The sequence below is a fragment of the Saccopteryx bilineata genome, chromosome 3, assembly GCF_036850765.1.
Source record: "Saccopteryx bilineata isolate mSacBil1 chromosome 3, mSacBil1_pri_phased_curated, whole genome shotgun sequence".
NCBI lineage: Eukaryota > Metazoa > Chordata > Mammalia > Chiroptera > Emballonuridae > Saccopteryx > Saccopteryx bilineata.
In genome coordinates, this window is record NC_089492.1 from 279,272,758 (window position 1) to 279,338,228 (window position 65,471).

The 65,471-nt window shown below is 49.7% G+C and overlaps 2 protein-coding genes across 5 annotated transcripts; one reads left to right on the forward strand and one right to left on the reverse strand.

Moving 5' to 3' along the window:
• Nucleotides 1–27,544: 27,544 nt before the first annotated feature.
• UBXN10 (UBX domain protein 10) lies at nt 27,545–49,139 on the reverse strand. Of its 3 annotated transcripts, none has more exons than XM_066270241.1 (2): nt 49,083–49,139; nt 27,545–30,536 (listed from the first exon to the last, which is right to left on the reverse strand). In XM_066270241.1, exon 2 carries the CDS (start codon nt 30,520–30,522, stop codon nt 29,677–29,679), a length of 846 nt encoding a protein of 281 aa, XP_066126338.1. In that variant the 5' UTR covers nt 30,523–30,536; nt 49,083–49,139; the 3' UTR covers nt 27,545–29,676. The 3 variants fall into 3 exon arrangements, with proteins under 3 accessions (XP_066126338.1, XP_066126337.1, XP_066126336.1); XM_066270240.1 differs by lacking the exon at nt 49,083–49,139 and adding an exon at nt 37,159–37,259; XM_066270239.1 differs by lacking the exon at nt 49,083–49,139 and adding an exon at nt 35,379–35,495.
• On the forward strand, nt 35,010–52,811 carry PLA2G2C (phospholipase A2 group IIC). 2 transcript variants are annotated; one of them, XR_010730504.1, is made up of 6 exons: nt 35,010–35,180; nt 41,821–41,926; nt 42,966–43,110; nt 45,047–45,150; nt 51,359–51,788; nt 51,896–52,811. XR_010730504.1 is itself a non-coding variant. In XM_066270254.1 (5 exons), the coding sequence occupies exons 1-5, from the start codon at nt 35,058–35,060 to the stop codon at nt 51,526–51,528; spliced, it is 648 nt and encodes a 215-aa protein (XP_066126351.1). In that variant the 5' UTR covers nt 35,010–35,057; the 3' UTR covers nt 51,529–52,811. The 2 variants fall into 2 exon arrangements, 1 of the variants encoding a protein (XP_066126351.1); XM_066270254.1 differs by having other exon boundaries at nt 51,359–52,811.
• The last annotated feature ends 12,660 nt before the right edge of the window (nt 52,812–65,471 follow it).

The window sequence follows — 65,471 nt, forward strand, 5'->3', positions numbered from 1 at the left end:
AAAGCGTCCCTGTTGTTTGCCACCTCGACAGGATGACAGTCTCTTTTTATTATAATTGCTTTGAAGCCAGCTTTGCTGAACAAATCAGCCTGTGTCACTGATGCTTGGCTCCTGGTCACGTGGCCGTGGCCGGTGCCAGAGAGAGCCAGCACTGCAGAAGGAGGGAGGCCTTCCGGCTTGGGAAAGCAAGGTTTCGCTTTTCTCTGTGCATGGTGCTTTATAAATCCGATGACTCTAAGCGGATTGCTCGGCCCACCTGTTCTGCCCCTGCCCACCGGCACTAAGATACTAGCTATGAATTTCTACTAAGCTGAATTAGTGTTTAACCAGCACACCCCCAGCATACATGTATATGTATGCATCCACCTGTAAAAGCAGCAATGGGAATTGAAAGCAGCCGGATGTTTTTTAAATTAATACTTCTTTTTTTTCTATGCTAACCTAGATGCCAGACTCTAGATGCAGAACTCTGTAATAGAGTCTTGATGATTATTTTTGTAGAAATAACGACGGTGGGTGGATAGTGACAGAGCGGGCATCGCTCAGTGGAAAGTGAAGTTGCTTTCTTGGCTGCAGTCCTCTCCCACAACGCGTGGGGGAGGCTGTGAAGCCGGCCCACAGACAGAGCAGACAGCCAGCCTGATGACCAGAAGCGGACCACGTGGTGAGGGAGTGGGGAGAGCCGCGCTGGGGGCGGGGGGCGGGGTCTGCGGCAGTGTGCTCCTCCAACGACCAAGAGAAGAGATACACAAGTGGTTTCACTAAATATCTTTTTAAAATACATCCTGAGCACCTATTGTGTACGGGCAGTGCGCTGAGCACGAGTGAGAGCAATGAACAAGATCTGGCCCTCTGGAAGACAGACACTAAACAGATGATTGCAAATAAAATGTGCCAAGTTCTGCAGAAGCCCCGGAGGCACGTCCTCTCCGGAAGCTGCAGGCTTAGCGGGGGGAATGACGTTTAAGTTGAGAAGTGAAGGTCAGGGAGGAGGTGGCCACAGAGGGGCCAGCACAGAGTCCGCATTGCGGGACTAGCATATGGAAATGGGCGGGAGAAAGCAGGTTTTGTTCTAGGAGCTCGGGGGAGTCCCACATGCGGGAGCCCAGTGAAGGGAAGGGTTTCAGGAGTTGAGGCTGGAGCAGTGCCCAATCATGCATAGCTTTTTAGACCACCTGAAGGACGGGGACAGTTAGGGACTGTCAGGAAGGCATTAAAAGATTTTAAGCAGGGGATTCTTATGATCAGATTGTGTTCTTGAACTATCCCAGCAGCTGTGTGGGGATCTGATCAGGAGGGGTCTGGCTGGGGCGTGGAGGTGGGGGGCGTCATCCAGGAGGTTTCCACAGTAGTCCAGGTGGAAGTCAGTAGCTGGGGGGAGGTGGGAGATGTGAGAGTCTGTTAGGAGATAGATGAGCAGGAATACCCGGGTAAGAGAATGTTGGGAGTGAGGAAGAGGGAGTAGCCAGGAATGGTTCCTAAAGGTATGGCTTGAGCAGTGGGTTTCTAGAGGGGCCCTTTACTGAGATTTGGGGTATGGGGGAGGGTAGAACTGGACGTGGGGGTGAGGCAATGACCATTCAAGTCTCAAGCATATTAGTTTGAAGCATCCAATGATAGTCAAGGACAGTGGGGTTGGTGGGTCTGGAGCTGGATGGGCTGGACACATGGAGCCCTCAGCAAAGAGGGCTGTAAGCTCCCTGGGCTTCTCTCACAGGGGATGAAACTACCCCTCTGAGAGGAGGAGGCTCCGATCCAGAGCCCGAGGAAGCCCAAGCTGGATGGTCCCTTAGCGGAGGAGGACTCGGGAATCAGCCGAGGCCACGGAGAAGGAGCTGCCAGGGACAAGAGGAGGAACTGGAGAGGACCTTCATTGAGATTGTTTTCATGTTCAAGGCTTTCTGTGAGATCACGGGGAACTGATACCATTCCAGGCCTGAGAGTAATGGTTTTCAGGCAGCAGAACCCTCCCCAAAAGTGAAATCTTACATAGGTGACACCCCAAAAGGGGAAGCCCTGCTCACTCAGCCTTCCTCTTGTCACCCCCACCTCCCACCTCTGAACTCCAAGGCTCCGAGGAAGGATGTTGGCACAGCCCTGCCCGAACTTGGCCCTCTGATTCTAGAGTACTCCTGTTAGAATCACCTTGGAGCCTCTCCCAAGGCTGCGCACCACACCACCCTGCAGACCAAACAAAGACTTGGCACGTTTGTGCCCTGGGGGCTTACGGGCATCTGAACTCCGCAGGTTAGAAAGTATGCATGGGTTGGGGGGGAGAGGAGGGGAGGTTTTCAACACCACCCTTTCTCCCCCACCTCCACGAATGTCTCATAATCCTTCCTAACCCAGCTTAGACATCATTTTCTTTATGAATCTTCCTCCAGCCCCTAATTCAGAACAGATCATGCGTCCCCTGTGCTCCTTTTGCTATATACTCTTCTCACGACTACTAGGTTGTTTACTTACCCACCCTTCTGTCTACCACGTGTTGAGTTTCTCTAGGCCAGGGACCAAGTCTTTCCACCTTAAAGCCAGGAGAATGCCTGGCACAGTGTGGGTGTTGAATAAATGTTTGCCCAATTGTATTAAATGACATTGGACTAAACCCGGAAGGGTCCTCAGTCCTTCCTTCTTGTATATAAAGGTGAGGATGAACTCCAGCTCATTACTGGCTGCACTGGTTTTGGAATCCAGAAATTGGGCTTTCAATCCAGTTTTCTAAGGATCCTTTTTTTCAGTGCTCCAGAGTTAACAGCACTTTGAATAAATATGTAAATGTTGGAGAAAAAACTCCCCGTAGGCAAGTTGTGGGTGGCCCTAGCTTGTTTAAATGGTGCTATCTCAGTATCACCCACCAGGCCCCACGGCATGAAGTGACTTTCTGCAGAGCCATTTTTTCATCAGCAGAAGTGTGACTGTCTCTCCTCCTTGTCCTCGCCACCTGTCAGCGATCTGGCTCCTTCACAGATTCCCTGTCACTTTTCATTTTTACCTTCAAAAAAAGGAGCCACTTCACACATTTTCTAGTGGGAATGCTTTGTTTGCATGCTTTTAATCTTTTCCTGCAAAATTTGGCCCAAGAACGGTTCTAATATAAAGGCTCGGGGGCTTTCTCTGTGTGGATAGGCCTAGAAAATTCCTTGGGGAGGGAAGTACAATAAGCCCTCTTCCTCGGAGACAGAGTAACGGTTCTCTTGTCGAAGACCTATGGAAGAGGGGTTTCTCAGGAGACATCCATCAGTATGAAAGCTGCAAATGCTTCTTTTTCACCGTTTGTGGTGGCCATATTGTGACACCCCCCCCCCCCCCCCCGCAATCGAGAAGAAACCTGCTGAAGGTCTGTGATCCTGGCTGTTCACCGCGTTCAAACCCCAGCTCTCCCATTCACCAGTGTGCAACCTGTGAGCCTCCATTTCCTCCTTTGTAGAGTGGGACGAATAGCACTTCCCTCGCAGGGTGGTTGCAGGGATGGATGAAAATGTACAGGGGGTCCTCAGGTTATGACAGTCTCGATATACTATGTTTCCAGGTTATGACGGTCACTGCTATAAGAACTTAAAAAAATTAAGACGTGAGTGTTCTGGCTTACACCATTAGCATCGTAATTATGAACTACACGGGCGAACTAGTTTGATTGCGTGCAGCACAAGAATACACAGGACAGTGTACAGTACAGTGTATTTATGTCCTTTTCCTTTTTCTGTGGCTTAGTTGTGTTTTAATGTTCTAGATTATGATTTTACAACTGTGTTAGGATGAGTAAGTGACTGAGGCTAGGGTGTGCTTCGACTTACACCATGATTCGGGTTATGCCATGTTGTAGGAACAGAACTGTGTCATAACCCAAGGACCCCCTGTATATAAAACCCCTAGCAGAGTGCTTGGCGCGGGTAGTTACCTAATAAACGTTTGTTGTCAGTAAACCAGTGTTTAAAGGTAAAATTATTAGTTTTACTTGCTTTAATCCTGCTGGCACACCCAGAGTTGCTTTGGGGCCATTTTGCCTGGTGCGATAAACGGTTTGCTGCTCTGATTATTGTTGTGAACATCACTATTGTGAGGCTTATTGGTGGGATGCCTCTTCTAAAGATAAATTCTTGTAAGATAAGTAGTTACCTGGAGCTGAAGGCATACAAAAACTGAAACCCACATTGCAATTATGTATCTTTGCCTGTTTTATGTTTGAGAAGTATGAATTAATCTTTCAAAATAAAAGCTGTTGAGCCACTTGGACTAATTGAGTCTGGATTCTATAGCTACTCAGGGTATTCTTGTCAACCGTTGAGGTCAGAGCCGAGCTTCCCAGAGCTCGGCTTTCAGAAGGAGGGCTCATAAAGGTTATACTTCCAAAGCTCTCGTGTCTGTAGACAATATGTGCTTTTTAGAGAGTCGCTGAGTTACAAGAAAGATGTGGGTGGCCAGGTTCACTGCCTTGAATAGAAATATTATACTTCTAAACTAATGTCTGATTTTGATTTACTAGCTCTCTGGTTAAGAGGTGCCCTATAACAACAGGCTCTTAACCCTAGTTTAAGAGCAACCTGAAGAATTACTGTTTTTGCATCTTTATTCTGGAAGCTATCGTTTTTCTACCCAGGGGCCTTCCTCGAGGAGCTCTGCTATTTGGGTGGGTCTTTTGTTAACATCAAATACAACAACTGGCCCTAGCTGGTTGGCTCAGTGGTAGAGCATCGGCCTGGCGTGCAGGAGTCCCGGGTTCGATTCCTGGCCAGGGCACACAGGAGAAGCACCCATCTGCTTCTCCACCCCTCCCCCTCTCCTTTCTCTCTGTCTCTCTCTTCCCCTCCCACAGCCAGGGCTCCACTGGAGCAAAGTTGGCCCGGGCACTGAGGATGGCTCCATGGCCTCTGCCTCAAGTGCTAGAATGGCTCTGGTCGCAACAGAGCAACACCCCAGATGGGCAGAGCATCGCCCCCTGGTGGGCATGCCGGGTGGATCCCGGTCGGGCACATGCGGGAGTCTGACTGCTTCCCCATTTCCAACTTCAGAAAAATACAAAAAAAAAAATACAACAACTGGATTCTTCCCCCCTTCTCCTCGCCAGCATTGAGCACTTGCTGGATAGAGTTTTAGCACAAACTAGTTGCACATAAGAGTACCCCCCAAGGAAATAACTAGGTTCACCAAAAAAAGCTGAAGAAATTCATCTCAGCATTACTCACAATAGGAAAACCTAATATCCGGCAATAAGGGTATGGTTAGGAGATGAAAAAATACCAGAAGAGGAAGTTTTTCATAGTTAACAAAAGGCGCATTTGTGGAAAATTTTTAATGAAAGACACGAGAAAATGTTTATGACCTCATGTTAAAGTAAGTCACAGAACTGTATGTTAAGCCTCATCTTTGACTTAATTCAGAAGGACATATAGACAAAGACCGAAAGGAAGTGTACCAAGCTGATAATTGTACCAGAGTTGTTCCTTGGGAGTAGAACTGTAAGTGGTTTTTCATTTTCTTCTTTATATTTTTCCGTATTTTCTAACTTTTCATGGTACACATTAAGAACTTTAAGTAAAAGTGTTATTTAACAAAAGTAAAGACAAAATCTCATAGGTTCATGGAGGTGAAAAAATTTTTTAAGTGAGAGGAGGGGAGCTAGAGAGACAGACTCACATGCGCCCCAACTGGGATTCACCCTGCATCCCCCATCTAGGGCCAATATTCAAATCAATCAAGCTATTTTTAGCACCTGAGGCTGATCCTCTGGGACCAATGAAACTATCCTCATGCCCAGGGCCAAAGCCACTGGCTGCGGGAGGAGAAGAGGGAGAGAAGGAAGAGTGGGAGGGGGGAGAGAAACAGATAGTCACTTCTCTTGTGTGCCCTGACCAGTAATTGAACCCAAGACATCCACATACTAAGCCAATGTTCTATCCACTGAGCCAACTGGCCAGGGTCAGAGGTGAATTTTTAAATGGCAGCTATTGGAGATTAATGTTTAGTACTTACATAACAGTTCACAGGAGGTTTTTAAGGGGTTTTATAGTGATCAAGCTCATTTTCATACCATCCCTGTGTGGCAGACAGTGGGAATTGTAATAATTTTGTGGGTAAAAATAAAAGATGCAGAGTAAACACTACGTTTTGTTTCTACAGATGCTTTAAAGCTGTGGACTTGGAGCCTGCATGGGGACACATTGCCACTGTTCCTCAGCCACAGATGCATAGACTTTTAGGATTGGCAGGGGCCTTGGAAATACTGTGTAGTCCACTACCTTGCAAAGAGGAAACCGAGCTGAAATGTGAGTTAGTCCAAATTTGGAAAGATAATTTCCACTTCTTGTTGTTTAGCATGGCAGATATTCCAGAGGAGTTGTTTCCTCTACTATATAACATTATTCCTGCCAAGGGCCTTTACAGGAAAAAGGAGGGATGCTGAATTGTTACACATTAGATTGAGACAGGGAAGGTAGGAAGACTACTGACAGCTAGACAAAAGGGCGCCTCAACCCCTCTGGCTGAATTCCCCATGGATCGGGGTATCTGGTGCTCTTCTGGTCCCCTTGTGACAGATTCCCTGAGCTCCTCCTCTGTGGCCCTCCAGTCTCTGGGGTTTCCTGTCACTGGTGTCACCAGCACAGCAATCCATCTGTGATAACTTTCAAATTTAGGATTCAGAGCATTTTCCCCTTAGAGTAACAAAAGAATCTGAAACTTCTCTCCCTTCCAGTTTTCTTTTTCCTTCTTCGTGTGTGTGTGTGTGTGTGTGTGTGTGTGTGTGTGTGACAGAGACAGAGAGAGGGACAGACAGACGGAAAAGTAGAGAGATGAGAAGCATCAATTCTTTGTTGTGGCATCTAGTTGATTGACTGCTTTCTCATATGTGCTTTGACGGGGGGGGGGGGGGGCTACAGCAGAGCGAGTGACCCCTTGCTCAAACCAGAGATCTTGGGCTCAAGCTGGTGAGCCTTGCTCAAACCAGATGAGCCCACACTCAAGCTGGCAACTTCGATGTTTCGAACCTGGGTCCTCCGCGTCCCAGTCTGATGCTCTATCCACTGCGCCACCGTCTGGTCAGGCTCCCTCCATTTTCTGATGTGGTGTTTAAAGGTGGTCACCATCCAGATATGCAAATATACCTAGCTCCCAACAGTTACCATCTGTGACATTCTTATCAGTGCTTAACTGAAGAGAAATGTTTTTCATAGCAACCAAGAGTTTGCAAGGATTCCAGAAAAAGGCAAGTATTAATTAATGTTGCTGCTTTGGGAGTTCAGTAGATACGTGGGTTTGAATGAAGGTTCTCTCTTTGGCAAGTTGACCCTCAGCTTCTTCAAATGTAAAAAGAAAGTAATAAAAATAGTACAATACGAGCTCTGTTAGTCAGGATAAAGCATGCTAAGCTGCAGTAACATGTAAATCTGGAACTATCAAAAACTTAGTCTAACAGAAACTGATTTTTTGCTCATATAAAATCTCCTGGGCATCATCTGGGCCCTACTCCATCTGGTGATTCTGGGAAGTAGGTACCTCTTTCCAGAGTTGCCATCATCTCAACATATGGCTTCTAGGGTCAGTGAGGCAGGGAAGAGGGGCCTAAAAAGTCATACACTGGCTCACATAGGTTGTGTCCAGAAATGACACCTTTTACTCCCACTTATATTTCATTGAGTCACACTAGTCACATGGCTTGGCTTAACCGCAGGGGGACTGGTTGTTCAGGAGAACACAAGGGCTCCTGAGTGAGCCCTGAATGTCTCTGCCACATTTCTCCTCTAAACTGAGTCTTTCCTGTGCGCTAGGCACTTTAGATGCTGATCCCACTTACCCGTACACCTTATAGGATAGTTACTAATATCTCCATTGCACAGATGATCAACTGAGGCATAGAGAGGCTGGGCATCTCGCCCAAGTCTCAGATCTAGTTAGTGATGGAGCCAGGACTTAAAACCAAATAGCCTGACTCTAGGGCCTAAGTCCTGAACCTCTGTGCCTATTGCCTCCCTAATAACATTACTCCTGGAGGGATTTCTGTAAAATGATAGGCAATGTAAACACAGCTCCCGACATGTGGTGTCTGATGTGTAAAAGTTACTCACTAATGGCAGCTATTTCTAATACTGTTGTTGTCAGCTACCTCAAATCCTTTCTGAGTCAGCGCAGGGCATAAATAGATGATTGTGTGATAGCACTTTATTAAAAGGGATCGCTTTTGTCCTGGCATCTGGGGTTGCATCGAATGCCTTAATATAACCTTGTAGAGCCTTATCAAGTAATTACCACCATATGGAAGTATTTTAGCAAGTCATGCCCACTCTTACCCTGTAATGGCATGAAAGCAAAGTCTACGTTTTAATTACCGGTCTGCCACGTCTCATTACTGCTATCTGCAAGGCTGCTCTGAGCAAACTTTAAGGACACAACAGTAGTTTATTGCGTATTTGTTGTAATTAAACATTAGTGCCAATCTTGACTTGTTCTGCAGGTGGCTAAAGCAGAAGCACTGGGCTGTAAAGGGATTTCTGAACCTCTTTGAATAGGTAGAGATATACCTGGTGTTCCAGCGACTCCCCTGCGTCTTTCCTGCCACGAGTGCCTGGTGCAGCTCCTGCCCTTTCTCAGGAAGCCCGGGCAGCTGGAGCCAGCCTGGCGTGCGGGCGAGCGAGCAGGCATCAAACCCTGAGAACACGACCTGTTTGGGATGCTCTCCGTTTGCAGAGACCACCGAAGGATATCACTGGTTGCCGGGTGCGAGATGGAAGGCAGAATCTTGTACTTGAGACCTATTTCTAACTCCCTCCTATCCCTGGGAGTGGGAGCATGGCTCCATTTGGTTTCTTACCTTCTTTCAGAAGCCCCATTTCTGCCACAGATTGCAGCCCATTGTCTCTAACAAAAGAAGATGAACCCCTGCTAGGAATCTCTCATTCATTCAACTCCCAAGTGTGGGTGCTGTGCTTATACTTGGGCCAGGATAGAAAAATAAGGACACATTGCCCAGCCCCATCACAACACAAGCAGGGAAATAAAGAATTAAAGGAGACAGACCTTCAAAAGTACTAAATAAAGATTCCCTCGGGAAATGCAGAAGGGCAAATAAACCTGAGGATGGGGCTAAGGATGGCTGAATCAGGATGTGGATGCCTCATAGTCTGTTCATACTAATCAGAGCCCACAGGTATCACTGTTTCTAGTAACTAAATCGGTTGGATTAAGTAACATAATCCCCCACTATCGTGGTAGCTTTAACTGAATATCGTCCTAAGGGAGCTCTGGATTAGGTATTGACAGTTTTGCCATTGGAAACCGCGTCAGGGGATACTGGATACATTTTGGCAAGCCGTTAAGAAGAAGTATTCTGCAAAATAACTGTACATTATGATTACAGCTAAACAAAGATAACCTATCGAGGTGGTCAGCACCCACGTGGGGATATGTATGGTGAAGGTAGTTATTTGATAGTGGTGGGAGCATGAATTCACTTTTTTAATGAATTTTTTTAAAAATTATATTGCCTTCCATTTAAAGAGAGAAGAACAAATCATCATTCCGTTATGGCTGAAACATTATGTTTTGTTTTGTTTTTAAATCAGTGGAAAAAACATCAATGGTGAGGTTCAGGAAGGGAATCTTTAAAAATAACTCAGGAACAGTCAGTCACACTTGGTGGAAACGCTGACCTTTGGGCAGAGAGTTTGAAAAGCGTTTTAAAACTGAAACACATGTTTAGAGAAAACACGGGAAGTTTTTCAGGAGTCTGTAGGTCCTGGTCACCAGGAATTTGCTATTGAGATTTCTCAAACATCAGAGTGAAAATAAAAACACTTTAAATTCCAGAAAGACCAGTTCCCCCATCATCCCACAAATGCCATGAGCCAAACTATCTTTCATTTGTTTCTTACAAAATTTAACATGGCTTTAGAGACATTTATAACCATTCTTTTCCTCCACCAAAGACCATTAAGTGTTTTCACCCAGTATTGTATTGTTTCAAATATTCAAAATAGAGTTCACTGACTACATTTTAAAACATGGTTATTCTGGAACATTTATTGACGCGAACCATTTGGCCTCTGAAAGACATACTCTGGAGATTATAGCTGAAAGGAGATGATAGCTGTCAGTCTTTTCATCTTTGATTCAAACAGACAGGAGGAGAGGTGCTGGTCACAGGTGACCTTGACCCCACCCTGGAGGCGGGGATTCCGCAGCAGAGGTATTTGCCCTGGGGTTCTTTATGATACTTCAGAGCCCTTGATCTGTAGAGCTGACATTCTAGAAAGCTCAACCAAAAGTGGAGGTCTAGGACAGAGTTTTGTGCCAGCCTCCTCTGGCGACCACGTGTCCTGGTAGAAAGAGGGCCCACATGTGTGGGGCGCTGCTGTGGGGGGGTCAAGTCCAGGTCCTGCCTCCTGGAACCTGCCAGGCCTGTCCAGCCTTAACCAGAACTTTTACCCTTTTCAAACCAAATGGCTTTTTGAAGTGTCAACACCTGACCATTTCCTATTCTGTCCGGATTCAACCTGCAGAGCCGGATTGCACAACCTCGGCCTTCTGCTAGAAGGGCAGCAGTCATCCTGGCTTTGACTGTGCCAGGCCAAGTAGAACGGCTGAACAAATACCCACAGGATTGCTGCAGGGCCCGGCCCTGCAGTTGGAGGCACAGTGCCATCTAGTGGAGAAAAAAAGTCCCACATCGGTTTTTTTGTTTTTGTTTTTAATTAGTGGCGAACCATTGAAATAGACCTAAAAAATCAACTGTCCTTTGATACCAAAAGAGCTTGAGAACCAGAGAGAGGAATGGATTTCCCAAGTGTCACACAGCCAGCGAGTGGCATCCTTGACACTCCGGAACTTCATCATCTGAGCTCAGCACTCTCTACACTACACCACAGTAAAGGAACCGGAAGATGAAAACTTCCAGTTTCGGCTGAGTGGCATTCGGACCTCTGCTGAGGTGGAGGTGAACACACGCTGGGCCAGTGTCGGAAGAGAAGACGTCACTTGTTTATTGTCCTTAGAATGCCTCTGCTAGACCCTTGGTGATGGGTGCAAGGCCAGAACAAATTCAGTTGTCCACCTTACTCTCCCCCTGCGATGTGCTGACCACGTACAGACACTGGGTTACAAGCAGGAGATGCCCCAGTCACCTGTGCCCTGAGGGGAGAGAAGAGATCTTGTGGGCTGCCAGCCCCAGACTTTCCCACCCTTTTCCCCTGCTTTTTTAGAAGAACAATTTCACACCTTCCTGGTTCCCACGCTATCCAGAAGAGGGGTGGGGTGGGGGCAACACCCTTATCTTCTGCATTCCAGAGCCTGCCTTGACCTTGATTAAAGTGACTGGTGCCTGGGCTGGGCTTCGCAGCCAGTCCGCAAATGTAAAGCATTTACACTGAGTAGACTGTCCTCACGGCTGTGTGTGTGTGTGTGTGTGGGGGGGCAAATGTAAAGCATTTACACTGAGTAGACTGTCCTCACGGCTGTGTGTGGGGGGGGGGGGGGAGTGGACTGCACTGGTCCGTTTCGGTGGGAGGAGTGGAGGCAAAGGTGGAAGCCAGTGTCATCTCCTCAAAATAAAATCCTAAGCGTTGACATGAAATAGATGCCCCTGCTTTGGGATCAAACCTCAGCCTAGTTTCTCAGCCTAGTTCCTTCAACGGCGGAAGGATTTTTGGATCTCGTCCTCTTCCTCCGCAGCCGGGTCATCCGGGCAGGAGGGCCGAGCCCATCCCGCCTTCCACGGGACTCCGCTGGCAGAGTCTGAAGCCCTGGATGTGACTGAGAAAGATGTGCTGTTAACCTTTCAACTTTTCTCCTTTCGTTTCATTTCTTTAAAGCTGATTTAGAGTAAGGGGAACTTTCGATCCCGTCTGTTTTTCCAGCCCAGGGAACCTGACGCAGGAGCTTCTGGGGACTGGGACACTCTGGGGAGTGTCCTGAACTGGCTAAGATTGGACCAAACCTGCGATGCCCAGGGCACAGGCTGAGTCACAGGGCAGCACCACGTGGGCTGGTTTACCCCAGGCAAAGCCGGCTAAGTTCCCTGGTGACAGAGCAGCCTACCCAGGCCAAGTGCTGAAGGCTTGTGCCTGGCAGCCCCTGAGCAGAAAGCCCACCCCCAGGCCAGGTGCTACTCCTCCTGCTTCTCTCCACCGTCACTGACTCCCTCTCCAAAATTCCTCCTCCTTCAAAGCGCTTGGTTAAAGCTGGGCTTTGTTGCTGTGTTCAGGAGCCTGTTGCGATGTAGAAGCACAGATAGCCCAGCCTTTCAGCCCAACCCGTCCCTGGAAAAAGGGCTATAAAGAGCATCTTCATGACATAGACCATGTTTCCCCTGCAGGAACACTGTTATAATTGGGTTGCATTTCTAACCCCAGACCTGGCACTGAATGAGTCACCGTGATATCCAGCAACATTTCATCAAAGCCAACACATCCCAAAACCTCTGTAATCTTCACCAAAAGAAACTCTCTGACAGGCCTTTTTCCCTTGACTCTGGCAGGGCCCTCTGCTCATCACTGTTCCTGGACTGAGCGGTCCCTCCCCAGCCACACATGCTGGAGCCTCTCTCAGCCCTCCTCTGGCCTTGATCTTGAGGCTGTTATGCCCTGGTTGCTCCACTCGGGCTGGCTCTTCTCCTTCTCTCACTGAATTCCTTTAACTAAAAGAACTTTGAACATTTTCAAGCGCCACCCCCCCCTCCCTCCAGCCCTCACATGGACAGACCTTATCCATGCCAGGACAAGAGGCTTTCCAGGTTGCCATAACAACAGCCCTCCCCATTGTTGAAACAGGACCGTGATCAGCATGTAAAGAAAACCCCTATATAAGGAAGGCACTTACAGGTCTGAGGCCTCAACACAGCCTGTAGAGAAGAACCCCTTTCCACTCTGTCTTAAGAGGAAATGTCACTAAATAGGACATTCATTTATTCCAAAGATAGTTATCGGTTTCTTTCTGTGTGCCAGGCACTCTCCAGGGCACTTGGAATATAGCTGTGAACCCAACAGCTAAAAACCTACATGGAGGGGAGGGCACAGTGGCATTTGCCCACGAGTAGAGAGACCACTGGCTCCGGGGACAGGGAGTCCGGAGAGCTACTCTAGATGCTTCCACTCACCAGCTAAGTCACTTCTCCCTCTCTGATCCAGTCTCCTCGCTTGAGTCCCTACCTGTGACCATCTAAGAGTGCTTTGATTTGCTACTCTACTTATACTATAGAATCTTTAGCTTGCCAGCCAAAAGAGTAGAGCTCCCCTGCCTGTCCTTAAGTGAGGCATTCACACCAGGTCCCCTCTCTGCCTTCGCAATTCTTTTTCTGCTTAGATATTCTTTGGTCTTAGCAAAAAAAAAAAAAAAAAAAAAAAAAAGAAAGAAAGAAAGGAGAGCTCCTTTCCATCAGGCTAACCTGCCTGCCTTCCCCTCTTACTCTTCTGTCTCCTCCCTTCTTCATTTCCATGTGGTCACAAGCATTTTTCAAATAACCCCTTCCTCAAAGACGGTTGTTGTGAGTGGAGCACTCTTCGGGGTCACTGTGATGTCTTGGAGGGCATCTCTTCCCCTGGGCGTGCTTGGGAAAGCCAGCGGACAGATCAGAGGGAGGGATTCGGTCCAGTTGGTGCAACAGAACCACTGGAAACCAATTAACAGGCTGAACACCAGAGAAAGGACGATGGCCAAAGAACAGGCACCCCGTGGTAAACAATTACTGGCGTGGGCAGGGCTGGCAATGTAGGTCAGCTCTCAGCCAGGAAATAGTTCTACAAGTGCAAAATGCGACTCCCTTCTGGCAGCAGAATCTAGGTAAAGGTTTTCTTTCTATATTTGGGGGGATGACCACCTGGGTGCCTTGCACCTCCCCCAGGTCTCCGAGACAGCTGGTCTTGGCTTCCACCTCCCCTCCAAACAAAGTGGCTCAGGGGCCTTCTAACCTTGACCTTCTGCTTGATGGTCATGAGAGAGAAGGCTAGATTCTGTGTTGTAAACTGGGCCCAGACAGGGTGCCTTCTCTGTGTGCTCACATTTTCAGGACACTGGGTATTTCTGGCGCAGGTGTGGTAGAGCCTTTTTTGTGTGTTTGTTTATTTAAGAGGTTATGCCATGGTGCTTGTAAAGATTCACTCGTTTTAGATTAGTCTCCAGGGCACCCTAAAATTAACATCAGCATTCAGGCTCTAAGGAGTCTTCTGGCAAGAATTTGATCGAGCAGAAACGGGAGACTCTGGGGTTCAGGTCGGGTCGGGTATAAAATTGAGCCCCACGAGCCCTTCAGGGCTCTGATCTAGAGGCTCGGGTCTGTAAGAGCCACTGTGGTTAGTCCTCCTAACCTGTCATGGTCATAGGCATTTACAGAGGATATATAACGTGCATCTGAATTTATTCTCCTTTTGGTTCCTCAGAACAGTTTTGGAAAATAATAAGGCCAGGTGCTAACATCTCTATAGAGAAGGAAACCGAGGCTCAAAAAGGCTCTGGGCGTGTGTTTATCTGGAGCCTGGAGGACGGTCTCCCAGCGCCAAGGCCTGGAGTCCTGCCCCTGAGGTGTCTTCCAAGGCCCTGGGTCAGACAGTGCAGTGGTCTCATGAAAGCATGTTTCTGGTACCCCTTGTCAACCTTATTCTAGGGACTCCTTCAGTTTTACCAGTAACTCATGGAGGCCGGTCCTGACTTACTGCTTGGTAGGGGGAGCGTAGCCCACTGGGTACCACTTTCCCTCAGAGGCCAGAGCCTTAGAACTCTGATGGTCATTTTTCTAGGAAGTTCTCGACTCTACTTCAACAAGACCAGAGAGGAAACTACCTGTCCTAAACATCCACGGCTTCCCAGGGATGCCACGTGTTTACCGAGGCTCCGGGGCCCTGCTCTGTGGTCCCCACTCCAGTGCAGCTTTGTTCCCGGGCTGTTTTCCTCCCTGACACACCTTGGCCTCGGAATGATGTGGAAGTGTTGACCACACCCCAAGGTCCTCCCTTCCTCAGGCCCTGTGTGGGAAGCCGTCTGGCACAGGCCCCTCGCGACGTTTGGACTTTCTGCTGGTCTTTTCTTAGAACGAAGAACTGTCCATCTCAACTCCGCAACATCAGCCTCCTCCCATGAAAAACATCTGCTGACAGCTAGTCACGCTGCATTTCTTAAAATGACAGCATGAGAAAGTTTGCAAAAGCAGTTCTCGAGAATCCCGGCTCTTAGTTAACATTACCAGCCACGTTGTCTTCTAAACTAATACCAGTAGAATCCTGCCTGGGCTCCTCCCCAACCAGTTAGACTTGCTGTAGCTCATGCTGGTCCCCCAAATATTGTCCCAGGCAGTAAATGCCTGGCACGAAACAGCTTCCCAGACATTCTCCGGGGCCTCGTTACAAAGGGGTAAATGTTAGGGATGAAGGAACTCATCGTGCACCTGTAGGAGTTTAATGTCTTTTTTAAACCAGGAACTGAGAGGTGTAACTAATGAGCACGCTGTCACAGCCGCCGACCACCTCATTACATGTGAGAGCCATTTCCTAGGTTGGCTGGAAATGAAAAGCCACCCATCACGTAATGAGGAACTTATTTTTTTTTTTTTGTATTTTTTTTTTTTTCCTGAAGCTGGAAACGGGGAGATACAGTCAGACAGACTCCCGCATGCGCCCGACCGGGATCCACCCGGCACGCCCACCAGGGGCAATGCTCTGCCCACCAGGGGGCGATGCTCTGCCCACCAGGGGGCAATGCTCTGCCCCTCCGGGGGCGTCGCTCTGCCGCAACCAGAGCCACTCTAGCGCCTGGGGCAGAGGCCAAGGAGCCATCCCCAGCGCCCGGGCCATCTTTGCTCCAATGGAGCCTTGGCTGCGGGAGGGGAAGAGAGAGACAAAGAGGAAGGAGGGGATGGGGGTGGAGAAGCAAATGGGCGCTTCTCCTATGTGCCCTGGCTGGGAATCGAACCTGGGTCCCCCGCACGCCAGACCGACGCTCTACTGCTGAGCCAACCGGCCAGGGCCACGTAATGAGGAACTTTAAAAAAAAAAAAGGAAAAGAAAAATGTGCTAAATATTTAGCAGACATTTTGATAGACCAAGGACATTTACCAGAAGCCTCCGATAAAACCCCCCGCTTTCTGGTGGGATGTGGAGGGGTGAGGGAGGTGGAGAGAAAGAGATTTCTCTCCAGGATGTATTCCTTGTTACCAGAGAGTGGCTAGTTTAGGATGTCAGGGTTCAGTGGATTCTGTACTGTTTCTCCCTTCTCTTCAAGGGCCCTTTTGTCATTGTGGCTCTTGATTACTCTTCCAGGGCTTACCCCAGGGTTGTTGGGATGTTAAAAGAGAGAATCCCCAGAAAGATTGTGCTTCGATGCCTGGCACACAGCAAGTGTTTAGGTATTTGCTGCTTGTGTTATTCATGATCTCATCATGAGGGGATGTGTCCCTTTTCGTGAATGGGGAGATAAGGGCCGAGGTCAGGGAGCACTGTTGCCCATGGCTGCTGTAGAAGGTGCGGCTGTTCCCAGGGTTATCGACACAGGCCAGTCTGGCTGGAGTGATGGCATTGGAGAAAGCCCAGCCTGCATGTTGGGGGCTGCAGGTCAGGGTCAGGTTCTGCTGCAGCGCCAGCCTCTTTCCATCTGTGTTGGCAATCTGGGTTGTGATGAAATAGTGTGGTAGTAAATGCAAAATCTCCAGGCTGTCCTTGATAAAGAACCTTACTAATTGCCCAGTGGCTTGGAGGGAGGCCACACTTTATGCTGCAACGGCCTTAGCTCAGCCCTCCAAACTGATCTTCCTGCTTCCAGTCTGTCTCGCCCTCATCTATGCTTCATACAGTTAACAAGAGGTCTCCCTCGAGCTAGCTTCTGACTTGGGTCATGACACACCTGTTTTAACATCTCTGCTGGCTCCCCTTTGTCAACAGGGTCAAGTCCTCCATCCTTAGTGTGGCCCGCAGGGCTCTTTACAATCACCCCCCTAATACTCTCCCAGAAGGACACACTCCAGCCAGTGCGCTCCATTCCTGGCAGGGCGGGCCCTTCCCTGACTCAAACTTCTGCACATGCCCCTCCCCTTTCTCTGCCTGGCCAACTCCTATTTCATCATTCCAGACTTAGCTGCAGGGCAGTCCTTCCACGTGGCCTTTCCTGACTTTCCCAAGCAGAGGATCATCTTTGAGAGCAGGACTCTCTTGCCTGGTGAAGAATAATGTGGTTCCTGTTATTCCAGAGCTAGCCCTGCCCCCACGGTCACCGGTGCTGCGCATGGTTATTGCTGACCGGCTAGCCTGGCCTCCGCAGACACCCTTCCAGACTTGTCCCAGGCTCCGCATGTCAGCCCCCTCAGGACATACAGTGTGAACATGCATGCCAGACATTGTCCTAAACATGAACATCGCGTGATTGATGATTAGGAGATGATAAACGCTGTCTCATCATCTTGCCATTTTGTGATAACAACATGGAAAGACACTGGGACCTGGAATCAACGTGTTCTCTGAACTCTAGCCAGGTGTCAACTGGGGGTGGGGAGGAGGTATTTCAATGATTCACAGGGTTTTCTTACACAGATGGGATGCTGGTGCCCCTCACACAGAGTCTATGGACCCCTTTGAGCCCTTGTTATCAAATGACAGCTGGATCCACCCCCTAGTCCCTGAGCAGGGCATCAGCATTAGGGACACTGGTCTGTCGAGCAAAGCCACTCTCCCTGACTCCCCGCTGCCTCGTGGATAAATGGAGGTAAGCCGTTCTCCTTGTCCCTTCCTCACCCCATCTAGAAATTCACCCTGGATTCCATAGACCTCTGAGAAAGGAAGTTTCCAACTGTGGCCCAGAGAGGGGCACAGGCCAAGGGTCGGAGGCCTTGGGCCAATCCAGCCCCTTTTCCTCTTCTTTCCATTGCTTAGAGAAAAGCTCTACCCACGGACACTTCATAGTGAGAGGTTTCATAGGTTTTAACTCATGTCTGTGTTTTCACACTATTCAAAGAGTTGGGGCCTTCGCCACCACTTCCGGTCACTGGCTCATGTGTCTGCTGGATTTAATAACTGGGGCGTAGGCTGGCATGTGAATGGCTGCAGAGCTCTTCTATGAGTCCACCAGGTGGCGCTGGGCAGTGACCCTAGGGCATGAAGAGAGGGACCCTAGAGGGAGCCCTTTGGGAGGAGGAGGGAGAAGCAAGCCGCTGGGGTGGGGTTAAGCTGGCAATGGATAGAGAGCCCACGGTGGGTTCTCTACATTCCACAGGCGCCTGCTCAGGAATGACCTTCTGACTCGACGATGGCATTTGCGCACATGCTTGAGCAACTCCATCCTTTTTCCTTGCAGAGTTTTTGACGAGAGTGGTGACCATGTGCCACATTCAATTCTCAGCGCCTTATGTATGTTCCCTCATTTAATTCTCACAGCCATGGAAACTCAGTACACTAACTCTCCTCTAACCACTCTGGGAAACTGAGTCACATGGAGGTTAAACAACTTGCCCAAGGTGACCTGGCTACAGGGTGAGAAGCCCAGGATTGAGCCCAAGTGGTCTGGCCCCAGGGTGCATGCTCAGAACGCCCCTCATCGTGCAGAAAGAACTCATTTTCCCTGGCAGCCTAAGTGACTCAGTGTGACTCCTGCTAGCTCTAGTTGCTTGAGGTTAGGTCGGTGGCATTAGCTCAGAGAGGATACTTTCAGGTAGCCAGGAAGTGTCTTCCACTTCTGCTTAGATCATGTACCTATAGGTTGCCATTTTCAAGAGGCCAAAAACCTGTGGACCAGTGTGCTCTTGAGCCATGAAACATTCATTCATGTATTCAATACATGTTTACCAGCCAGACGCTACATGCCAGGGGTACAGCAAGTAAGGTCCCGGCACTCGTGAACTTTTTCCTGTTGGGAGAATGGCTATAAATCCATAGATTAAAAAAATTTCAGGTACTAATAAAAAACAAAGGAACATAAAGGCAGGTTAATGGGGCACCTAATGAACGGTAGTTGGAGGAGGGGCGAGGAGAGGAAGATGGGTGAGCTGGTGCAGCCGGCAGGCCATTTTGTGTGGATCTTTTTTTCTTTTTTGTATTTTTCTGAAGTGAGAAGCAGGGAGGCAGAGAGACAGACTCCCGCAAATACCCGACCAGGATCCACCTGGCATGCCCACCAGGGGGCGATGCTCTGCCCATCTGGAGCATTGCTCTGTTGCAACTGGAGCCATTCTAGCACCTGAGGCGGAGGCCACAGAGCCATCCTCAGTGCCTGGGGCCAACTTTGCTCCAATGGAGCTTTGACTGTGGGAGGGGAAGAGAGAGAGAGGGAGGAAAGCAGGGAGGGGGCAAAGCAGATGGGCACTTCTCCTGTGTGCCCTGGCCGGGAATCGAACCTGGGACTTCTACATGCTGGGCCGACGCTCTGCCACTGAGCCAACTGGCCAGGGCCTGTGTGGATCTTGGACTAAACATCCCCTAGCTTTGTGATCTCCTTCAGCCAGAGAAAATGCCATCTGACTTGTACAGCAACCTCCACACACACCCACACGTACAACCACCCTCTCCTGTTATGGCATGGGTTTGGGCACAGGCTCTGCATTAAATCAGGGAAGGCTGGTTGTCCAAGCGCTGGAGGGTCTGGACCTGGGTCAGGCTGGCTGTGCGCCTCACTTGATCACCTCGCTCCAGGAACTGCAGTCCCCGGGGGAATGCAGGAGCGCAGTCCCATTCAGGAGGCATAGCTGGCCATGTCACAGGGCTCTATGGAAATCCTTGAACCTGAACTTCAGATTTAAATATTTTGTAGGCATACAGCTTGGCAGTAGTGCTTGTTTTTAACAAAACCTTCATTTATGAGTAATAAAGACCCAGCCCCTGGAGAGCTGAGGACTCATTGAAAGGATCCAGAGAGATTGTCCAGCCTCTGTCTTCAGACAGGGAATGTGTCCCAAGACCATCCTGGTCCCAAAGCTTCATTTCTCTTCTTGGCTATATCTAAGGACAGAGACCATACAGAGACCCCTGAAATGTCCCTGCCCAGTGGCCTCGGGGTTATAGCTCTGCCTCCAGATCAATTCTTTAAGCCCAGGTCACCGTGTTTTCATTCAGAGATGGGGTCCTGGACAGGGACCCAGGCAAGGGCCATTAGATTATTTGATTACTTAAATAGTGGATGTCTTTCCTGCAGATAGGGCTTCTGTTCTTGTGAAAATGTAAAATATTTGCAGAACAGGAGTCTACCTGTCTCCACAGTCCCTTGCTGCTAAAAATATATGATCATGATTAAATCAAATAGAAACCTTCTCTGAAATATGTGGATGAGGACCGAAGCAGATGGGCTGGATTAATCTGTGCTGGCCAGCTCCACACAGAGCACTGCGAGAACTTTCGAAACCATGCCATGCTCACTGCAGGTGGCACCAATGAGAAACATGTCACTGTGAACTGGCTGAAGGGTCTGGGTGACCCAAATGACCTAAGTTAGTTTTACGGCTTCCATGCTGAGTAGCTGCTTTGTTTTGTTTGGAAAGCAGAGTCTCTTGCAGTCTCATGCTGGGGAGGTTGGCACCTACCACGTGCAGGGCCTGTGGCTAGGCACCCCGGGGGAACACAGGGATGAACATGTCACAGGTCAGTGTTGAAGGGCCTGGCAGCCTGTGAAAGAGGCCAGCTGCACGCTGGTTCCCTCCCACCCGGCCCTCTGAGCCTCACCTCCCGTGTTACCTTCCAGAATCTTCCCCCGTCCTCGATCTGTGATTCTGTAATTTCCCTTAATGTATTCACTTATTCCACAAACACCAAGGGGAGCGCCTACAATGTGCCAGGCACTGTTTAGACAGTTGTGCTAATCTCGTGATATTAGAGTTTTCTGTGTACCAATCCGCCTCCCTATGTGGGGCAGGGAGCTCCCTGTGGGCAGTGGCACAAAGAGATGCTCAGTAAAAGGTCTGTGGGACGAATGCAGAGAGAAATGACAGCAACATAAGATGGGTGCTTCCTAAAATAAATGTTAGCATGTATGTGTATTTTTACAGCTGTCAAAACTTCCTTAGGAAACATTGATTCTTCATCGGATTTTCACAGCCACTCCTGGGAAGCAATCATTTTCATTTGCAGGTGGGGAGACTGAGGCTTAGGCAAAGCGTGACCCACCCAGGCACAGAACATGAGGCTTTTGATGTCAAATCCTGTGCTCTTTCTTGTCCGCAAAGGAGTGTTTCTCCTCTGGGAACTTAAGGGAATAATCAGTTAGAGAAACCCAGGGATAGAAGTGGTTAGCGGAGAGACTGGGCCTGAAGCTGGAACTCACAGGCGATTCTTGACCAGCAGAGCAGGGGTTGGTGAGGAGGAAGTCCAGCTGTTGGTCGGCCCTGTTGAGACTGAGACGAAGAGACTATAGAGACCATGGCTGTTGGAAGGGACCCCGAAACGACCTAGCCCAGCCCAGCAGTTCTGAGCCTGGCTGACCCCTAGTATTTCTGGGGGATGAGGTGGGGGACCTGAAAGGGTGGTCCCAGGCTCCAACCTCAGAGATTCTTTTCAAAAGCTTCAGAGCCTTTTGGATGCTGAGGTCTCCATTATTCAATTTTTGCCTGTTGGACACAGTCTCAAAGTTCAAAGCCGTTTAGGAACCATTTCTGGCTATGCTGAGTCTAACATTTGTTGGTGATGGGCTGTGTTTTCCCTAACACTTGCACCTCCCCCTCGCCTGCCAGCATCACACCAGCCCCTTGCCCTCTGGTCTTCCCCCTCCTCTGTCTGAAAATGAAGTGACCGCCTTTGGGGTTGACTGCAAGTCTGTATGTTGCTGTGTTCTCTCTTGAGCAGATGGCTTACACCTTGGACTTTCTGGAGGATGGGACTGAGGAATCTAGGCTGCTTGGTACCAGATGCCTTGGCTGGCCTGGTACCAGATGCCTTGGCTGGCCTGGTACCAGATGCCTTGGCTGGCCCAGGCTAGAGGGGAATGAGCTGAGCAGTGCAGCACAGCCCGCAGAGCCAGGACCAAGTTTAGGAGCATTTCAGTGAGCCCTAGGAGTGTCCCCGCAATGGCCCCTTTCTAGTATAAATGGCACTGTAGAGTAGCCCAATGTCCTGTGCTCCCAGACCGACCTTTGCCTCAATCTGCCTCCCATACCTCCTCCACCCTCTTCTTAAACCCCAGTTAAAAGGCATTAGAAGACTTGGCAGCCCAAGTCCATTTACTTAAAAGGAGTAAGTAGCCAAGTGTTCAGACTGAATGCTCATGGCTTTGACCAGACTCTGAAGTGGAGCATTCAGAGACGCTTCAGAGACTGTTTGTTGGAAATCAATAAGGAATATTTTCTGCCACTTTGGTGCTCAGTCGGTTTCAGACTATGGTCAAATGAGATAAAAGACAAGTGTACACTTACCACATATGGTGTTTTTTATTTACATGCCTCTTCCCACTAGAGTGGAAATTCCTCGAAAGTGAAGACCTGTCTGGATTCATCTTTATGCCCCACTTCCGGTGCACATACTTGTTCAGTTTGTTGGCTCAATAAAATGTTATATATTTAAATAAGACAATTCATAAAGATCAAATATGCATACCATTCAGCTCATGAATACATACATATATGTATTTTGGAAAGTGTAATTGCTGCATCAAGTGTGGTACGCATATCAACAAACAGGAATGTGAAGACACAGAAATGTACCTCTTGGCCACCGTCAGTCCCTGCGTTCCTTGGCTTTAACTGGAACAGCGTCTCAGGTTATAACGACAAATAAACTGCAACTGGAGTTTTTAACTTTCACATTGAAAATATTGTAAAAGCCGTGTAAAAATATTCATATTTAATAGCAATCAAAGACATGTAGAAAAAGAGGAAAAACCCTTTCAGTTTCAGTTTTCCACAAATAAAAGTAAAATAAAATGATAAAAACGTAGTAACCTCAAAACTGGAAACGCTACAATGAAACTGTTAGGAGCTTGCTACATAATTCTTTGAAAAGCAAATCAAAATGCATAAAGTGTTATATAATTTGGCCCACATATGCTATCCCTGCAAATATGTCCTAAAGGAATAATTCAAAAGATGCATAAATAAATAAATACATAAATAAACCCCAAAACAACCTCTGCATAAATGAAGATTTCAGCATTGACTTCTATAGCAAAAAACCCAGAACATTTAATGTGCCATAAAAGAGAAATCGTTATAAACTACACATTGAACTATTACCCAGTCTTAAGATAATTAGGAAGACATTTGGAAGAATATAAAAGTCCTCACATTGCAAGTGTTAAAAAATATACATATATGGCAAAAAAGTAATGTGCAAAATTAAGTTCATCTTTAAGAATGAAGTAATATATGCCAAACTATTAACAACGGTCATCTCTGACTGAAAGGGTTATTTATGGGCGACTTTTATTTTCTTGTTCAATCTTCTCTATATTTTCCCATTTTAAAAAAAGAATGTGTTTTGTTTATAGGAGAGAGTGTAGTGGACCCTATAAGAGTGAGCCTCTTCTGCCTGAAAACATGACCCGTGACGGCGAATGTGGGTTAGCATTTACTTTAATACTGTTTTATAATAAAAGTAGGCACTACTTTTTTTTTTAAGTAAATGGATTATATACCCGGAAGCTGACCGTTTCCATGACACCTGTGGCACCGCTCTGCTCTCCATCGCTCACTTGGACCAGAGAAGGAGCAGCTGCTACTTGGTCTCCCCCCCACCCCCACCCCAACCCCTTGCCCATTCTCAGCACAGCCGCTGGCGTGCTGATTTGAACACGTGTGTCAGGTATAACTCCTCTGCTCTGCACCCCGCAGTGGCTCCCCATTGGTGCCTAAAAGGCCCCTGCCCCCCCATCTCTGACAGCTTCGCCCCTCCCCACTCCAGCCTCGCTGGCCGCCTGCCTCTCTAACCGGCTAGCTGCCTTAGGACTCCGCATCCCTCCGCCAGGACCTGTGTCCCCACCCCACCCCACCCCACCCCACCCCACCCCACCCCACCCTGTGTCCGCACCGCAGGCTCTCTCCTCTGCTTCAGGTTCTTCCCTCACGTGTTCCCTCGTCAGTTACGTCTGTCCTGAGCACCCACGGAAGACCTCAGCCTCTACCAGCACCAGCCGGCGCTCTCCAGATCCCCGACCCTGCTCTGCTGGTCTCTTCCCTTGCGTGTGTTCCTTTCTGTTACACCAGAGCACTTACCTTGTGTGTTGTTTCTGGTCTCTCTCCCCCGTTAGAATGTAACCCATAAAGGCAGGGATTTTTGGTCAGCTCTGTTCACTGATAGACCTCACATGTGCCTGGCGTATAGGTGCTTGATGTGTATGTGTTGAATGGATTCGTTACAGACAATGTGAATAAGATCATGGCCTGCTGGGAACTCCATTAAGAAGGAGAAGAGCGAGCTGAGGCCCAGGCCTGAGTTTGGGAAGCTAACCAGCCCTCTCCAGAGTCTGGAGCCAGTTAGACCTGGTCTGGATTGACCCTGCAGAGTCCCGGGGCTGGATGTGGTGCCGGACCAGGGCGGTAGGCAGTTTGCAGACTGCATTTCCGGTTGGGAGGGTGAGCGATGCCGCTGTGCTCCCTCGCTTTGCCCGCAGGTGGCCGGCCACTGTTGTTAACAGGGCTGGGGCCAGAGCAGACTAGGCTGCCTGTTGGTGACACCCCAACAAGGGTGGACCCATGATCCCTGCCTCTCCGTCAGAGGACAGATGTCAGAGGTGGTTCTCAGCTGGTCACAGAAAGGACCATGTCCCTACTGCACAGATGTCCTCATTGTAAAGAACAGGTGGGCATGAAATCTATGAAACGAGGAGCTTTGTTAATTGAGCCAAAGGAGGGTGCTTTAGTTTGTCCTCTCCCTCCCCCCCCAACCCCCAAACAATGCATCCCAAGTCAGCTGCTGGGCTTGAATGACTGGAAAGAAGGGAGGCAGGGAGGAGGGGAGGAAGGGGCGATAGAAACAATGTGCGATTCTGTTGGAACAAGCCCTTCTTTTTAAGTGACCTTGGGCAGTATTCATACCCCTAGAATTGGTAATTGATTTTGTTTAACCTACACAGGAAGTGAAATAGCGACCTCTTTAGTCACATCTCTTCATTAAAACAATGAATAGCTTTGGGATTCTCTGTACCCCTGTCCAAGCTCAAGTACACATTTCCTCTACATGAAGGGAGATGCTGGGAGGTGTCTCCCTCCACCCCACCCCGTGTTTGTCGTGTGTGGCTGTCAGGTTTGTTTTTGCAGAAACAGTCCAACCTGCTGATATCGTCAGCTAAGTCCACTTGAGTAAATCCCACCTTGTCAAACTATCTTACCTATTTTTTCCCCTTGATAAATCGTATGTCCAGAATCTGACCACCTCTCGTGACATCTTGTGACTACCACCACCCTAGCCCGCGCCACCACCATCTAGTTACTGTTAATGCACAGTAAGTGGCTGGTCTTCCATCTTCCACTCTGACCCCTACACTGACCACTCTCAACGCAGCAGCAGGACCATCAGAATAAGAGGCTTGCTTAATTGTAGCCACCTCAGTTGTTCAGCCACCTGGGGTAGGATTTCACTGGGTCCAAAAATCCCTCCAGAGGTTTGTTCTTCCACCTCGACTGTTCAGGAGTGCTGCTGCTTCCTGGGATGTTTGAAGGTAGCGGGACACAGAGGGGCGTCAGAAGGGCTGGTAGAAACAGCCCTAACCAGGAAAGGGAAATGTCATCACCCAGTGGAGACACAAAATAAAACACCCAGTTTTATTTTTATAAGGTGAATGACTGTCTTGTACGTTGTTGAGTCACCAAAGGTCCGCTCCACTTGGATTGCTGACTCCTCCGCAGGGGCCTCTGACCTCCCCTGCTTATGTGTGTGTGTGTGTGTGGGGGGGTTGGCTTGTTCTGGTTTCAGGGCGAGGGTAAACAGGCTCGCAAGCTTTCAACTGCACTGTGATGTGTTGCCTTAGTGGACTAAGAGATCCAATGTTCCTGCTTAACTCTCAGAATGAATTCCAAACTAACACTCAAGTAAAATAATCTGGTTTCCTTTGCAATACTGTTAAAAGGTAGAAAAGTACATCCTCTTATCATATAAAAGGCTTATCTAAAACCCACCCCACCCCGCGGGAAACTGTGCACCCTTTATCTCAACTTAGGAAGACCTTAATAAAAACATTCTGTAAAGAGGAACTTTTCTTGCCTCTCAAGACAGGGCTTTACTTGATGTTAAAACCCATTTAAAATGGCTGAAAAGAGCATGAACAAAAGCCAAATGTAGTTCGCCTACCTTCGTCGTGCATGATGGCGATCTGTCACTATACCGCTCCAAGGCCTAAGAGGTCTCTCCTGCCATGTTCTATGTGTGAGCTCCAGGGTGCCTGCTGGCCCACGGTCATGTTCACAGGTCTTCTCCTCGGCAGGACTGGCCAGGCTTGACGGCTGTTGACTGGGTCCCCAGATACTTTTAGGGCAAGGGCTGTTGTGTTCAAACCACCTGCCATCTGTTGGTGAAAATGTTTTGGATTCTAAATGATGAGTCACTTATGTCTCCTGCTATTCCTTCTGCTGCCAGGACTCATTTACCTATTGGACTTTCTCAGGGGATATACTGGGAGCTCTTGCCATGAAGCCTGTCCTAGGCAGAGTTCATATGCCTCATGAGCACCTAGTGCCATCACTAGAAACCGTGGCGAAGAGCTGCCTTTGCATTTCCATGGGGTGGGAGGCAGACACAGTGGTGATCCAGCCTGCTTCTCATTCTGGGGTCCTTCGCGGATGAAGCTGCAGCGGCCAACTTCAGCCGGGTTTGAGCTGAGGGTCCAAAGGCGGTTCCTCGTTTTCTCACTAGGATGCCAATGCCCGGCACTGAACGTGGCCCGGAGTGGGCCCTCCACGACTGTTGGCGAAGTGAATGACTGAGGTCTGCGATTGCGAAGTGGGTTAAGCCGACCTCCCCAAGGCCACCAAGAGGAGTGCCTAATTGGTGATGCCACATGCAGAGCCACCAAAAACTCTTAAAATTCTGATAGAGTCTTCTTTCACCAACCTTAAGAGGAGAGAGCACGTGGGATGATTTTCAGGAGAAATTCGGGAGACTCTTTCTGTACAGACAAGTTCCATGCCACGACAGGAGCCGACAGCGGGAGCTATGGGCGGGGTGGGCATCTGGGGTGCATGAGAAAGAAGACCTGGAGCTAACAGCGCAGCCAAGAGCCTGGCCAAGGAGGAAACTGAAGATCAAGTTAACTAACCCCTCTGTCCACTGGAGCATGGTAGCCAAAGTCTTGGGCTAAAACATAAGATGTGCTTCTCTGTCAACTCAGTTTCACATGTATTAGTTTTATTGTTAGAATCATCATCTTTTGTCAGAAGTTTATTAAGCTGGTTCAAATCTAGCTTTATTTTCTTTTTTTTTTTTTTTTCTGTATTTTTCTGAAGCCGGAAACGGGGAGAGACAGTCAGACAGACTCCCGCATGCGCCCGACCGGGATCCACCTGGCACGCCCACCAGGGAGCGACGCTCTGCCCACCAGGGGGCGATGCTCTGCCCCTCCTGGGCGTCGCTCTGTTGTGACCAGAGCCACTCTAGCGCCTGGGGCAGAGGCCAAGGAGCCATCCCCAGCGCCCGGGACATCTTTGCTCCAGTGGAGCCTCGGCTGCGGGAGGGGAAGAGAGAGACAGAGAGGAAGGAGAGGGGGAGGGGTGGAGAAGCAGATGGGCACTTCTCCTGTGTGCCCTGGCCGGAAATCGAACCCGGGACTTCTGCACGCCAGGCCGACGCTCTACCACTGAGCCAACCGGCCAGGGCCAAATCTAGCTTTCTTCATATATCCTAAAATGTTTCTACGCTTCCTGCCTTCCACCATATTTTTCGCCACCCCAAAATTCTAAGCTAAATAGCAGCAGCCAACCCCTAAGTGGAGAAGGTTCTAACTCCTTAGAGCATGCCCCAGTTCACTGAAGTGTTCTAAAGATTTCCTGCCTGGAGAAATTATTGAGTCCCAGGTGGGTGGCATGTTATTCTTGCCACAGAGTAGGTGTCATTTTGTGGGAGGCTCTTCCCCCAGCCTGCTAGATCAAAGGCAGAGTTATGTCCTTGAGTCCTGGGTGGGAGGTAGAACCCCTGTACTGTGAGTGCTGGGCTTGAAACACTGTCCCTTCGGTTGTGGCCAATAACTAGGAGACCCGGCCAGATGCATGGGCTGCCCAAGACACTGCAAGCCCCAGCCGACCTTTGTAGTCAAAGAAGCTGCTGACCAAACCCAAAATTTCTTAAGGAATTTTGCCACCTGTTCTAGATTGACCTGGGGTGGTGTGGGATGCAGTTAGGACAGGGCGAGCCTTCTTCAGTAGATGTGATGGTGGTGCTCATCTCCGTGGCTGAGTATCGATTTGCTGGAAGTCACGTTTCCAGCCACATTCCTTATCTATGCCCAGGACGCACTCACTGTGGGGGCAGCAACAATGCTATGCTTGTAGGACTCCTGCCTTCCCTGTGCATTTCAGTTCTCGGGCTCCATGATGGCTGGGGGAGGTATGGGGGAGGGGGGGACACGTTTCCCTACTCTGAGTAGCGATTTGGCCATAAAGGGGATCCAGATGAGACGTAGGAGTCTTGCTAAACTAGCAATACAAGAGGACTTTGGCAAACTGTTTATGTCACCACTCAGAGTTGGAAAACAAGACTCTGTGGTCTTCAATGCAGCTCCAGGCTAAGGCGGTCAGAAGTGCTTCATGCAGATCAGCCAGGCACTTGGACACTACGTCTCTCAGCACGGGCACAGCATGTTATACCAAACCCAGGTACTCCCCGTGCTGAGGATCCTAAATCAGAGACCAGGAGCACCCCTGGAGTCTCTGTGTTTGAGGTAGGCCAGACACTGAAACTGGGGGACAGAAAGGTTCACTCACACCCAAGTAAGCCAAGGGGCCTTCAGGAAAATCTGCACGGACTTGCAGGCTTACATAATTACAAAAGATTCCATTACTGACAAAAGCAAAGGGAATGAGATTACACTGGCTCTTCTCAGTTTTGGAAGAATTTTGCACTTAGCGAGTAACTAGCAAAAGCTGTAAATCTGGTCAGTCTCTATGTTAAAGTAGCTATGGGCTAATCTGGGGCTGGGGAAGCGACCGGCTTTCCAGCTCTCAGGCTGCTTTGGACGTGGCGATGCGGGGGGCGGGGGATCGGTGCCAGGGAAAGACCTGTTCTCTCCTGGGCAGCCACCTCGCACAGCCAGGAAACCCCAAGGAACTTGAGCCCCCCGAGCCGGGCAGAGGGGCTCCTTCCCAGAAGAGGCCAAGATGGGGTCACCGCCTGTTTCTTAAAGATGCTTGCAAGAATTACAAATGCTAGTTTTGACATTTTCTGAACCCTGGCTATTTATCGGACTCGAATCCTCTATGGGAAGTGTTTAATCCCGCATCAAATACAGAAAGGCAAACCGTTGGCTTCATGAGAAAGAGAGAGAGAGAGAGAGTTCATTGTAAAGACAAGCAGGTGCTCTATCTAGGAAGACCCCAAATGCTGGGGAGGTCACAGCCATTCCAGGAACAGCCCCTGGTAACCGACCAGTTCACTCCAGGGGTGGAGAGAATTTAACAACTGGAAGAGAATCTTCTTAGTGCACTTGGTGCAGGTGCAAATTTCACTGCTTCCAAAGAGATGCCGTGAAGACGCGAGTCCCCAGAATCACAGCTGCACCAGGAGCACATGGCACTTGGAACCACGTGCCCAGGCGGTCATGGCACCCGAGCACGCTCCACGCTCAAAGACGCAGGACCCCAGCTGGGCGGCTGCAGACTCAGAGCCACCCCTCCCCGTCTTCCTGTGAGATGCCCAGCACCGACTTATGAGGGATTCGGCACTCCTGCAGAGACTTGCTGAGATCAGAGAAACGTCGCCTGGGCACCTCCATGGTTTCAATGCTGCAGTGCTGGTAGGTGGCCTTGTTCCGGTGTTCAGCCACGGCCACGATGGTCTGTAAGTCGTCCGTTGGCCGGAAATGGCGAACGAACCTCCGGCCTGACGGTGATCGGACAGCAAGCAGCAGCCTTGGCTCTTGATCTGATGGTTCCTCCAGCTCTCCAGCCCAAGAGGAGCTCTGTCTCGTGGTTTGGACAGTGAGTTTTCTTGCTGGTGAGTGAACTGGAGCTCTGGAATCTTCTTTGTCTGTCTTCACAGGGCGGATCTCCTCCTGGGAAAGAGTCCGGATGCTGCTCAGTTGCAGCGAGCTGGCCTTTTTAGCTACTGTTTCCACAGCCCCCTCCTCCAGGGTTTTCCTGACAATGGAAGGAAGGACTGGGTATTTATTGAGGGATGAAGAAGCCCCAATGGGCACCTGCTGCAGCAGCTCAGGGACCTCATTGGGAGCTCCCTGCTGTGGAGATCTAGGTGCACAGGCTCCTGGCTTCTGGCTGCCTGGTGACTCACAAGGAATGGCGGGAGGCGGAGGAGATAGTGTGCAGTGAGAACGCGCCCCCGTGCCCTGGGGTCTGTGCAGACTCGGCCGGGTACGCCCCTTGGCGGACTTGGGCCTCACTATGTGCATGCTCAGCGTGTCTGGCTGCCAGGTGAAGCCGTGGGCTGCTGTGCTGGCAACAGCGCTGCATTCAGGAGGGGCTATGTTCACAGGGGCTTCCGTGGCCATTGCTTCTCAAGACCCTAAAGAAATGGCAGAAAAGAGAAGGGGCTGTGGATTAAACTTCTTGGGACTTATGGATCCTAGCCATTCACTCCCCAGACACCAGAATAAGCCAACAGGCCACAGTGAGAGGGGCCCCAACTGCAATTCATTCATTCATTCATTCATTCATTCATTCATTCATTCATTCATTCTAGGTATTGGAACATATCCGTGAACCAAAATGCTTGCAACTTAAATTATTAAATTCACAGTGCACGGACAAGTATTATATTAAGCCTACAAGCAAATAGATATTTTCAAAGAGTAACAACTGCAATGAAGAAAATAAAGTATTGCGTCAGAGAGTGACTAGAGTGAGGATTGATTCTTATTCTTCATTGGGGACGGGGGAGGCCTCAGGCTGAGAGACCAGAATGATGAGAAGGAACAAGCCATGTGACAACCTGGACCAAGAGTCAGCTAACTTTTTCTGTCAATATTTTCAGCTTTGGGAGCCAATGATCTCAGTTCCAACCACTCAGCCCTGCCATAATGCAGAGCAGCCATAGGTGATTATGAAAAGCGCCGTTACCAGGAGCTGCTTTTGCTCAACAGAGCAGAAATAGCCCTGCTAAGTAACCAAGCAGCAAGTCAGGCTCCACTTCATACAAGAGCTGAGGGGCAGACCAACAACTTCTCTCTGCACTCCGTTTAGACAAACAGGGACAGCACATTCACTATGCAAGAGACACCTCTCTTTTTCCTCCAATTCTTTTCTTCTTTCTTTTCCTTCATTCTTCTTCCTACTACTGTCTTTTTATTCCACCTTTCTTGGGTGGCTCTGCACTAATCACTTTGTGCAGTGTCTCTCAACTGCCCTGACTTTGTCACCAGGGGTGGAGGGAGAGGGGAGAAAGGCTCCACTGTTGGTCCACCCATCGGCCAGAACCTATAGGGGAGTCCTCGGGTTCTAGAATAGAGGATCAGCAAACCTTTCCTGTAAGTGGCCAGATGGTATTTTCAGCTTTGCGGGCCATCCAATCGGTCACAAGTACTCAACTCGACCCTTTTGGCTTGAAAGCTGTCTCGGACTGTATGTAAGTGAATGGGTGCGGCTGTGTTCCAATAAAGCATCATTTGTGGATGCAAACTGGAATTACATATAGCTTTTATGTGATACAGAATATTATTCTTGTTTTAATTATTTTCCCCAACCATTTAAAAGTATAAAAGCTATCCTTGGCTCACAAGTCACACAAACAGGTGGTGCTGGGCTGAAGTTGGCCCATGGGCCATCACTAACAAACGCTGTTCTGGACCAACTGCAAAGGAGACCCTGGGCACATGCTGATTCTGTGAGCCAGAGAGGCAGAGCGACTTCCCTTTGGTCACATAGCCCGCCAGAGGCAGAGCCTGAAACAGAGTGCAGGTGACCAGGCTGGGCGTCTCCCCCAGCACTTACCACATTCTGTCTCTTACTGTTTATGTTTCTGTCTTCCCAACGGCCTTGTAAATACTTCGAGGGTCTCCGCATCTGTCTCTGGCACCCGGGTACGTGCTCATGCAATCACACAGAAGCAGTGTTCTGAAGCATGGTGGGAGGCGTGAGCATTGCCCTGTGCTGCTGGCCCGAATCAGGTCTCTTCCTCCTTCCGGGCCATCTGGGTGGCCCTTTCCCTAATACTGTTATAGCCACTTCCTCCTCCAGTCCCCAGGGACATCTTCCCAGAACACTGCAATGGCGTGGGTTCCCTGCCTCCCTCTGAAGCCTGACCACACTCTTGACTGCTGCTCTCTGTGCCCACAGGCTGGGCAGCCCTCTAGAGACCTTCTGGTCACTTTCCAGTGCCTCATGGTCCCTACGAAGCAACGTGTTTGGGTGCAAAGGACAGGCCCTGCAGTCATAAGACCTGGGTTCTATTTCAGGCTCTGCCTTGAGCCAGCTCTGTGATCACGGGGCAGTTGCTCCATCTTTCTGGTAGGTCACTTTCCTCATCTATGGAACTCGCTGTATGACCCTGAAGACATTATTTAACTGCCTCTGAACAGCAGTCTCTTTATCTGTAACAAGAGGATAGCAATATGGGATAATATAGGTAACGCTGTGACCACCAGGTTTGGCACATAGTAAAGACTTAATTAAATGGTAAGGGGTTATTTTGCATTTGCTTTTGGTGTTTTTGTTTGTTTGGTGCTTTTATTATTTTAGGTCCAAATGCCTTACCTGTTGCTTTAGAGCTCTTCCCCAGGGTGTAGTCAACTCTACCCCGCTGGGTGAGTCATGGGGTGCATGCCTGCCCCGCCCATGGCACAGAAGTGCCAGGGGGCTGATTTCAGGGAGCTCCTGCCTATTGAAATGGCCTCAAAAATAATGAGTTAAATGCTCCCTAATAAATCCTTTCTCAATTCACACTTTAATCTTATACTGACCTTAAATTCAATTACTCCAAGCTACCTGCATCACCCATCCTGAACAGTGTCACCCAAGCCCCTTAGCTCCGCACTCTAACATTACCACGCTGTGCGCACTACCATCACTGCATAATTTTAGGGATTATCCTCTTCCTCACCATGAAAACCACAACCAAACAACACACAACATCCCTGCCGTTTCCAAACGTCCTGCTCAAGACTTTTGTGGGAAGTCTCGAACAAAGCTGCCCTCTCTCTCCTAACTGCATGCTTTCTCCATTCTACTACGGACCAAGTCTTCCCACACTCCCCTCTTCCATTTCTCACTTGTCTTTCACACCCAATCTGGTGGTCGGGGGGTTCAGGAGCCTTCTCCTTGGCATCTCAAAAGTCTGGCCATCTCCTTGTTAATTTAATCTACTTTCTGATCAACTGTGAAGAATCTGTGGGGTTTTTTGTCCCCCCCTCCCCACGTCAGTTTTGTTTTAAAGTCTTTCCCTTGAAATTAAGCAATTCTGCACTCTAACTCAGGATCGTACAGAGAGGTCATAATCGTCCAACTGTTCTGCCAAAGATAAGCTCAGCTCGCGCACTGACTCCCCCTCTCTGCCCACCCTCCCCCCCTTGCAGAATGGCTATTAATTTGCCACAGTTTTCACAGAATTATCACAGACTTGGCTTCCAACTCCCACACATGCCTCGGGAAGGTTTTACTGTCAGTAAGTTTGGTAACTTAGAAACCTCTCCTTTAACAACTTTGACGAGGAAAGTCATATGTTCTCCCAGGCTCTCTGCTGGATTATTTTTAACAGTAAAACTTGAGTATGTGCCTGCACTTTCTATACCTTTTGCTACTATATAATTATCCGTGTTCAGAGGGGTGTCATATTCAAGACACGCTGGTCATAAGATAACATGACTGGGAGCTAGCTCAGAGAAAAACCTCAGTTATGACTAATTCCTATGAGCCCACTCATGGTTATTTAGAGTCTAACACCTCCTTCAGGTAAAACCATTCCATCGAACCTGCTTTCATAACCCGCTGCCTCTTCGCCAGTGCAGGGACCATCTGTTACAGGGCGGGCACACCAACTCTCCCCAGCATCTCGAACACGGAGAGGGGTGTGGGGCAAATGGGGGTTTGGGGACCTGGGCCAACTCTGTGTCTTTCTATTCACATCTTGGGTCCCAAACCCTGCCCACCCGCTTTGGTCTAGAAAGGCTTCTGCAGCACCCATCATTATCCCTGCTTGGCTCATTTCGCCACCTCTAGGCCTGGCAGACACAACCACAAAGTGATTTGACAAGATCTCCGCGTAGGCATCCGTCAAGCTGCCAGCTGAACGGGCAAGTGGCTGTTTACTTAAACATGAAAGCTGCACCCCAGAGGCCTGCGGAGAGTCAGGAAACACACGGAGAACTGCTTCCAAGGAACTGCCACGGGGCAGGCGCTTGTTAACCACCCAATCAGCTGGAAACAAGGAAAAGTTGCTAGGGGAAGCTAAGGCCATATTCCTGATTTCCTAGGGCCCACCTCCCACCACAGGGTCAGACCATCCTATTTCACGCACGACCCAAATCTAAATCTACAGTAAATGCAATAAAATATAACTGCCCACACACCAGCTGTTGGTCGGTAGTAAGGATGCATATATTTGAATTGGTCTTTAAAAAATATTTATCAGTTAATAGTATCTCCTGCCAATCCCCACCGCTCCCCATGCAGATTTCAGGAGGAAGGCGCTCAGAAGAACCAACAGGAGACAGTAGTTGGCCCAAGGAGGAGAAAACTTTGGTACCATTCCCAGCTCCGACCGCTAATGATTAGAATACATTGTCCTAAACAGAATGCCACGTTGAAACGGGGAGTGAAGAAATTGGACCACAAGCCACCAAGTGATCAAAGGTTTGGAAAAGGAATTGGGAATGATTCCAAGGGGAATGGGTAGGTGGAGGGGGATAGCTCAATTATTTCCAAGGACAGGCAGCTCCAGAAGGAAACAAGCTTAAGCAGCCGGAGGAGGGATTTGGGGGAGGGGCAAGAAAGAGCGTCTAGAAAGTGAGAGCTGACTTGGACGAAAGGGCACACTGGTCTGGGGGTGGCTCAGATCTGGTTCTGGTCTTTCCACGTGACGGACACGGATGGGATGTCCTTTAGTCTCTCTGGGTCTGTGTCCTGTCTCTACTGCCCAGCTAGGAGGGCATGGCCCAGCGGCTTCCTAGGCCCCTCGGTTTCCGCAGAGCCCTGGAGTCGTCCTATTCCGGCAAGGGTGAGCTCTGACCAGGCTGGCTTTGCCACTGGGGAGTAGCTATGACTCTCAGGGCACCTGTCCTGTCTCCCAGGGTTTGCCCCGAGTTGGGGAGGCCTGCCCCGCCCCGGTGATGTGCCCGGAGACTCCCGTCTGGCCTCTCCCAGTCCCTTTCTGGCTTGGGGGGGCGTGAGCAGGATTGGGGGCTGCGCTGCTCACCTCGCCTCTCTGCTCCATCTGCAGCAGTAGCCTGGCCTGTCCTGCTGGTAAACAGCCCCGGTCTCCCGGGTAACCGCGCTGGTGGGGGGCCACGTGCTTCCGGTCAGGGGCCGGAATGGGTCTGACCCCGGTGAGGAGGGGTGGGGGCCTGGGGCGGGGTGGAGTATGGGGGTGGGGTGAGAAGGAGGGTGGGGTGAGGAGGAGGGAGGGGTAGGTCACCTGGAACCTGGCTTGGCCTTCCCTGCTTCCCTGCCTGGTTTCCCATCTCCTGGGGAAGGGAGCTGGTGCTCTGGCATGGGGGCTGGGGTGAGGCGCAGTCCGCCTGCCTCAAGTGCGTGTTATGCCCTTAGGTCAGACGCTGACCCTGTCAGCAGCCCCAGTTTTTAGATGAAGCTGCTGGGCTGATTCCTGGTGACCCTAGAATCTGAGTGGCTGCTTTTAGGGCATCTGTTGCCTTGGGGAGCACTCGTCCCCTTTATCATCCTCAGTGCCACTCTTTCATCCCCCCCAAGACCTCTTCATTTCCTCATCAGCCTCCCACTGCCTGGCCACAGCCCATCTGGGACCTTGTTTTCAACCACATTTACAGCTGCTTTGACCCTCCCGACCACTGCCTCTTACGCTTCCGGCAACTCCAGTCACTTCTGCCACATTTGTCTCCAACATCTTCCAGACTCCTGTCCACTGCCTCTCTGCTTCCTCCCTGCCTATCAACCTGGTTCTTTGCTGGTCCATCACCTCAGCCATTTTCTTGCAAGAATCCTCCATGCGCTGCCTGCTGTCCCTCTGTTCCTCCCACTTGATAAAACCCCAGCTGGTCCACTGACAACCAGGGACTGAAGAAGTCACCAGCCACATTACGTTGTTGGAGACGTGTGGTCTCTCCAACCTCAACTAAACCCTCAACCCTACCGAGAAATCCTTCCACTGTCTCCAGCTCAGTTCTGTCTCCTTTCTGCCCAGTGGCTCTTTTAAACTGTGTTCTCTGTCCTGAAACCTCCTACCTCTCCCCCACCTCTTCCCACTCAGAAGGTAAACTCACTTCTCTCTTCAAAGAGAAAATAGAAGCCATCGTATGGACACGTTCTCAGCTTTCTGCCATCAGACCTACAAGTGTCTCCTTTTGTCTCCCTGCTTTCCTTGCTTCGTCCTGTTTTAGTGCAAGGGGACCCACCCTTTGATTCTGCCCCAAACTGACTACCGATCCATGTCTGCCCTGAAATCCGTTCTCTGTCATAAGGCCACACAAATACGCACCTACACCATAGTCCAGCAGCCTTTGCTCCTGCTGTCCCTTCTGCCTAGAAGACACTTCTCTACCCTGGCCGGTTGGCTCAGCGGTAGAGCGTCGGCCTAGCGTGCGGAGGACCCGGGTTTGATTCCCAGCCATGGCACATAGGAGAAGCGCCCATTTGCTTCTCCACCCCGCCCCCCTCCTTCCTCTCTGTCTCTCTCTTCCCCTCCCGCAGCCAAGGCTCCATTGGAGCAAAGATGGCCCGGGCGCTGGGGATGGCTCTGTGGCCTCTGCCTCAGGCGCTAGAGTGGCTCTGGCCGCAACATGGCGACGCCCAGGATGGGCAGAGCATCGCCCCCTGGTGGGCAGAGCGGTCGCCCCATGGTGGGCATGCCGGGTGGATCCTGGTTGGGCGCATGCGGAAGTCTGTCTGACTGTCTCTCCCTGTTTCCAGCTTCAGAGAAATGAAAAAAAAAAAAGAAGAAGAAGACACTTCTCTAAGCTCCCCAACCCCTCCTCCCCTTCCTCTGCTTAATGCTCACTTACCCTGCAGAACTCAACTCAATGGGTGAAGTAATTTCTTCCACGATGGACTTAAGATAGCTTCAGAAGGAGTCTATCCGGACTATCATCTGCCAGGCATTGTTCTAGACTCTTGGAATATGCAGACGAATAATTTAGTGACTATAATATTAAAGAAGATAATGTTAATGGACATTCAAGAACCATGCTACCAGAGGAAAGAATTAGGGTTCATAACCTAGGATTATGGCAAAAATATTTGCTATCTTGTCTATCCCAGACACATGGAAACAGGATTACAATATGAGCATGACTCCAACCCTCCTCAAGATGTTCACATTTGGCTGAGGAAACACATTGCACACCCACAGACTTACAAATCATATAATTTTCAATACATTTGGACCAGGTATGGAAGAGCAGGCACAGTCAGGGCATGGTTATATGCTCAGTGATTGGCACCAACAGAAAGTTCTTTGGGGTCTGCAGAGGAGGCGGTCATTTCAGCAGTGGGATTTCTGCCCACCTCATAAAGGAAGCGCCCCATCTGTGGGAGCTGCTGCTGAGGGCCTGGGCTGGGCAGGCCTCCTGCTAGGGTCATCCCCTCACCCACCTGGGACACCCAGGGAGGCATCTGAAGCCCCAAGAATGTGCTGAAGGTGGGGATTTGGGGGAGCTGATGGGTTTGCAACTCTGTGCTGATGGCTTATTTCCTGTAAATGATTCTGTCAGAAATATCTAAGCAAAGCTCTTCAGCCCTTCAACGCCCACCCGAAAAAGATTAAAGTGGATTCTTCATCAGCTATTTTAATATCACCTAAGAATTATGCAATCTTTTGGAAAATCAAATTGGCTTCTCTCCCCCTTTGTGTGTGCGCGCGCACAAGTGTGTGTCTCTCTACACGGGCAGGCAGTGAATGGTGCTTGTGCCTAAGGTCTGTTTAATGTTTAGCAGTGGGGGCCTTTTGCTCCCTGGTGTCGTGTAATGCACAGCATGGAATGAGGAAGGCTGGAGGGAAGGAAGACTGCTGGCCTGTCAATTGCTGTGCCCACCTGCTCTTTGATGAGAGAGCTGACTCTGCTGCCTTTGTCTCCCATCTATCTTAAGATGGTGTCTGGCCTGAGCAGGCGGTGGCACAGTGGATAGAGTGTAGGACTGAGATGTGGAGGACCCAGGTTTGAGACCCCAAGGTCGCCAGCTTGAGCGTGGGCTCATATGGTTTGAGCAAAAGCTCACCAGCTTGGACCCAAAGTCGCTGGCTCGAGCAAGGGGTTTCTCAGTCTGTTGAAGGCCCATGGTCAAGGCACATATGAGAAAGCAATCAATGAACAACTAAGGTGTCGCAACGAAAAACTGATGATTGATGCTTCTCATCTCTTTCCATTCCTATCTGTCTGTCCCTATCTATCCCTCTCTCTGACTCTCTCTCTGTCCCTGTAAAAAAAAAAAAAAGACGGTGTCTGCAAAGGAAGAACCCTGTAACACACACATGTGCAGTGGGTTCATGGTATCACGGCCAGAGGTTACTGCCCTGCCAGCTCACACGCAGACTTGCTCTCCTTCCTAGTCATGGTTCCCTCTACTCCCCAGTTCTCTCTCTGAGCTCCAGTCAACTTGTTTCCCAATGGGCCCTCAGAGTTTTCATCTCTAGGGTCCTTGCCCATGCCTACCCCACCCTACTGGTGGAGCAGTTTTCAAACCCCAGACCACTGACTCCAAAGCCCACCCTGTGCCCCAGAGCCCTGCCCACCCGGCATTCCCACAAGGCACTTGCTTTGTATCCGCCTATGTCACCATCAGAGGTGTTACAGGCATGGCCTCTGGAGTCAAGTTCGAATCTTGACTGCACCATTTGCTAGCTGAAAACTGTGGGTAACTGATTGAACTTCTCTGGACCGCAGTTTCCACATCTATAGAATGGAGACAATAATAGGACTGTTGTGAGGATGAAATGAGAGAATACAAGTAAGCCTTGGCACAGTGCCCAGCACGTGATAGCTGCTTGATCCGGGTTAATACTCACTATCATATCGTTTGGGTTCTGCATTGCACATCTCCTCCAGGGGGTTCTGAGCCTGTGTCTGAGCCCCCTACTTTGCCCACACGATGCCTGCTTCATGATAGGTGCTTGGCAAATGAGAATTAAGTTCATGGTGATGGTGATGCTGACTCCACAGCTGGTGTTTCTACTGGAGATCCAGCAAGCTGCCAATTGGTACTCGCCTCTCCAAGGACATCTAGCTTGAAGTCTAAATGACCTTTTTCCAGGGCTGGGCTGAAGGCAGGAGCTTCAGTTTCTTAGCAGCTTGTTCCCAAAGAGCATTTGGCCTCCTTTCAAACTAGTGTATTCTAGATTTTGGAGTCCACACTCAATATCCTACTCCGCCTGTCCTCGATCCCATTAAATGTGTCGATTGGGATCATGGATAACCGCCTGGCAGGAGGTTACCAGGTGTGTATTTCTGGTAGAGAGGCCAAGAGACTGGCACAGGTAGTCATGCCTCCTGATGGATCAGCTTCCTAAGGGGACTTGAGAGAGAGAAGCTTCTGGATAATAAAACTTATTGGCCCTGGCTGGTTGGCTCAGTGGTAGAGAGTTGGCCCAGCATGTGGAAGTCCTGGGTTCAATTCCCGGTCAGGGCACACAGGAGAAGCATCTGCTTCTCCACCACTCCCCCTACCCCTTCTCTCTCTCTTTCTCTCTCTCTCTCGCTTCTTCTCCCACAACTATGGCTCAATTGGTTTGAGCAAGTTGGCCCCAGGTGCTGAGGATGGCTCCACGGCCTCATTTTAGGCACTAAAATAGCTCAGTTGCTGAGAACAGCAATGGCCCCAGATGGGCAGAGCATTGCTCGGTAGGGGGCTTGCCAGGTTGATTCCGGTCAGAGTTCATGTCTGTCTGTGTCCCCTCCTCTCAATAAAAAAAGAAAAGAAAGAAAGAAAAAGAAACCTCTTGAGGTACTACAGTTCTTTTGTTATTTCTTCCAAATTATTGGAAAACTCTAAAAAATGTATTGCCTCCTTCCCTCTCTTCTTAAGCAGAATGTATCAAACACAGCAACTGACCTTTGCTACTGTTGCCTGTGTGCTTTTGTCTTCAGGAGCTTGTTAAATCCTGCCAGCAATCCATGGGGGGCCAGGTCATTGTCTCCTCCTCACAGATGAGGAAGCTGCGGCTCAAGGAACTAATCCCAATGCCAACCTTCTTCTCCTAAATAGAAGCTGCCAAATGGTATTCCCCTCAAGGACATCTGGCTTGAGGTCTAAATGACCTCCCCCGGGGCTGGGCAGAAGGCCAGAGCTTTCGCTTTCACCTCTGCAGTCTGGCAAAATGAAACCTTTTCTTGGCAACACCAAAGTCCATAGCTGCGCTTCAGGAACAATACCGTTGATGTGCCTAGAGCCATCTGCCCCTACACTCAGTGGCCCCAGATTCACAGGCTTGCTCAGTAATTGTTTTAGTCGTCTCTCCCTCTCTTTTGCCTTCCTGCCAAGAGCAGCTACCCGAGCTTTATTCCTGATCAGCTTCTGGTTCTGAGAAGAAGAGGCTGGTGTATTGCTAGAACCATGTCTAAAATAAGAGAGTTGTGGCATTGACTTGGATGCTCGGGTTGGTTGGTTTTGTTTCCTCAGCTGTGTTTTGGATAAGGATAGCCCTTCCTTCACTCAGTGGCCCACAGTTAAGCAGGAGAACACTAAGAGGCTAGGGGTGACACCTTTGGAGTCAGACACACCTGGGTTGAGTCCTGGCTCTCTCAGTTTGCAGGCAAAGTACCTACCCTCTGCCCGTCTCTATTTCCTCATCACTAAACTTACCTGTCTTCTTGGGAGTATTCCAAGAGGATTCAAGGAGACCGTCCATGACCACGCTTAGCCCCATGCTAGTCCTCAGTAGGTTGCAGCTTTATATTTATTTCTGAAACTTGAAGCATGATTGAACTCTGACCCCCTCCCCCCATTCATTCGTTCTCCCAAATATTTATTTACTGCGCATCTCTACGTGCCTGGCTTCCTTATCTGCAAAGTGAGAATAAGAATACTACTTATCTAGCTGGGGGTGTGAGGACTTAAGGAGGACATATAAGTAAAGTGCCCAGAAACTGTGCAAGGTGCAAAATAAGTGTGACACAAGTGTTTCCCGCCCTCATTCCTATTACCAGTGTGCAACTTAGACTCTAGGGATAAAGACATAAACAGGCCTGACCTGTGGTGGCGCAGTCGATAAAACATCGACCTGGAACGCTGAGGTCGCCGGTTCAAAACACTGGGCTTGCCTGGTCAAGGCACATATGGGAGTTTATACTTCCTGCTCCTCCCTCCCCCTTCTCTCTCTCTCTCTCTCTCTCTCTCTCTCTCCTCTCTAAGAATTAATAAAAGTAAAAAATAAAAATAAAAAAATTATATACCTGTTCTTTAATTTAGGCCTTTAAAAAAAAAGACATAAAACGGAATGAGCCTTGACTTACAGATCTTTCAGACTCTTTCCTCCTTATCTTCGCCATGGGTAAAAGAGCCAACAATGTGTCATCACTGTCTATGTAAGATGGATTGATGGGTCAGACAGGGTGGCTCTTAGGGACCTGCCAGCTGAGCGCTGCACTGAGGGCCTTCCGAGGTGAGCGCCGCCATTGGGGCTTAGCACCCACACAGACTCACCGCATTTGGGTCATTTCCTCCCTGAACAGGATTCAGCTGGCCGACCGCTGGTGACCAAAGGAAACTGTGATTGTGGCACCTTGGTCACCTTGGGAATGAAGGTCATTGGGGTTCTCGTCGTCTTCACCTCCTGCTGTAAGTAGTGAGTTCTGAATCGCTGTCCTCCTGTCTGTGCGTCTGGGTCTTTGGGGTGAGCTCTCCTGAGGTGGCATCGGGTGAGGGGAAATCAGGTGTCACCCAAAAGAGAATCAGGAGTGGGACAGGCTTCTTCCAAAGTCCCTGCTTCTGTTTCTTCTGAAAAATGGGTTTATCCCACATTGGAATCTCCTAGAACTTCTGGGAAATCGCAGGTTGCAGTCATTTGCCAAGAAAGAGGGCATTAGACTGCTTTACCGCCACACCCCCTTCAGGGGTCTTCCCTTTGGATGCTAGTTGCCTTTATTTCAAGTCCTGTGGCTTTCAGAACAAAACTGCAGACATATATCTGGCTAATTTGGGAAAATTATTTTCAATAGAGAGGCATTCTTATGGTGACTTATGGAATAACTGGTAATTATAAGTCATCACTACCAGGAGATCAGAAGGCATATCTCTGGAAAGTTAAAGAACGGGCTAGGAAACAGTATTAGTTCAATTGGAAAACTCCTTGACTCTTTGATTAGTTGAGTAGAGCTTCATCTAAATCCATTTTTCTATCCATGTCAGCTGCAGACATTTACTTGGAAGCGTTCCTTACAAGTAAAAATTGTTGGGTCCGTGAGTACTTGTCACTTAAAAAAAAATGGATTGAGGTGATCATTTCTGCCTCTTAAATATTTTGTTTCTTCTGTGAGATGGTAAATGCCTTGTGATATTTGTAGGGGCCGGCATTTCTGGCTTTGAACTTTTTCCTTTAATGTTGAACATCAGACCTGAGGAGTACCTGCCCAGGGTGGTGGTTTTCACTTTGGGGGAAGACAGTAGTTGACAATATTGATTAGCAATGAACTAGCTGTGTGATGTGGTAGAATTGATCCTATCATCTTCCCCATAAATGGGTGATGAGGCCAGTGCGCTGATGCACCATGCTTAGGGGTCCCTGATACCCCGGATGCAATGCACTTGACTTAGGGAACACCAAAGCAGCATGGCTCTTGTTGCATTTTTTTCTTCTTCTTGATTTTGTCCTTGGCAGTGATGGCCCCCACCCACAGCAGCTTCTGGCAGTTTCAAAGGATGGTCAAGCACATCACAGGGCGGAGTGCCTTCTTCTCGTATTATGGCTATGGCTGCTACTGTGGGCTTGGGGGCAAAGGGACCCCCATGGATGACACTGACAGGTGCGTGCAGAGGCTCTGAGGCCTCCTGTTATTCATTTGCATTGAGATCCATGTTTGAAGAGAGGGAGTGTATTGGGACTCTTGCGTTGCAAGTAACAGAAACCAATTCAGGTGAACATGAGAAAAAAACGGAATGGGAATTGGAGGGGCATGTCTCGAGGAATCCAAGACCAGGGCTGACTACCTGAATGTGTGCCCTGTGCAGCCACTTTGAAATTCTTCTGTATTCACTTTGCACCAGGCCTTGCAGATGATGTCATCAGTCCTGCGCTGAGCTCTGGGAACGTTTCCATTCTCGTGGCAAACATGGTCTCCTCTTAGCTCCCCAGTGTTTAGGGTTATAGGTGCAATAAGACCAACCCGCTGTCTCCTTGTCCTAACTCTATATGCCAGGAGAAAGAATTCAAGTGGCCCAGCTGGGAAAAGTCATCCATCTGGGTGAGGTCACATGACACACATCTGGCTGCCAGACCTGCTCCAAGGATGGGGGCTGGGGAGGCATGAGTTTCTAGAGAAAGTTCTGGAAGTTGGTGTAATCTGGCAAGGGGCTGAGAGGTAGAAAACAGATGAGTGTGCGAGCCATTTCATTGGAAGAAATAAGAAACAAAATGTTCTTTGTCACTTCAAACCTAGCCAGGATAAATATATCCCCACAGCGGGTCCTGAGGTATCACTCCTAGAGCTTGATTCTGGTAGGTTGGGCTCATGAGACATGGAACGTTCCAGCTGAAAGGACCCAGGGCCCTGGCGGGGACCTGACTCTGATGAAAAGCCCATCGTGTGCCACGCACTGGGATTGGCGATTTGCACGCAGGACATACTTTAATCCTCACAGTGAGTGGCTGGGGTAGTGTTACCAGCCCCATTTTACAGGCGACAACCATGAGGATACATGAGACCCAAGTGGTGAAGCCCAAAGACAGGCAGCAAGTAGGTGGGAAAGTCCAGATTTGAACAAGAATTTACCTGTTTTAAAACCTGCCCCTTTGATGCTCTGAGCCTCCCCCGGTCCAAGTTCAGAGGCAGATGAGAAAGTTCACACTATCAGCTGAGGATGACAGGTGGCAGAGGGCTGGCTTGTGGACATGGATGTGAAGGGTGGGACACTGAAGCGTCTGGGCCAGGGCATCGGCCAGAAGCATTTTCTGTTCCGGGTTTTAGAGTCTAGCCCCAGTTCCAGCATCCCTGTCCTGATCCACTGGTTAAAGAAATGAGCCGAGGCTGTCCCCCAGCTGCTTTCTCCCCGGGAATGTTCTTCCTTCCTGCCACACCCTCACCCCATCCCTGGTTACTCTGAGCAAGCACCACAAGAGCAAGAACTAAAGAATCCTATGTTTTTGCTGATAACCATCTTCTCAGAGACTATCACGGTGCTTGGCATATAGTAGGTGCTCAGTAAAAAGGCATTGGCCAGTTAGCTCAGTCAGTTAGAGCATCATCCCAAAACACCAAGGTTGTGGGTTCGATCCCCGATCAGGGCATGTACGGAAAGCAATCAATGAATGCACACCTAAATGGAACAACAAATGAATGCTTCTCTCTCTCAAATCAATCAATCAATCAAAAAAAAAAGTCCTTAAGTAAATGAATGAGTACACAGACATGAAGTGGAGTAGGGGTGGGGTGGGGTCTATCATTTTATAGCTATGTACTTTTGGGAAATTCACATCCAAGTCCCACTTCCTCCCCATGAAATGGGGACAGTGGTCACACTTCATAGGGTTACTTTGAGGAGCTAATGAAATAGGTATTGGGCAGGGCTCACTAAATGTTACTGCTTATTTATTATATTTTTACTATTGTCATTTTTACCTCCCTCCCTTCAGCACCTCCTCATCCAGGGGAGGAGGCAGGTGAGTCCTTCCCCCTCGAGGTGCCCTGGCTGACTCCCCGGGTGCCCACAGTGAAACCCTCTCCCCTCTGGTCCGGCCCCCAGGTGCTGCCTGGCCCACGACTGCTGCTACGAGAAGGTGAAGCAGCTGGGCTGCCAGCCCGTGCTGAACAGCTATCAGTTCCACGTCGTCAACGGCACCGTGGTCTGTGAGTAGCCTCCCTGTGGGGACATGTCCTTGAACCTGACCCTTCCCTGAAGGTCTGCTTCCTCGTGGGCCCAGAGAACATTTAGGGCATGAGGTTTTTCCAAGGGTTTTGGGGTTGGTGAACGGCAGGTCCGAGAACCAGCGCTTCCTGGAGGTCCGTGCTCTGTCTCTCCCTGCCATTCCTGCCCGCGGCTGTGCCCAGCGCCCGTGGGGAGCACGGAGCCGGTGTGTGTAGTACGTGCTCAATAAATAGTTGTTGACTAGAGATTACATTGGATTTTGCAACTTCACTTGGCAACTTGCTGCTGAGAACCTTCCTCCTTTTTTCTGTCGTGCGTTGTTAACGAAGCAGCTCAGCCGTCTTCCAGTTGAACAAATATTTGGTGAGGGCGACTACATGCCGAGCACTGGGATAGGTGCCACGGGGACACAAAAGTCAATAGGAGGAGACAGAGAGGGGAACTCATGTGTCATTGAGGCCATTCAAGGAAGAGGGCCAAGGACAAGGGCGGGCAAGTACTGCGTGTCCAGGTTGCCAGGGCGTGGGTGTGGGTAGAGCAAATTCAGTGGAGAGCAGCACACGTGAGACCCGGGCCATGGCCTCCTTGTGAATGCCACTCATTCCAGCGGAGTCGGTGGTTTGACCTTCCTTAGGAGTATGTGACTCGCCTCCTCCTTGGGTCCCATGACAGGCCTTTAAAGTGGGTATATTCCCCCCATTATTGAGGAGGACCCTGAGGCTCAGAGAGGTGAAGTGAGATGGCCAAGGTCACACAGCCAGAGAAAGAAAAGTTGGGATTCAGACTCAGGTCATCTGACCCCAGGCTGGTGTGTGCGCCTCACACTGCCGTCTCCACTGGCAGGGGCTGTCGGGAAGGTGACGGGGTGCACTTCGGTGGAGGACTCACACAAACTCAAGTCTCACTGTCTGCAGAACACTCACTAGGATGCTCAGCCCTGGCCCAGGGGGCAAAGAGAGGCAGATGGAGTTCATTCCTCTGCGGTGCGCCAGATCTTTCTGTCCTAGCTCTGTGTACCCTGCGAAGAGGCCCAGAGGGAGCACTGCTTCGGAGTTGGGCAGAGCTGAGTCCGAATCCCAGCTTCACCCTTCTAGCTGGACAGTTGCAAGACCACCTGGGCCTTAGGCTCCTCCCCTGTAAAAAGGAGATAATAATATGCACTTCGTGAGTGCTGTGGGGATTGACTTAAGGAACCCAACTAGAAGCCCTGGCCCATAGCAGGTGCTTAGGTAATGCCCTTCCTTTTAGAAGTCGAGATTGCTTTTTTCGTCTAAGTTGGCTTTTCCCCTTTGCTTTGTGGGCAGGCACTGGGATTTTCTTTTGTATTATTGAGAGATTTCTTTGGAGCATTTACTCTGCACTTGCACCTCCTTGAGCCGAAGCCATGACCCCCTTACAGCATACATGCTCCCTTACCCCCTCCATCTGCAGAGCTGCCCTGCAAGGGTTAAGTGCCTCCCCAGCCTCCAGTGAAATCCTGCACCCAAGCCCGGGTTGCCTAGCAACCAGTGGCTGCTCTGGGATGCAGTTGGTGAGCAGGGAAGGGAAAGGAGAAAACAGCTTGGTCTGTCCACATCTCTAAGTGTCACTGGGGGATCAATGCAGAGAAAGGCCCATAACCCGAGCCCCGGGGCCAATTTGCCTGGTGAGAAAGGCTGCCCTTGGGCCACCTGGGAAGTTGTTATGCCTCCTTTGAGTGGGCTTACATAAGGACTTGGCATTTGCCAGGGACTGTAAGATCATCCTGTGGTGACAGCCCCCTCCACCCACGCGTGCATGCATATGTTGTGTGGGGAGGAACCTGGTCGTGGGAGGCAGAGGGACCGGGTTGCAGCCGCCGGGGACTTCACCCTCTGCCGAAGGGGAAAGGTGAGCCCGGGAACCACTGGAACCTGTTGTTTGCAGAGATCTTCCTCCTTTACCACTGAATTTATTTCTAACAACACTTCTCCTCGCTGACACCTCGCTGACACCTCACCATTTTTCTCTCCTAGCTTTTGCCTCCAGGTTGAAGTTGTTTTGTATACTTTTGTAGCAACGCCCTTCGCCAAATAGAGTGTGAGTTCTGGGAGAGCGGAGAACAAGTCTGTCTTGTTCGGGGGCCCTTGTTCTCAGAGCCCATGGAGAAGGACGCCTCTGGAGCTATGCAGTGGGGGGTCTGCTCACTCAGATCCTAGCCATAGGCCAGGCCCATGGTAGGAACTCAATACAGTACCTGTTTGTTTGATGGGGGAGTGAATGAAAAAAAAAAAAAACTCATTAAATAGTCTACGCAAGTGTCCTTATCCCCATTGGAAAGCTGCGGAACAGGCCTGGAGAGAAGGACCTGAGATGCCCGGGTGCGTGGGCAGCAGCAGGTCTGAGCCGAGACCCTGGCTTCCTGTTTCCTGGGATCGGGTTCCCTTCCCGGAGGGCGTGTCATCCAGCCAGGGAGGCGGCAGCAGCAGGTAGCAGTGACGTGTTTACTGCGTGCTCAGAGCTGACGCTCTGCAGCCCCAGATGGACTCCCTGCTCAGAAGGAGTTTGTGATTAAGGAGGAAGACAGGTCATAAAATATTCAGAAGTAAAGCTACATTCAGGTAGTGACAAGTGCTACAAGGTATCTTAAGCAAGGCAACAAGGTAAAGAATGAGGAAGGCCGGGGAGGGAAGGATGGCTACTTCAGGTGGCTGAGGAAAGCCTGTCTAAGGAGGTGGCATTTGGCCAGCGTAGTGGGAGCAGAGGGGACAGGGAGAAGGGGAGCCAAGGTTGGACCTTGGACAGGGACAAGTCCTGCAGGCCTGGGAGGACAGGGTCAGGAGCTCACCTTCCCTTTCAATTGCCGGGGATGCTGTTGGATCCTTTGTGGCAGGGAGTGATGTGCACGAATTTTGCTTTAGAGAGAGCACTGTGGCCACTGCAGAGAAGTTGGGGAGCAAGGGAAGAAAGAGGGGGAACAGTTAGCAGGCTGTTTCAGTAGCACTGGGGAGAACCCACCACAGCTGGGGTCTGGGTGACGACGTGTGGAGAGAAGGGTCAGGTGCTGGGTGTGTTGGAGGTGAACTGACAAGCCCTGCCGATGGCTTAGACGTGCAGCAGGAAGGCGGGAGGGGCTGACGCCGAGGTTCTCGGCCTGAGCAGCCAGGGATAATGGGGTCATCTGGGCTCGTGCAGAGGGGGAGGAGCCAACCATGAAGACACAGCAAGAGCTTGTCATGAGCCACGTGGGGTTTGAGATCTTATCAGACGCCAAGAAAGAAGTCAAGCGGACAGGAGCGTATTAGAGTCTCGAGCTCAAGGGAGACGCCTGGGCTGGTATGAGAACGGGAGAGTCATCAGAGCTCAGGTAGCTAAAGCCCTGGGCCTGAGCAGGAGCGCCCGCCCGCGGAAAGAATTCAGAGCCAGGACAGAGGCCTGGGGTGCAGGCAAAGGCCCAGCGGGCAATCCGGGCTGGCCTTAGGCAGGAACGCTGACCTGCTTTGTCTCAGTTGCGGAAGTGTATTTCCATTTTTCATGCCTCAGTTTCCCCATTAGTAAGTTGGAAGGTGCAAGATCTGGATTTAGGCTTGCGTTGACAGGCTGGTTCCCGAAGATGGCCTTTCTTGGCTGAGGGCTATCTTGTCATCCAGGCCATGAGGACGGGCCTGGTCCCCCCAGGGCTGTGGGAGGCCTGTGGGAGGCCTGTGAGAGGGTAACCCCAGTTACAGACCACGGCCCCCAGTCAGATCCAGAGGGTGGGGGACCGGGCAGGCGCTTAGAAGCAGAACTGAATGTCAGGAGAGAATTATACTCCACGTGTTGGAAAGGATGGAAGATAAAAGAAAAAGGGGAAGGGGGGCATGAGAGAAAGGAAGAGGAAGTTGGAGACTTGAGGTGGCAGAAAGGAGAGATGGGGAAGAAGAAGAGAGGACCGCAGCAGGGGAGAGTGTCTCACCTCAGGTTTCCAGAGAGACGGCACATGGTGAGTGGCAGCACGTGGCGCCAGCCCTCCTGGGGGAGAGTGAGGTTGGTGGGGTGGGGCCCGTGCCCAAGTAGCTCTCCCCTCCCTGACCAGCCATAGACCCAGTGGGGCCCTGAAGAAGGCAGAGGCTGCCCAGGGACAGAAGCAAGGGGAGCGCTGGGCACAGCCGGGGTGACAGGCCCGGACGCGGTGTGGACGGGGCTCACAGGGAGTCCCTGCGAGTGCTGGGGATTGTTGGAGCTTGAAGGATTTTCACAGATGGGGAAGAGGAGGTGTGGGGGCAAAGGTGGCAGGAACAGTGGGAGCAGCAGGAACTGAGAACCAGAGATGGGAACGTCCCCGACACAGTCCATCATGAGGGTGAACGGGGAGGTGGGGCTGAAGCTTTGGGTGGGTGTCCACATGTCTGAGAACTGACGTCCTCAGGGAGATGTGGGAGGACAGCTCCTGCAGGGACTGCGGGCCTCGGAGAGGGAGCAAGGCAAACACACAGAAGATAGCCAGCACTGGGCTCCACCTAGGCCTAGGAGGAGTCTTCTTTGTCCCACATGTGAACAAGCTAAGCACACACATCATAGGAACAGCACACTGTGTGCCGGGCGCACCCGCTACTCCCTTGGTCAACAACACGAGAGTCCTCATAACCCTATGAAGATGACACTGTTATTTATTGTTGACAGTATTATTTTTATCACCATTTTATAAGGAAGATACTAAAGCTAACTTGCCCAAACTCAACAAATAAACCAGAGAGTTGGCCGCCTCCCCTTCTCACTCCCAACCCTCAAAAAAGAGTGGAACTGGATGGAGTTATCTCAAAAGAGGAAGTTGTGCCTTAGGTCTCTCTCTCTCTCTCTCTCTCTCTCTCTCTCTCTCTCTCTCTCTCACACACACACACACACACACACACACACACACACACACACACGGCACTACAGCTCTGACTACTAAATAAAAGATCTCCATCTAGTGGTGATTCAGCCAAAGAGCAAACACTTGATCCCAAAGGCCCCTGGAGGCTTCATTTATTTATTCGACTTTTTGTTGAGCATTAACTATGTGCCGGCATTTATTCTGCATGCAGGGGACACTGTGATGGACAAGACAGGTAAAGTCCCAACCTCACAGAGTTCGCACTCCATTGAGGAGAGACAGAAACAAGCAAAGCAAATAAATAAGAGAAGTACCAGTTGTGAAAGCACAGTGAATGAAACAAACAGAGAAGTAAGGAGGCTGGCTGGAGGGAGCCTCAGGCCCGAGGCCAGGGAGAGCCTCTCTGACCAGGGCGAATCTGACCAAGAACCAAAGGGTGAGGTGGACCAAGCTACCTGAAGGTCCTGGAGAGAACTGTTTTAGACAAAGAGGACAGTGACCCCAAAGATCCTGTAACAAGATAGAGCAAGACACGTGACATTAAGAGGCTGGGGTGTCTGGGGAGGAGGGAAGGTGGTGGAGTGAGGGACAATGAGGATGGAGAGGTTGGCGAGGGCCAGAGCGTGGCAAGCCTGCTTTGGAGTCCGTGGCAAGGATTTGAGATGTTTTCCCCAAATAGCGGGAACCCACAGCAGGGCTTTAAGCGGGAGAGTAAACCTAATCCAGGTGACATTTGAAGAAGGTCTCCATTCTATAGTGAGGAAGAGCTGGTGATGACAAGGGTCAGGGTGGCGGCTCAGAAGATGGAGAGAAGAGGGCAGAGCTCGAAATATTTTAAGCAGAGAGAAATTGATGGAACTTGCCGGTGGACTGGATGTGAAAAGTCAGAGGAGGGGAGGGATCAAGGTTGGCTGCTAGTTTTCTGCTTCGAGTAGGAGGTGGTGACATTTACTGAGAGTGTGGCTGAGGGACAGGCTTGGTGGGCGGAGGGAGCACTTACATCATGAACTCCCTTTTTGGGCATCTTTAGTTGTTGATGCCTGAGACATTTGTGTGGTTGGAAGTATGAGATGAGTTCTGAGGAAATGGGTCCCGTTACCCTGGTCCAGGTGCTACCTGGGCACACTAACTCAGGGCGCCCCTCCATGCAGCCCACACTCCCCCCACTTCTCTTGTTTTCTGCTCCTTATGCCAGTGCCTGTGACATGCCGAGGTGTGATCCAGCCTGGGGGACAAAGGAAAAGGAATCCAAATTACTTTCTTTTTCTGTGTTCAACCCCCTGAGCCCTTGCAGCGAGCTCTCGGTTTTCCCAAACCTTAGAACCAAACCGTGGGAGTGAGCTTGGAGCTTCCTGTAACCCTCTGTCTCTCTGCAGGTGACTGTGCCCCCGGTCCTGGTGTCGGTTGCCTCTGTGGGCTGAGAGCCTGTGAGTGTGACAGACGCTCTGCGTACTGCTTCCGAGAGAGCCTGCCCACCTATGAGAAAAACTTCAAGCAGTTCTTCTCGACTCGGCCCCGGTGTGGCAGGCACAAACTCCAGTGCTAGGGAGGCCACGGATCCCCTTGTTGGTCAGCGTCACTCTCGGATCACTTCTGGGAAGCCCTCTCCCATCGTCCCTACAGGTTCCTGTTCGTGCAGCTTACCCACCAGCATTTGGCCAGGGGTACTCCATTGTCACTCAGCATCAGAGGGCTGGAGATCAAAAACAAAATCCTGGCATCCTGTGGAGGGAGACAGGCCATAATTATGTACAGAAATCGGCGACACATTCCCATCACAGTAAGCGTGGGGAGCAACAGAACAAGGTGACGGGGTGGAGAGATGTTTCCCACCTCCATCCCAGAAAGTTTCCAGGAGAGAAGTAGCCCCAGGATCTTCCCTAAACTCTCCCTCCACCCCCACCCCAAATCAGGTTGCAGGGTGAACTTGGGAATGGTCCCACAATCCAGCTCAAGCTGTGAACAAAGCAGCCACCTGGGGACCAAGGTCGTGGCGCGCACACCGTGGACCTGAGAGGCGCCCTCGGAGGTTGTTTCTCACTTGCTCGAGTTCTGCCTTCTGAAAACCCACCAGTGGGAGGAAACTGATGCTATTTCCACCTCTCAGGAGACAGAGCATGAGAACACCGGCGCCCCCTGCTGCCACATGGATGTGCTGGTCAGGGTGATGTGGAAGACACGGAGGAAGAGGGCATGGGGGAGGGAAGCAGAGGCACCCAAAATTTCCATCCAAACTTAGAAACTCCCGGTTACATCAGATATAAATTCTATTCAATATCAAAGTGACCCAATCTGGGTAGACCCTGGTCTTTATAATGTCCAGCTGGTATGGCGGATTGCAAAAGTGGTCACAATTGTTCTTACCTCTCTGTATCCTCACCTCTCATGATGTGACACTCAGCTTTTCCCATCAAGAGGTAGAGTATTTTCCCCAACCCTGGAATCTGAGCTCTGAACTGGCCTTATACAACTAGTGTTAATCAATAGGATGTAGTGGGAGTGATGGTCTACTAGTTCCCCAGTCTAGGCTTTAGGAGGTCTAGTGTATTCAACTCTCTCTCAGGATACCTGCCTCCACCGTGAGCAAAAGCCTGGGCCAGCCTGCTGGAGGATGGGGGCCCACCTTGGTCAGAGTCACTCAGCCCAAGTTGTCTCAGCCAAGACCTCAGACATGTGAGAATGCTCGGCGAAGATCAGTGAAGCCAACTCATAGTTGACCACAGACACATGAGAGAACCTAGCCAAGACCATAACAACCTCCCGGCTGAGCCCAGCCTTAACTGCCAATTTGCAGAATTGTGAACTAAATAAAGGCTGCCATTTTAAATAGCTCAGTTTTGGTGTCATTTGTTATGCAGCATAGCTTACTGTATAATTGGTCTTCATTCATTGAGACTTCTGGGTTCCCAGCACTGTGCTTCAGTTGGAGGCCACAGAAACATTATAGACATGGCCTCTGCCCCTTACCTCTTAGATTGGAAGGGGAAAGGCCATGCTCAAGTAATAATGGGGAACACACAAACAGATGTTGTCACTCAGTCAACCAATAAACATTTCTTAAGCTCCCACTCTGTATCACACACAGTGCTGGGCATTAGGGATTCAGAGACTTAAAATAAGCAAACAAAATCAGGTCTAAATATCCTGGGGAGAAGAACATTAGGCACCATAGCAGCTATTAGAAGTTCAAGTTCAGAGACTTAAGATCTGATTGAGCGACGCTGTCACTGGTGGGAAGACAGAAATAGAAGTCAGAGCCAGGTGTTCTGCAGAGGGCTGGGGACCAAGGTTCCTCATCTCTTCCTGACTCAGCTCACAGGGTCACGTTCACCTGGTAAATTGACCTATTCTTCCCACGAGCCCAGCCTACATGTGCTGTAATAACTGCAACCGCAGAAGGGAAACTTGAGGTTTGTGGGCATCAGAGAGGGTTTAAAAGTCCGTAAGGGGAGTTGTTGCAGAAAGGCAGGAGGGAACCACGGGGCTGGGCCCAACCAGGCACTTCCCTCTTTGGGGGTTCCTGACCACAGCAGAGTCCAGCTCAGGACTAGAGTTGTTTGGTCATCTGCCAGAGAGGAGGGAGAGGGGCCAGGGCAGGGCTCAGCATGAAGCACAGGGGTTCTAGTGAGATCCAGGCCACCTTCCACTCCTGATCTGTAAACTAGAAGAATGGGCCAGCGATGGTATCTAAGGCCCACCAAGTGGCGCCACCCTGATTCTAAGAGGAGCAAGGTGGGAAGGCAGAGAGATGTCATTGACTTGCACTGGGAGAGCCTGCTCTCCAGGACAGGCGACCGTCACCCCTCAGCAAATACACACTGAGGCCCTGGGCTGAGGGCAGAGGGATGAAATGCATCAGATTCCAAGTTGCTGTCATACCAGGGGCAACACAAGTCGACCAGCAACTGATTGCAAAACACACTGGGAAATGCGGGCGTTGGGGTCGGCTCGGGAGCAATGGCCACCGTCTGGGAGAGTCAGGGAAGGCTCCCCAGAGCAATGCCGCGGGTCTGACATCTCATCTGGGAGCAGGAAGATGCGGAGGAGCTGGGATGGCTAAGGGGGTGTGCAGATCCTCCTGGGGCAGGGGTGGAAATGTAATTCAACACATACACTCACCAACACCTGTCCCCCGTCTCTCCTCATCTTAGCTGAGGGATCCTCCTCCATCTTTGCCCCCCACCAGGCCAAACACCTGCATGTCAAAATTTTTATCTCATCTCCCACATCCCACATCCAATCTGTTGGTATTATCTTCAAAATACATCTAGATCCTGCCTTATACAGTACTTGAGTAAAACATACACATTAAAAAAATAAAGTGAGAAGGGGAAGATCTAGAACTTCTTTCTCACCTGGGTTACTACACTTGCTCCTCCTCATCCTCTCTGCCTCCACCCTGCTCAGCACAGGGTCTGGCATCTGACCATGTTCCTCCTCTACTCACCCCCTCCCAGGGCTCCCCATCCCCCTCTGAGTAAGAGTCAGTGTCCTTCGAATGCCCTGAAGGGCCCCCATGACCATGTCCACCCCCTTTGACCACACCCCCGTACCTCCTGGCCTCCATGCTGCTCTTTGAAGGCACCAGGCACGCTCCTTCCTGAAAACTCTGTCCTCTGCTCAGAAGACGCTTCCCACGCAGCTCACCCCCTCCTCCTCCTCCTCCTTGAAGTCTTTGCTGGAACCTTCTGAATAAGGCTGATGCTGACGATCCTACTTGGTACCACCCTGTCAACGTCCCTTCCCATCTCCTTTGTCCTGCCCTTCCTGTCTTCTCTGCCACGCAGTGCCCTATCGTCACCGATGGCCATTGTTCACTGTCTGCCCACTGGAACACAGGCTTACGAGGGCGAGGATCTTTGTCTCCTTTTTAAAAATCACTGTTGCATGTGCTAAATGACAGAAAGTCACGAGAGAGTGGAATGTGAAGGAACTGCAAGTAGCCCAGAGGGAGTGAGAGAGATGAGGAGGGCAGGGCCGGTCAAGGAGGAGGCTCGCAGGAGGTCACTCACAGGAGGCTGGGAGCGGCGGGGGTCCGAGCAGCCCACCACTCTCCCCCGGTGAGAACTTGGGCAGCTCTACCTCCGTTAGCCCCGGTGTCCTCGTGGGCAAAACCATGGCTGGTGCTAATTAACATAGGGAGGAAGTGCGTGGCCATCACAGGGACTCAGTGATACTCGTTTCCTGTGCCACTTGGCACTGTGTTGGAGCAAGCACTCTGCTTCAAAGGGCGCAGACGTGGAATGAAGATGGGTTTTTAGAACAGCTCTCTGTAAATTTTGATCAGCTGTGTTTCTTGATGTCTGGTTGAAGCTATCACACAGTCAGGGAGGCGGAGCGGTAGGAACACTCTCTATCAAGGGCATGCTGTGGGCTCAGTGCCCCAGAGGGGAGAGGCTGTCACAGCTTAAGATGACTGTGTGGGTGTCAGCTGTGGCAGGTGCATCGCTGTCCCCCATTCCCACTCCTGAGTTGTCTGCAAAACTGAAAGGCATGGGGATAAGCGGATGTGGGGAGTCAGCACGTGGCCACGGGGGTGTGGCTGCCGGCCCCAGAGGGGCTAGCGGGCTTGGGCGTGGCGGGGAGTGAGGTGACTGGGTTTCTGGGTCAGTGAGTGAATGGGCCGTTGGCTCCTGGGATGGGCCAGGCATTACTGAGCTCACTGGGGAGCAGAATCACATCTAGATATGAGGACAAAGACAGCTGCATGGAGATGGCCCAGGCCCAGATGCTGAGTGGGTGGAAGGAGAGTCCAGACTGTCTCCCAGGACTTGGTCGCTGGACTGAGCAGCCTCCAGGCACTGAGCAGTCACCTTTTCCAGGCCTGGGGCCACCTTCATACACAGAATACGTGGCCCTTCTTCAGACAGATGCTGTTAAAACCCCCGGTTTACTCAGGTTCAGGGCCACACAGCGAGCACATGACAGAGGAGGAGACTTGAGCCCAACACTGACTCCCCGCCCTAAGATTCCCCTTCACAGGCTTGTCCTGGAAGGAACCCGGTACTAGGACACTTGTGAAAGGCAGTATAACCGAGGAGCTGCTCCAAGGGTCTAAATGTGCCCTGGTTCTGGCTGAGCCATTAAGTTGTGTTGTTTCATTCATTCATCATCCATCCATCCATCGCACAAATAGCCAGTGTGCCGAGACTAGGCTGGACCGGGCGTTGAAGATTTTTTTTTTTTTTAGATTTTATTTATTCATTTTTAGAGAAAGGAGAGAGAAAGGGGGAGAGAGGAGAGAGAGAGAAAATGGGGGAGGACCAGGAAGCATCAACCCCCATAAGTGCCTTGACCAGGCAAGCCCTGGGTTTCAAACCAGTGACCTCAGTGCTCCAGGTCGACGCTCTATCCACTGCGCCACCACAGGTCAGGCATGAGCACTGTAGATTGAGTGGGAGTAGCAGAGGTCTCCCCCACCTAAAGCTCACGGCCCAGGAGCAGACAGACAGGTAAACAGACCATCACAGGACAGTGAGGAGGGGGGAGCCCAGATGCAGGCGCACCTGGTGCCATCCCATCCAGACCTGCTCGGCGGCCGCGGCTTCTGGTCCTGCAAAGATTAAGTGGGCGTCAGCCAGGCAAGACAGAGAAAAGGCCAAGAGGAGCAAGGGAGAGAGAGGCTGGAGAGAAGGCCCAGGCCCCAGCAAAGGAAGCAGGCGTGAGACTGACTTTGCACAAGCCCCCTCCTCTTTCTGGGCCCCAGTTTCCTCATCGTAATGAAAACCCTCTAACCACTGGGTTTTTCTCATTCATTGTCATTGATCGTCAGCATGATCCTAGGGTTTGTGAACATCCCCTGTTCACAGACCAAAACAGAGGGTCCGAGGGGTCAGGTGGGGCTGGAGTGGGAACCCGTGTCCTCTGATTCTAAACTTCGTTTCCTGTCCCTTTTCTCAAAGTGAAGGTGTTGACTGGATGCTCTGTGAGACTAAGCGGTGGGCGGCAGGGTTCAAACCCCGCCTCCACTGTATGACCTTGAGCTTCTCTGGGCCTCAGTGTCCTCCTCTATTAAACAAGCTATTCATAGCTCCATGTCGTAGGGTTGCTAAGAGCGTTAAATGAGACGGCACCCTTAGAGCTCTGAGTGGCAGACAGGAAGTGCTTAATAAATCCCACTCTCCTCCCTGGGCCCTGACATCCTGAGACCCTGGGCTGCCTGCCCGGAGGGGCGTGGGTATTCCAGCAGGCTTGCTGGGGCAGGGCCACATGCCTGCGCCTTCCCTACTGTGCCCCTGCCTCCCGATGCCCAACTTTGGCTGTCATCACAGTTGGTGGTGTCAGCTGCTTGTTAGAAAGCCACAACTGGGGAAGCTGACAGCCAGCACGGCCATGCCAGTTTCTGGGGAGGCCAGGGCTGCCCGTCTGCATTCACCTTCAGGCCTGAGCATGAGGCGGCGGTGGCTCCCAGCTGGGCTGAGACCAGGGCTGGGCAGGCTACCCGGTGCCTGGCTCTGTGCTTGGGGCAATAAGTGTCCACAGAACCTTGCTATTCTTTCTTCTCTCTCCCTCTCACACTCAGATATTCTTGCTAAATCACAGCTTGGCTTTCGCCAGGCTTCGTTTTGGAGAGGCCGTCCCCATGAGTGTTTTATCGGCTCCTCCCTCCTTCTGCCTAGGGTTGTTTGCCAACCTGGCCCTGGGACCTTGGGTCTAACACACCAGTCAAAGGCACCAGTCCCCGCGCTGACATTCTCTGCGCCAGGCCCTGGGGTAGGGGCACTCTCACCTGGGGCCTCACACCCCACAAGATGCTGTTTGTTCATCATTATCCATAGTTTACAGAAGGGGGAATTTGAGGCTCGGGGGTGGGGTGGGGGTGGGGGAGAGTGGTGAAGTGACCACGTGGCCTTTCAGTGGCAGAGCCAGGGGCACGCCCAGGCTGCTCTTTCTGACAGGAGTGTTGGTGGCAATTTTATAAAATGGGAAAAGTTGGAAGTGCTCATCCTCTCCTTGTGCTCACTGGGTGTTGCCATCTGGGACAAGGTCGCTCACTTCAGGTCCAGAAGCGGAGGGGCAGATGTGGAGCATCACACCGGTGGTGACCTATTATGACCACTAGGGGCCACCCAAGTTCTAAAGAAGCTTTGGCAGCCCCTCCTTGGAGGGTTGGAAGACTGGCTGGAGGGGCAGTGAGTCCCAGAGAAAGGCTGGGAGGGACCTAGGGCTGGGCAGAGAGAGCGTGGCAGCAAACCAGGGCTGGACAGAAGTTAGAGTGGCAAAAACAGATCTTAGTCTAGAACTATTGCCATGCGGGGAAAAAGGGACTTCAGTTGAACCGGCTCAATTCTGAAAAGAAGAAAGAAAAGTTAGGGGTTTATAGCTAAGGAGCAAAGTCAGGGGTAGATGGATAAAAAAAAATTACTAAGAGGCCCTGGCCGGTTGGCTCAGCGGTAGAGTGTCGGCCTAGCGTGCGGAGGACCCGGGTTCGATTCCCGGCCAGGGCACACAGGAGAAACGCCCATTTGCTTCTCCATCCCTCCGCCGCACTTTCCTCTCTGTCTCTCTCTTCCCCTCCCGCAGCCAAGGCTCCATTGGAGCAAAGATGGCCCGGCGCTGGGGATGGCTCTGTGGCCTCTGCCTCAGGCGCTGGAGTGGCTCTGGTCGCAACATGGCGACACCCAGGATGGGCAGAGCATCGCCCCCTGGTGGGCAGAGCGTTGCCCCTGGTGGGCGTGCCGGGTGGATCCCGGTCGGGCGCATGCGGGAGTCTGTCTGACTGTCTCTCCCTGTTTCCAGCTTCAGAAAAATGGAAAAGAAAAAAAAAAAAATTACTAAGAGGATGGGGGAATTCTTGTTAAACTGACCTAGCAGGATTCTTGCTGAAGGCAGGTGGGGGTGATCAGATATCACCTAGAAGAAGTGGAGGGTGAGGAATTTCATCAGATATTGAGGGCAGGTGGGGATTCTCACTAAGCTGACATGGCAAGGTCATTGCTAAAACCAGGGGATGCAAAGATAGACACAGAAGCCCAGAGGTCGAGGCCCAGTTCAGAAGATGTCGCAGAGGAGCCCGCTGTGTTCGTTAGTGACCAGTGTTGAGATTTGGTTGTAGAGGATATTGCTGGATGGTGTGACCCATTACCATTTAAATGAGGGGAATGTCTATCAAAACAAGAGAAAAACAAAGATAGTGGTTGGAGCAGACTAAAGTCCAGAGGGCAGAGCCTTGAGCTTTCTAGATGTTCAGCTTGAAGCATCTTTTCGAGTGAAGTGAGGTCAACAGTGGCACACTCCAACGGACCTCCTGGTTTGTCATTTGAATGTCTTTGGTGGTGGCACAGTCATCAGTGCCAAATTTATGGCATGCAGCTTCCGGCTTCACCTTGCAGGGTCCTTGAGATTGTCCCAGTAAGGATCCGGGCCCTCGGGCTTTAGTTCTCTGTGACTCCGAGTCAGGAAGACTTGGAGGAAAATTGGAAGCATTCGTTTGGAGAGTTGTAACCAGATCTCAAAGGAAAACTAAAGAATTGACAGAATGTGCAAAATGCAGGGTCAGTGCAGTTCCCAGGTGGATAACAAGGTGGAATGGGAAATGTAGTTTAACCCAGAGGCAAAAAATGAGCTCAAAGACACTGAACAGGACTACTCTCCAGTAACTGCCCCCTCCTTTCTCAGTAGTATTTACAAAATAAGTCTGATCTCATTAGATTATTTACATAAAGGGCAGCAAGAATGGTTAATGGACCATACAGACCTTTTTAAGTTTGCCTTGCTGGAACTTTTCATAAGGAATCTCAGACTAGACTTTTAAAAGCCTGTCAAGGCTAGGAAGCTAAACTAAACACTCAGCACCAGATTTCTCTTGCAATGCTTACAGGTTTGGATGAAGTCCTCTCCTCCCAAGGATGACAAGCTATCCTGTCTCCCAGGTCGGCCTGGCATTGACTTTCCTTACTCATCTTTACAGGCAGTGGTGGGATTCAAATAATTTCACAACCGGCTCTCTGCCCTAATGACCATTTTAAGTATAAAAAATATATATACTGAAAAGTAGTTTATTATTTCATGCATTTATTTTATTTATTTATTTATTTTTACAGGGACAGAGAGAGAGAGTCAGAGAGAGGGATAGATAGGGACAGACAGACAGGAACAGAGAAAGATGAGAAGCACCAATATCAGTTTTTTGTTGTGACACCTTAGTTGTTCATTGATTGCTTTCTCATATGTGCCTTGACCGTGGGCCTTCAGCAGACCAAGTAAACCCTTGCTCAAGCCAACGACCTTGGGTCCAAGCTGGTGAGCTTTTTGCTCAAACCAGATGAGCCTGCGCTCAAGCTGGCAACCTCGGGGTCTCAAACCTGGGTCCTCTGCATCCCAGTCTGACGCTCTATCCACTGCGCCATCGCCTGGTCAGGCTATTTCCTGCATTTAATACTTAAATAAGAACAATAAAAGAGGTACACAAAACTAGATGATATAAGAAAGTTTTAAAATATTAATAAAAAATATTGAATAATACCTGACAAAACCAATAAAACTGTTATGTAAGATATGTCCATATTGCTTCTTGACTGGCATCCTCACTTGCAATTTTTTCACCTATGGACGGGATAAACATGACTACAGGCGCTTAGAATACACTATTGCACAGGTGAACGTTAAAAAAGAGTAAGAAATGTAAATTTGTGATTTCCACATTGGGCGCTGCCCAGGTGCCTGCCTTAGAGAGAACCCTGATTACAAGTGCCATTATAACAATTGGTTTGCCGAATTCAACAAAAAAAATAGGTATGGGTTCTGTCGAACCAGTGCGAACTGGCTGAATCCCACCACTGTTTACAGGTACAGCCTGCTTTTCCCCAGAGGGCTTTGTAGGCATTGGTTCTGTGGAGTCATCCCAGTTCTTTAAATCAGATTTTGTGCATATCATTCTCAAATATGATATTCCCGTCAAACCTTGGTAATGTAACCAATATTTCTAATTATGTTCTGTCATAAGGAAACAGAGTCCTATTGAACATATGCAAATAATTATATTGTCATGAAAATTAGAATACTCACTAAGAATTTCCAAATTATGGTGGGGAGATTCAGGCAGGAAGGAAAGATGAGTATTTTATTTCTGTTTATGAAAATATAATCTAGGCTCTGGCCACTTGGCTCAGTGGTAGAGCATCAGCCTGGCGTGTAGATGTACTGGGTTCAATTCCTGGTGAGGGCACACAGGAGAAGCACCCATCTGCTTCTTTACCCCACCACTTCCCCGTCCTTTCTCTCTCTCTCTCTCTCTCTTCTCCTCCCGCAGCCATGGCTTGATTGGTTTCAGCGCATTGACCCCAGGCACTGAAGATGGCTCTGTGGTGCCTCTGCATCAGGTGCTAAAAATAGCTCAGTTGTGAGCATGACCCCAGATGGGCAAAACATCAGCTCCAGATGAGGGGGGGGGGTGCTGGGTGGATCCTGGTCTGGGTGCATGCGGGAGTCTGTCTCTCTATCTCCCCTCCTCTTACTTGGTAAAGAAGAAAAAAAAGTATAATCGACTAAATGGTGATGAGGTATAGTTAACTTAAGATAAAAGGAAAAGAAGTTCCTTAACTTCAAAAAAATAGAACATTTTAAAGAACCAGAAATGTTTCAAACAAAACTGCAGTCATCCTTCACTGGTTAGTATAGTCCCATGTAATTAATTCTTGTTCTGCTTGACCTTGGGTTAGTAGCTTAATGGACCCATCAGCTTCTCTACTAATTCTGGAAATCCTTGCTCAGTCCAGTGGCATGGTGTAAATCCAGTAGCCATGGCCACCATCACAGCCGCCTGGCCTATGCAGGTTCGCATTAGATTCGAACAGACGGTAATAAAACAACAGAGCCAAGAACTGGTGGGCTATTAGCTTTAATCCTAGCTTGCACCCAGCGGGTGAGAAATACACACAGCGGGAAAACACTTCCCTTTCTATTCAGGACTCCCAAAGCCACTGACTTATCCCAGTTTCCTAGAATCAAAGGTTTTTAACCTCAGCAGTCTTATTCACTTCTGTTTCCCATCTCCTTCTCTCTACACAAACTCTGCTCACACCGGCTACTCCTTCAGCACTCCGCCATCTTGGCTGCTTCACCTCTCCTCCACATGGCCTTTCTCTGCTCTCCTTTCTCTGCTGTCTCCTCTAATGCTAATCTAAAGAGAGCAAGCTCCCGGTCTGCCCCACTTTATAGTGTAGAAATCAAAACCTTTAATCCTATATACAAACAAGGAAGTCTCTGATACAAAGTCACTTAGGGTGGGAAAGGCTTAGTCTAAAAACTAAGCCTTAGGATATAACAATCCTGCCTGCTTACAGCCTGTCCCCCACACCCAATGCAAACTATAAGCGAGCAAACCTATATATCATATTTACAAACTTATTTGACCAGCACATGGTTTCAAAGTTATTCAATGTCCTCAAAAGCCTGTTCCTCTGAGTACCTGTCGTTGTCCTTTCCATGGGTCTCAGAAACAGTCCTCTCTGATGAAGACTAGAAGGCTTAAACTAACCATGCTTAAAGGTCTGATGAAAATTTATCATAATGCAATTGACAAGGAAATGTAGATGTCTCTGTAAATACAATGTATTCAGGTAATAACTGAAATCATGACTAACATCGTACCAGGTCATTTCATGGACAGCAAGGCCATTGACAAATTTCTATGGACTTCATACAATTTTTAAAATATTTACATTCATCTAAAATATTTACCCATACAAATATAACTTAGAAAAAGTTAAATCATCTCTTCTTGTTTGACGTCATGCAATTTAACAGGTCAAATAAACCAAATTATTTTAAGCATCTCTCTTTTCACAAGGTGAAAGAACAAAGCCTTTGAGATTTTCCAGGGCCTTCTGAAAGGGCCAGATCAAGATTTCATTCAGGATTTGATTCTGGAAAAGCAAAATTATCAAAAGTGTGAAAACAAAAACAAACCAAAAAACAAAACAAAAACAATCCTCAGCTCTTTCAAAAGCGAAAAGTCTAGGCCCTATTTTAAAGAAATCAATGATGGCCCTGGCTGGTTGGCTCAGTGGTAGAGCATCAGCCCGGCATGTGCATGTCCTGGATTCGATTCCCCGTCAGGGCACACAGGAGAAGCGCCCATCTGCTTCTCCACCCCGCCCCCTCACTAATCTCTCTTTCTCTATCTCTCTCTTTCCCTCCTGCAGCCATGACTCAATTGGTTTTAGCTCATTGGCCCAGGGTGCTGAAGATGGCTCCGTGGAGCCTCCACTTCAAGTGCTAAAAATAGCTTGATGAGAGCATGGTCCCAGATGGGCAGAACATCAGCCCCAGATGGGGGTTGCCAGGTGGATCCCGCTCAGGCTGCATATGGGAATCTGTCTATCTCCCCTCCTTTCACTTGGAAAAGAAAGGGAAAAAAAATCAATGACACAGTTCATATAAGCACAGGTAATTATTCCAACATAACACAAAATCTTTGTTTCCTAGGTAGTTTACTCAAAAGGTAAAGAAAAATCTTCCAATCTCTTGCAAAGAGAAGACCAATAATCGCAGAGAAATTTGCTGTTCTCACAGAGAAAACCAAATTCTGGTTCTGCATTGCTGTACTGTTGTGCTCAGTTTTAAAAACCTTATAAATAAATCAGTTCACTCTTAGCCAGCTTGACTGCACATGAAATTACTTTCCCCACAAATCCTTTAGAACCTCTGTATCCACTCAAATATCTTTTTGTCCTGTGTTTTTCTCTTTTTCATTACATGACAATTTTTAAACAACCTCTACACAATGACTTTGAAACAAAATGACTCTGTTTTTTATTTTATTTTATTTTATTTTAATTTTTTTTTTTTTTTTTGTATTTTTCTGAAGTTGGAAACGGGGAGGCAGTCAGACTCCCGCATGCATACGCCTGACCGGGATCCACTTGGCACGCCCACCAGGGGGTGATGCTCCACCCATCTGGGGCATTGCTCTGTTGTAACCATAGCCATTCTAGTGCCTGAGGCAGAGGCCATAGAGCCATCCTCAGCACCCGGGCCAACTTTTGCTCCAGTGGAGCCTTGGCTGTGGGACGGAAAGAGAGAGACAAAGAGGAAGGAGAGGGGGAGGGATGGAGAAGCAGATGGGTGCTTCTCCTGTGTGCCCTAGCCAGGAATCGAACCCGGGACTCCCGCACGCCAGGCTGATGCTCTACCACCGAGCCAACTAGCCAGGGCCAACTCTCTGTTTTTTAAAAAACAAAAATGTACCCTAAATTCTTGCATATTTTACACACGGTTTTTTTTTCTTCCTTACTATTCTTAGTAGCTTTGTTTACCTGTGTTAATTAGAAATCTTAACCCTAGAAACCTTAATTTCTAATGGAAACAAGGAAGGGGACCATTGTTCACCATCGGCCATAGGACAACATTCTATGGTAAATTAGCAAATTTTATGAATACGCCATCTCACAATTTCTAGAAATGTATGCTTCCTCTAGTATAACTTTTTATGTTTATTAAGAGAACTGACTCCATTTCTCAATCTTGTACAAAGAGAAGCCAAAAGTATATAAGCTTAAACTTGTGCGTAGTAATTCATGTGTCAGGAGTTGTTGAGCAGATAAAATATATTATGCTCACTTTGTTAAAGATGGCACTGCCCACATGGAAGCCTGTGGCCCAGGTGATTGCTTGGGATGGGTGTGATTATGTTAATATTGTTGGGGGAGGGCTTTCACGCCAAAAGGTTTTAAAAGGAAGAGAGATCACGTAGTTCCCAGAGAAGAGTGATTACTTTCTAGGAGAAGCCCATGCTGTAGGAGAGCAGATAAAGACCACGTGGAGGATAGGAGAGGCAGCCAAGATGGCAGAATGCAGAAGGAGAAGCCAGTTTGAGCAGAGTTTGTGCAGAGAGAAGGAGGTGGGGAACAGAGGTGAATAAGGCTAGTGAGCTAGAAACCTTTGATTCTAGGAAACTCGGATAAGTCAGTAGCTTTATGAGCACTGAATGAGTGGGTTTTGGAGCCCAGTGTGTGTATTTCTTGCATACTGGGTGCAGGCTAGGATTAAAGGTAATGGCCCACCAGTTCTTGGCTCCGTTGTTTCACTACTGTCTGTCCAAATCTAATGCGAACCTGCATGGGCCAGACGGCTGTGATGGTGGCCGTGGCTACCGGCTTTATAGGAGTTAATCTTACTTAGAAATGGCTTACAGATTTAATCTATATCTGTCAATTTCATTTAGCATAACTCTAAGGTTACATGTTACTAAAATGATTTTGGAAACTGTTAAGAGGCAGACCTCTTATAACATTAAACAAAGTTAGCGATTATCTCACATTATTTTCCTGCTCATTATTTTTACATCCTGTGCACATTAGGCAAGCATAATAAAAGCAAAAACCTAAAAAGAAAATTAAAGACGTGGTTTTCCTGGTTTACTGCTGTGTTCAATATTCCTGAAGCAGTAGATATCAAGCGATTCATTTTTGGCTCGTCTTTACTTGTGCGTGTGTTCTTAATGTTGCATTTATAATATTTAATAATTGTAAACATCTCGTAGATCTG

Bases quoted from the DNA above. Each gene is read 5' to 3' on its own strand.
- PLA2G2C (XM_066270254.1), top strand. From the start codon at position 35,058: ATGTCCTTTAGTCTCTCTGGGTCTGTGTCCTGTCTCTACTGCCCAGCT. The intron at 35,181-41,820 runs GTGAGCTCTGAC...CTCCCTGAACAG, and splicing joins GTCGTCCTATTCCGGCAAGG to GATTCAGCTGGCCGACCGCT. The intron at 45,151-51,358 runs GTGAGTAGCCTC...GTCTCTCTGCAG, and splicing joins CGTCAACGGCACCGTGGTCT to GTGACTGTGCCCCCGGTCCT.
- UBXN10 (XM_066270241.1), bottom strand. From the start codon at position 30,522: ATGGCCACGGAAGCCCCTGTGAACATAGCCCCTCCTGAATGCAGCGCT.